Raw genomic sequence first — 69,149 nt, forward strand, 5'->3', positions numbered from 1 at the left:
ATCGAGTTTTCCCACATGCTTAGATACTTCCACTTTCTTGAGCACCAGGTCTCCGACCTGGAAATGCCGTGGTCGCACTCGACGATTATAACTCCGGGTCATCATGCTTTTGTAGCGCAATATTTTCGCGTAAGCGCGATCCCTTCCTTCTTCAATCACAGTCAGATCAAAGGCCCGTTCTTGGGAGTTCTCTTCTTCCGTGTACTGAGTGACCCGAGCAGTTTCTTCTCCAATTTCAGCAGGAATGATTGCTTCACTCCCATACACTAAACAAAACGGGGTCTCTCCGGTCGCCGTTCGCGGGGTCGTTCGATATGCCCAGAGAACCCCAGGCAATTCTTCGACCCATCCCCCCTTCGCTCCTTCCAACCTGGTCTTTAAGTGTTGCAACAGGGTTCGGTTGGTTACCTCCGCTTGACCGTTCGCTTGAGGGTTCCCGACCGCTGTGAAATTCTGCTGAATTTTCAACTCCTTGCACCACGCCATGATCTTCTTTCCTTGGAACTGGGTTCCATTGTCTGATACAAGAATGCGGGGGATTTTGAACCTGCAAATGATATTTTTCCAAATAAAATTAATTACCTCTTTCTCAGAGATCCTGGCGAGAGCCTCAGTCTCGACCCATTTGGAAAAATATTCGACCGCTACGATCAGGAACTTCTTCTGTGCCATCGCTTGGGGGAAAGGGCCCACGATATCTATCCCCCATTTATCGAACGGACACGCGACCTTCAGAGGTTCAAGAGGGGTCGCTGGTGAGTGCAGCAGTCCAGCATACCTCTGGCAACTTTCGCATTTCTTGGCAAAATCCTTCGCATCCTCTACGACCGTAGGCCAGAAATAACCCTGCCTCAAAATCTTCTGCGCCAGCGATCTCCCTCCTGAATGATTTCCGCAGCTGCCTTCATGTATTTCTCTTAAAACGTACTGCGCTCTTTCTGCATCCAGGCATTTCAGTAGAACGCCTTCCGGGGTTCTTTTGTATAGGTCGTCCCCGATCATGGTAAAACGATTAGCTTTGAACTTTAATCTCTTTGCCGCAATCGAGTCCTTCGGCAGTTCTCCATACCTCAAGTACCTGATAAATGGTGTTTTCCAAGACTCTTCCGCCTCGACCAGGTGAACCTCTGTCTCTTCAATCACCGGTCGAGTTTTCACCATCACCGCGATCTTTCTTTCTTTAACTCCCTCGATCAGCGACCCGAACCGCGACAATGCATCTGCACGCATATTTTCGTCTCTCGGTATCTGACTGATCGTGCACCGCTCAAATCTCTTCATCATCTCCTTTACCTTCGCTTGGTATTGTATCATGGACCGCTCTCGTGTTTCGTACGTACCTTGTACCTGCATTGCAACGAGTTGTGAGTCCGTGTACACATCTATTTGCCTTATGCCCCCATCGATTGCCGTCTGCAACCCTTGAATCAGAGCCTCGTATTCGGCTTCATTGTTAGTTGCTGGGAAATCTAACCGGACCGCGATTTCGATTTCAACTTCGGCTGGTCCTTGCAAATAAATGCCCGCTCCACCGTTTTTTGAGGTCGAGGACCCGTCTACATGTAAAAGCCACCTCTCCTCCTTTTGTGGCTGATCGCCCGCGAACTCGACCAGAAAATCGGCGAATACCTACGCCTTTATCGCGTTCCTTGTCTGAAACTCAATGTCAAACTCCCCTAACCATCCTGCCCGATGTATCCGGCTTCGCCATAACCTGCTTCAGAGGGTGATTTGTCAGTACAACAATGGGGTGGGATTGGAAGTAAGGTCGCAGCTTTCTCGCCGTAATCACCAAAGCTAGCGCTAGCTTTTCTATCTGGATGTACTTCTTCTCTGCTCCCTGCAGCATCTTGCTCACATAGTATACCGGGCTCTGCCTGCCGCCTTCCTCGCGAACTAACACTGAGCTCACTGCATAATCAGAAACAGCCAAATACACGTACAGCTTTTCCCCCACCATGGGATTAGAGAGCAAGGGTGGGGTGGTTAAATATACTTTAAGCTCTTGGAGAGCTCGTTCACATTCTTCGTTCCATTCGAAGTTGTTAACCTTTCTCAAAATTTTAAAGAAGGGTAAGTTGCGATCAGCAAACCTGGCGATGAAACGGTTCAGCGAGGCGATCCTTCCTGTCAGCTGCTGCACTTCCTTTATAGATTTTGGTGATTCTAGCTACATAATTGCCTTGATTTTTTCTGGGTTCGCTTCAATGCCTCGTTCGCTGACCATGTAACCCAGAAACTTGCCGCCCCGCACCCCGAAGGTGCACTTGGACGGGTTCAGCTTCATTCCATATGATCGCATGATATCGAAAGCTGTTCGCAAGTTTGTCAAGTGATCGTCCTCCTTCTTACTCTTGACCAGCATGTCATCCACGTATACTTCCATCGTGTTCCCAATATGGTCCTTGAACATGCGGTTTACCAGTCTTTGGTAAGTTGCTCTTGCGTTCTTTAACCCGAATGGCATCACATCATAACAGTATACTCCCTTTTTGGTTACGAACGCAGTCTTTTCAGCATCTTCCTTTGCCATGAAAATTTGATGGTAGCCTTGGTACGTGTCCATCATACTAAAGAGTGCGCATCCTGCCGTTGAATCCACCAGCAGGTCAATCCTTGGATGGGTCTTTAGGGCATGCCTTATTAAGGTCCGTGTAGTCCGTGCACATCCTCCATTTTCCTGCTGCTTTAGGGACCACCACAACATTTGATAGCCAGGTCGTGTACTGGATTTCTCGAACAAAGCCAGCACGCAACAACTTGGCGACCTCTTCTTCGATTATCTTATTCCTCTCGACCCCGAAAACCCTCTTCTTCTGCTTCACTGGTTTGACCTGTGGATCAATATTCAGTCTATGAACAATAATCTCGGGATTGATACCTTGAAAATCTGATGGGCTCCACGCGAACAGGTCATGATTACTCCGTAAGAAGTCGATCATCATCGCCTCCATTTCCGTAGTCATCTGCGATCCGATCCTGGTCGTTTTCTGAAAGTTCCCAGAGATCAACTCCACCTCCTTATACTCGCCCGATGGTTCAATCCTTTCCATCTTTCCTCTCTTTGCTGCCTCCCGGCTCATTTCCTCCTTTCTTTTTTCTTTCTTCGACTCTCCCTGCTTCACAGCAAGATTATAGCACTGCCTTGCTGTCCGTTGGTCGCATTTGACTTCTCCGATTCCCTGTGGCGTCGGGAACTTCATCTTCAGATGGAAGGTAGATACCACTGCTCGAAACTTGTTCAATCCTGGTCGTCCCAACACAACATTATACGCGAACGGGCTATCAACGACCAGGAACGAGATCATGCACGTCTTCCTCTTGGGCTCCTCACCTAGCGACACTGGCAGCTCGATTACACCTTCTGGGATGACCTCGTTCCCTCCGAACCCAACTAGGGGTGTTCGTACGGCCTTTAGTTTCACATCTCCCAAATCCATTTTCCTGAGGACATCACTAAAAATAATGTCAACAGAACTGCCATTATCAATCAATACCTTGTGTACCTGGTAGTTCGCAATGTCCATCTTTATGACCATAGGGTCGTTTTGTTCCACCATGTCAGCACTTAAATCCTCGTCCCCGAAGATGATGCTCTCCTGTTTTTCCACATGCATCATTAGCCCATCATGTTTCCACCTGCTTTCTCGAGCGTACCTTTTCCTTGCTCTACTTGAATCTCCACTCGTGGGTCCCCCCGAGATAGTGTGGATGACACCCTTGTTAGGAGCATTGTCTCGAGCTCCGCTCGCCCCCGCTTCATCCCTCTGGAGCCTTTCCCGGCTTCGCGACCTACTGCGATCTCGCTGTTCTGCCCTCCTATCAATCAAATGTTTGAAATACCCTTGTCTTATCAACCGTTCAATCTCGTCCTTTAGTTGGGAGCAATCCTCCGTGTTATGCCCCCTATCCTTGTGGAACCTGCAGTACTTATTTGAGTTCTTTTTTGTACGGGTATCCCGCATCTTCTCTGGTCGCTGCAAGAGGCCCTCGTTTTCCACCATCATCATCACCTTTTCTCTGGTAGTCATCAGCGGGGTGTACCTATGGTAACGGGGCACATAAGGTCCTTTCCGCTCGCGATCTCCTTCCGCTCGTTGTTTTCCTTTCCGTGACCTTTCTCCCCTCATCCTGGTCGGATCTCTAGACCAATAATTATCCTTCATGGCGTTTATTTCTTCTTCATCGATATATTTTTGGGCCATCTCCATTAATTGCTCCGTGCCCGTAGGCGGGTCGCGGGCGAGCGCTGATGCAAAAGGACCTTTCTGCAAACCATGGATCAAAATACTAACCATCATGTCGATCCTTAGATCCTGCACCTCCAGCACTTCGTTGTTGAACCTCCCCATGAAAGTTTTCAGCGTCTCGTCCTCCCGCTGTCGGATCGTAAACAGGTGGGTCGCCGATCTCTTTGCTTTTCTCAAAATTAGGTGTTCCGGATCGGGGTCGCTAGGTCGAGCAACCGGGTCGTGATCGCTACCTCCCTCTTTCAAGCTACCTGGAACGGATCCTGAGAACACAGCAAACGTCAGACTAGCCGAGAGGCCCTCGGCGATGGCCCTCCGATGCTTAAGTCAGAAAGGATGGGATCGAAAATAAGGTAATGGGATCGAGCTAGAACACAAATTGGCGGTAAAAATAGATAGTCAAAACGTATTTAAAATACCATAAATGAGGGTATTTATACTGGTACGGTACCCTCTGCATGCATCACACGTGGCTCCAGTGAGGGCGCGCCATGTCACCCTCTGTCGGACCTGCAGCCGCTGCTGCTGCAACTGCACAGTGGGCCCCACCATGCGCAGTCATAGGCTCAGTCCTAGGTGCAGGCATGATTATAATCTTGGGTGTAGAGCTTGTGCCAAAAATAGGGGGGTATTTCGGTAATTATGCAAATTCCCTCATCAGTATTAGATAATTCTTTTCTGATTGTATTTTTGCTCTTTTTTTTTCCCATAATGTAATGGAGGTAAAATAACACTAATAAATACAATTTAGGTTTAAATTGCAATGACAATATATGCTATTTAAAAAAAAAAAAACAGTAACAATTTGATCAAAGTAAATAAAGTAGAATGAGGACATTTCAATAAAAATTAATATGGATACTATGGATATATCTAGTTAGATTAATTTTTTTATAAAAAAATATAATAAATTATTAATTTAAAATCATTTCATATCAATAAATAAAAAAAGAATTCAGTATATAGTAGTAAAATAAAAAAAAATATAACATTTCATAGAATAATATAACAAACACAAAATAAATTAAAAAATAGAAAATAAATATTAAAAATAAAACATGATCAATTTTAATAAATTAAATCGTATTATCAAAAATTCAAAAATACGGGACTTCGTTAATTTTATTTTAATATCAAATTTTTTATATAGTATATTTTATTGTTGTGCTAATTTGTTCTAGTACAAAATCATTAAACATGAAAATTATTAAATACGAAATGTAAAAAACTCAATTTTAACGTATAAATTTTTTACTTAATATTATCAATTAAATTTAAAAATGAATTACAAAGAACAAATTAAATGATTTATTCATCCATTACAATAATTATGGGCAAATTACATAAGACCCCTTAATTTTAAAAAAATAGCGTGAAATCTCCTTGTGTTATGTTTATTTATGTTATTTAAAGGAGAGTCATGAACATGCAGAATTGACATCATCTTTGAGGTTATTATTATTATTTTTAGTTAACAAATATCCATTTCGATCCCTTTGTTAGACATTTAAGTATGCAAATGTCTTCCCACTCTCATTTTGGAAAGAGCATCATTTTAATAAATTTCATATTATTGACAAATTTTATCTATTATTTAGTTTTATATTTTTAATAAATTATATTTATTTATAAGATATATTATTAATTGAATATTAAAATACATATAATATATAATTTTTAATTTAAAATTTTAATCGACAAATCATAATACGAAATTTATATACTAAAATTAATTGTTCAAGTTTAAATATTTATGGATATAAACAAAATTTTATTATAATTTAAATTTATATTAATAATTTAATTATGTTATGATAAATTTAGAATAAAATAATTAAATACTAAAAAATAAAAGAGTATATAAATTATTTTCAGCTATATTATATTTAATTAAAATTACGACATTTTTTAAAAAAATGGAAAACTAAGAAAAAACTAAAATTGATCATCTTCCCCAAAGCTTCTGACCACCACCGCCGCCCTGCCTCCCCATGGATCTAGTCAATCGCCTCCATCGCCCAGATTGAGCGGCTACGGCGAGGTCACCCAGAAGTTGGGGGCGGCAACACTGGTCACATATATATATATTATGTAACTGTATATATAAATATATATAAGTGTACATATATGTAAGGGATCATTACGCCCCCTTCCTTAAAGTTTGATATAATTACGCGTAGACTCCTTGTAGTTTGAGAAATTACATTTAGCACCCCTGAGGTTTGTTTTCGTCTGATAAATAAGTTCCTTCGTTAGTCAAAATTCATCAAATTTACAGATATTAACCAAAAAAATTGAATAAAAATTAATATTTACCCTCGATTAACTTATTACTGACTTATTGTAGGTCAAATAATTTACATCTTTGCATCTCTGTGTAGAGTTCTCCCTCCAGAATCAAACTCATTTCTGAAATTATAATGAAGTAAACATAAGTCTACTATAAAGTTATCATCATCTACTCTGAAATTAAAGAAAAGCCATCATACCTGATCGTAAAAGTAAGCAATAAAGCCGTCATATGTTATGATGTCGAAGATAGCTCTGTGTTTCGACTTCACGATGAGCTTGTTTGAGCTTGCTCTTAAACAACATACCTTTAACGCTACAATGTGATTGCTCTGCTCAAAAGAGGAAAAACTACATTGTAGTAGCATTTCTACAAGTGGTACCAAGTTATCCTCACAGCCAATCCCTTTTCCCTCCACTTAGCAATTAGAATCTCAGCAAGATAAATAAAGTTCACACGATCTTTTTAGTCCCTTCCAAATACTAAGTTCTTAGATGCCCCTGATCAGCTAAAATATCAAAGACTAAATTTGAGTACTTAATTTTGGTAGATTTACATGAATATAAAGAAAATGATTATATTCCATACAGTAATTGTCTAATGTGAGACCGAAGAAAGGTTGAGCTTTTCACATTAGATTAAGTTATTGTTATTCTGTAAAGTACACACCATTAATATTCGATGGACAAGAAGATCACACTGATCTAAATCTAAACAGGATTGACCATCTTGTCCTTGCGAGATATAAATGTCCAAACTTACCTCTACCAAGAGGCTTTCCTATGTCGAAGTCATTGAGAGTCCACAGCTTTTTCTCTGCTGCTGTGCTCTCTGATGAAGCCTAAAGAAAAAAGCAAAGTGAAAATTAGATATCCAAAGCAATGCATACACATGAAGTGAGCATATTGCACACACAACCAAATTACATCAACTATTTGACTGTGTAACCAAGCTTATAGTGAAGAGACCAAATATACTACAGAAATTTTCTCTCCTTCCATAAAGATAAACAACAAACAGTCATCTAATATCTTTTATGATATCAAGAAAATTAAAGCACTAATACACCATCTTATAGCACAGAAATAAAGCCAATAGAACAATAAAATCCGACCTGCCAATGGCCGTTTTCCTGCCAGCAAACACAGTACATGATCTCAACAATTTGACTTAGTCTTCTTATTACAAACAATTGCAATTTTCACAAGTACATTCTGTAAAATCAAAAGACGCTAAACCCTAAACCAATCATTACATTATCAACCCAAATCCCTCAAACTAAAATCCAATTTCCGAATTACAGGCCAATTATTGGAACTACAATCCAAAAGTCTTTTCAAATCAAATGCAACGAACAACTAATCAAATAACTGAAAAGCACTCTATCATCCCAATTCTTCTCCAATAAACGGAGCCTGCATTTCCAAGATTGTCATAACAGGAAACCACAAGGGGGAAAAGAAGATGAAGAAGATACCTTCAGCAAAGAGGACATCAAATTACAAAAAAGAAAAAGAAGAAGAAGAACGTTGAATGACCTTGGCAATGGAAATCATATTCCAATGAGATCGTAATCACAATAACTCTTTGAAATTTCCAGAACCAAAATCATAAAAAACAAAACCCATTTTAGAATAAAGTTGTAGATTAATAACGCGCAGATTCCTCTTTATACCTTGTGTTCTTGTTCAGACTCCGTCGGGATCCCCATTTTCCGAAAATACACGCACTCAAACGTGTGAGAGATGGAGGCAAGAGGTGAGGGAGATTTGCAGGAGTGAATGAATGAGTTGACATAAATTTGAATTTTAAAATAGAAGGAACAGAAATAGGGGCCTTTATGATCTTTCCGCGGCAAATGCTCCAACGGTCATTTTTTATGTTTATGCCAATGCTCCAACGATCATATTTTATGTTTAAAAAATTCAATTTTTATTTGTTTTTTTCGTATTAAGTAAATAATTTTCTCTATAATAAAAAAACACAAATACACAGCTTAAGATGTTACCAAATATTTTTTTTAATACCATTTCTATATGTAATTTTTCTTGGAGTATATATATTTAGGATAAACTATAACGAATTTTTCTAAAATTTGATATAATTATAAATACTTTTTATTGATTAAAAAATTATAAATATTTTTTAAAATTATGGTCATATAATAAAAACCTCTCATGATAGCTTATTGTAGGGGACATTTATTAGACGACTATTAATTCTAAAGGGATATTTATAATTTTTTAAACAATGAGAGAATATTTATAATCTATATATCTATATCTACACCATATATACAAGCGTGAATCTTTCATGTGTTTGTCCCTATTGTAAAAAGACATTCATACCCTTACTTAAAATAAATAGCATATGAATAATACTATAATACTACCATAATATATCGGAGGTAAAATAATACTACACTAAGTACACCTTACTATTAAATATATAATAGTGAGATTGTCTTGAGCGTTTACTACTATTGTTAGAAGACTTTCTGTGGTTCTCTTTTCAGTAATAGATTAGAGGACCAATTATAGCATTTACACTCCTTTATTTATGGCATGTTTACACAAATTACCCCTGCCTTTTGCATAATTACATTAACCACCCCTAATAGCCAAAGAAGAAGGGTAGTTGATGTTGATATTTTTTTTTTTTTGGTGTATGTTTAATTTTTCAAAAAATAACGGTGGTTTGTGTAAACAATTTTGACATTTGTGGTGGTGGATGTGTAATATAAAAAAGATATGGGTGTTCTCTATAAATATACCATAAGTTACAGGATGTAAATATAATTATCTCTAAATAAAAATTAATTATAAAAATCAATTGCTATCAAAGTAGAAAAGTATTTTTTTTAATGGAAAATTAGAATTTCATTCAACTGCAATTGCAACAAAAAGCAACAGTAAAATAGCCAGTGGGAGATACAATTCTCCAACATGATTGTAGTCAGCATTCCTAGTGAGGAAATGAGCTAAAAGCATAAAAGTATTTGGTATTCTTAATTTGTCTTAATTATGTAGAGAATGAATAATATATTCTAAAATATAAATAAGCAAATAAATTTTAATGTTAATTGTTCGGAATAATTTTAAATACTTTTTTTTAAAAAAAAATTGATTTAGATGTAAATAAATATTAATCCAAACTTCAAAACGTAAAAAAATAATAACGAATACGAGACCTCAAGAACAGTTGTACAGAAAGCATGATTCCCTCTTCTTGAAGTAAAGGAAACACCATTTTTGTAGACAGATACATAGAACAAAAAGAGACATTCTTGCCGGAAAAAAAAAAAAAAAAAGGGACATTCAGATCCAATTTGAACCTTCCAAATTACATAATTGAATATGAAAAAAATAAATTTAAAATATTTTATTCTTTTCAAAGATTATCACATTTGAAATCACAGTATGATAACTAGTTACGTAAATATAAATTGTACGTAAATTTCAAAATGAATTTTATTTTTAAAATTAACAAAGGAGTTAAAAAAATTATTTAATAAGAATATAAATAATTATGTGAAGAATAATTTAATTGGGATCAAAAGCTATATATACATTGCTCCTTTTTTTTTAATATCAAAATGTTATTTGAATGAAATTTAATCACAAGCAATTATTTTTTCATCCAATGCCCATGTATTCCAAATTTTATTGCATTTTGCATTATGTTAACACATAACACGTGTATAAAGTATTTTCCCAAGTAAAATATATGTAATTTTTATAAACGTGATGCAGTGCTGTATATATATTAAATAAAGTAAAAAATACAATATAATTTAAAATAAAGAATGAAATCCATCAAAATACTGATTTGACCTATTCAATCACAAAGTCAAATGAGTACTAATTAAGGAGAGAAAGTGATAGGAAATGGAAGCAGTTATGAGGAGTAAATGAACCAAATTAAAGATGAACATAAAAAAGGAAAATCTCAGGCCACGTTTGCTGCACATCTCTTTGCTCAAGTTCAACCCTTGAATGGCAAAAAACCCATAAAAAATGAAAAACAAACCAAAAAAAAAAGCAACAATTTAAATTTAATATCAGCTGTCACCCAATGAAATTGAGTGCATGGCTGCCATCTTCACAAGAGCTTTTACTGCAGCTGCTATTAGTATTGCTGTTGCTATAGCCATGAGGTGACGGCAAATTCGAACCACCAGCTCTTGTCCCACTAGCATTCCCAAGGCACAGCGCCTCACCCAATGGTCCACCAGGCGGTGAGTTCATCCAAGAAGCAGAACTCAGCCACTGAGATTTCAAAACCCCATCACTATCTCTGTCTGAATTCATCATCATCCCAACATTTCCCAAATCACTGTTTTCATTGTCACCATCAGCTCCATTCCCACCGGACATTGATAGACTGAGAGCAGACGGTGAGAACTTCTTGCTCAAAGCATCAATGAAGTGTCTTGTTGTTGTCTGTGCTCCCTGATCAGTGTTTAGAGAGAGGCAGCTTTCTTGCAAAGAGCCCATTTTTGAATCAAGAAATGAACTGCTGAGCTGATGCTGCTGATGCTGATGATGTTCCAACCTCTGGAGGCTGATGGTATCTGGGATGTAATGATTCAAGCTCATAAAACCTTGCTTATTACCCTCGTATTGATACAAGGAGACATTCTTGGCATGGTCTGTGTTGTCTCTGTTCAACTCCAACCTTGATGATGATGACGATGATGATGATGTCTGAATCAGTTGCTGCCATTGCTGCTGTTGTTGCTGGTTGCAAGTGGAGACAGGGACGGTGTCTCTGCTGCTGCTGCTGCTGCCACCTCTCATGAACCACTCAACGCACCTTCCGTAAAATCAACGAGTCACAGAAAATATCAACACCCGCATTTATTTTGGTGGGATGGGATCTTCTTTATTACTACAATTTCTTTTAAAAAATAATAATTAAATTAAATTAGATTTTAAAATGAAGCATGATACTATCCACGCGTAAATATCGACACGCGATTCGAGTAACAACAAAGTGGAATAGAAGATTTTTAACTCATTTATGAGCATAGAAACAAAAGGCCAGAGAAGAAGCAGACCCCACATGCCAACAACCATTAAACTTCGGATAAGAACAAGAAATGAAATAGAATACTTGAGATAGAAAATTCATGAGGAACCCTAAACAGCATTAATTAGCAGACCTGGTTTTGTCAAATGATGCAGTAGAAGCCATTGTTGGGAACTGAGGAGTTGAGGTCTGAAGGGGCTGTGTAAGGGGAGGAGTAGTAGTACTCGTAGCTGGAAGGATGAGAGGTTGTTGTTGAGAAGAAGGGTTGTGGGCTGAAACTTCCACATGCTTTCTTGAACGGGGTCTGCTCTTGTGGGCGTGGCGCTCGCAGTATTTTTGATCAGGCGCAACGTCTCTTGAGCACCTCCATTTCTTCCCATCTGTTCTCTTGCATCTCCATGGCTCCGGATCCGACCCGTTTGATGAGAACCTCAAATCCAGACCAGATGCTGTAGAAAGAAACACGCAGTACTCTTCAGAATTGTACACATGATAAACACGATTACAGGCAAAAAGACAATAGAGCAATAGTCTTTTCTTGGTTTAATCAAGAGAGAGGGAGAGAGAGAGAGAGAGAGAACTGTTAGATTGGGAGAGTGAAGGAAGAGGTGAACTTGTGGAGGAGGTAGGTAGGAGGAGCTGAGGAGGAACTGGGATTGAGGCCATTATGTACTTGTGTATAACTTTCTGTCTCTCCAGTTCTTGCCACTGTGAGGCTGTGAAAAGAGCTTTTCCAGACACAGCCATGCTTCCTCCTGCAACCAACAACAACAATAAAAATCACATCTTTGAACACTTTTCTGCTGCCTAATACAGAAATTACACCTTTTAGATACAAGAATCGTTTATTTTTCTCTCTCCAAAGTCACCCTTTTCTCCTTTCACCCTCTACTCACAACAAAACATTAAAGGAACAAAACCAAAAAATTAGTGAGCTACAATTCTCATACAAGACCAGACAAAGAAAGAGGGAGAGAGAGAGTTACAACCAGAAGCTCCAAGAGCAGTGCTGTGAGAAATCCTTGGCAGGGAGAGAGTGTCAGCAGCCCCATAGAGATCACCGAAACACGCCACCTGGTTGCCCGCGTTACCAAAAGTGGGCCCACCGCTACCACCTCCATCACCTGCATAGCTGGTAAGGTTAGCATTTCTCCGAGAACAAGCAAGCTGCCGCTGATAATCGCAAAGATTCAGAGCCATGCCCTTCTTACAGGAATACGATTCACTGGGCGGCAACTGCATCTTCAAACCCAACCCAACATCACAATCTAGCATCGATGGCGACGACGATTTTCTTTCACTTCCATTCCTCATTCTTCTTGTCCGCTAGCTTCTCTTCTTACTGTAACCCACAAAACCCAAACCTCAAAACCCTTGTGCAAGAAAAGTTCCTCCTTTTCTTCCTTGTTCTGGTATATATGGTAGGGTGGGGGTGGGGTGGTGATGGTAGAGTTCTCAAGAATGGGTGATTACGGTGCCGCCATTTTGAAGTTTGGGTTTGTGGGTGTTGTGTGGTATTTGCTTCCTATGCTTCCAACATTCGCCCCCGTTACGTTGCGTACTCCCCCATGATGCACCCTGGTCCACTCATATATTGTAGACACGTATGAGATGGATATGGAGTCCAATTCTTTTTAATTTTTATACTTATTTGTTGTTAATTAAAGAAAATTAGTGGTACGTGGCACGTTTTATGGACGTACAAAAATATTTTTAAATTGTACATAATTAATCTTGTTAATGAGAAATTTTCTTTTATATATTTATTTAATTAATTTTTTTGTATAAATAAATAAAATGAATATAATTCTTATATATAATAGGGGAAAATAAAATAATAATATTGGGTTTTAAAATATATAATCTAACACATTCAAACTCAAATACTACTCTATAACGGTTCGAGATTTCGCTGTTTGAGTTTATTTTAATAAAGACTAGGCATCATGACACGTCGTTCCTGTGTGTATATAATACATTATATTTTTATTTTATATATTTTCGATATATATATATATATAAACCAATACTATCACATTTTCAAAAAAAAGAAAGAAAAAACACAACAAAAAAATAAAAAATAAACTTAAAGATATTATAGACATAACGATTGCGGTGTCATAATCATCATTTGTGAGAAAAAAAGGCATCTTCTTATATATTAGTAGTAACCATTATGACACGTTGTCCCTACGTGCATATAATAAATAACTCTTTACGTTTTAAAATATATAATAAACCAACACATCACATTTAAAAAAATAAATAAATAAATAAAACTAAAACAATTTAGTGATATTATCAAACACAAATAAAAAAAAAATTGGTGTGGGTGAAATTTTCATATTAATATGATAGATAGTATAGATAATATAGATGAGAAAAAAAAAATTAATTGAGTAGGGTGCTTGCAAATGCATAAGGATGTTTTTTATAACTTATAAAAATAATATCGTGGTATAAATAACTGCTATTTATAAGTGAAAATGAAATTTATTTTTTTCATCGTATAGATACTATAAAGTAAATAACAATATTATCAAGAATTCAATTAAAATTTATGATACGATTACTAATTGACTCCACGTAAAAATATGCAAATGGACTACTGTGGACACACATGACCTAAAATGTAAAATCCTTACCTTGCTCGTTCAATTTAATGTAACAACATTTTAATATATATTTGGATATTTTCGAAGCAAAATTGTATTATTTTTCGAAGTACTTGTTATATTAGGTAAATTACAATTTACAATTTTGTGATATATTATCATCATTAGTTTTCTCTGTAACTAAAAAAATGAAAAAAAGCTCACCGTAATAGCAGATGGAATGGAAGTTCATATAACCGCAACCCCGCCGAGAGCCATGACGATCTTAAGTTGGAATTATCGAGGTTTAGGGGTGCCCTTGATTGTTTGCAAACTCGGAGAGTGGATCCTAGATTTTCAACCCTTGTTGGTATTTCTGTTAGAAACAAAATGCAGAAGTACTAGGTTTGAGAGAATTAGAGATCGATTGAAGTTGTTTGCAGTGTGTGTTCCAGCGGTTGGGAAAGCATGAGGCCTCGCACTATTATTGCGTAAGAATGTGGCGATTCAAGTTATTCTCGTTCTCACTGAATCACATTGACGTTCAGGTGAACTCCGTGGGTCAACTGGCGGATTGGAGATTCACTAGTTTGTATGGAGAGACTGATGCGTCAATTAAGAAAGACACATGGAATCGATTGGTTCAACTCAGTAAACAATTAGATACTGGCTCTAACGAGATCCTTCGTCCAAATGAGAAAATAGGTACGCGATGACCAGTATGGCAGATGGAGGACTTCCTTAGAGCCCTACTGAGTAGTGATCTGAGTGACTTGGGATTCCAGGGACTCCTTACAGTTGGTGTAATAGACGGCAGCACCCCGATGCTGTGTGGGCACGATTAGACTGAGCTTGTTGGAATATGCGTTGTCTTTCGAGTTTTTCGAATACAAGTGTAGTACATAGAGCGACACCGTATTTGGGCCATGCCATGCTTGTTATCTCATGGGATCGGATGGAAGGACTAGCGGGATTAAGCGGAAAACTCTGTTCAAATTTGAAACTAGCTAGTTGCAATCTGAGGAGTGTGGGCAAGTGGTGGAACAAACCTCGACTACTGACACAGTAGCAGATCCAAACCTTCAGGTGTGGAGGAAAATACAGAATACACGGGCTCGCCTGTTGTGCTGGAATTGCTCGAGGGGAGTTAGACCGACGAAGCAAGTAAAGGAACTAGATGAACGATTTGAGGCTCTCCAGGTAGGGTGTTTAGACAAAAAGACTTATACAAAGTTGGGACAGATCAGACAGAAGATTGACGAGATTCAAAATGCAGAAATGTTACACTAGCAATAGTGCAGTAAAATGCATTGGTTGAAGAATGGGGACGGTAACACAAAATTTTTTCATTTGTAGCATCGGCTCAAAAAAGAAAAAGGAATCATATCAAAAGACATAAAAATGACACAAGAGAGTGGAGGGAAAGCGAAACAGATATTCAGGAGGTTCTTTTGTAGGATTTTCAAATTATCTTCGCTTCTACTCAACCAGCAAACTTCGAGTTGAATGAGGTACTATCAATTGTTCAACCACGAGTAACTACTGAGATGAATCGATCCGAGCTTCTCACTGCAATCGAGGTGAAGTAAGTTGTGTTCAGTATATACCCCCTTAAATCACTCGATCCTGATGGCATGCCCTCACTTTTTTTTCCCCCCCAAAAATTCTGGCCTATCATTGCTAATTATGTCACTTGCTGGGTACCTTTGTGTCTTGAATCATTTGGTGTTATATAGGAAAATGAATCATACACATGTAGTGCTCGTTCCTAAATGTGAGTCATCAGAAGTGGTGGCTCAGCTTTGCCCTATTTGTTTATGCAATGTCATTGTTAAGATAGTTTGAAATGCATAGCTAACCGACTAAAATGTTCACTTCAGATTATTTCTCAAACTCAATATGCTTTTATCCCAAGGAGGCTGATTCCAGATAATGCGTTAGTTCGAACTTAATCATCATCTTAGGATTTCAACTCGGACGAAGGGCGGTAGTGCAGCAATTACACTAGACATGAGCAAAGTGTATGATAGGGTGAAATGGTCATTTCTCAGGGGGGTGCTTCTTAACACTACAAAAAACGCTGGATTTGTAATGTCAAATGTGGAACGACCATATGCTCATTCCAATATGCATTATATTTAGTACAAATTTGTAATGGATAAGTTATGCTGATGTTATTCCAGAGATAATATATATTTTACTAAGTTGTAACGGCCTAAGCCGTTTAAATGGCCGTTACCACATGAATCTTTCAGAAAAATCGTTACATCACAACGATTGTTATAATTTTTCGCGATTTCTGTAATTGTTATTAATTTAGGAACAGACATTTCTTATAATGTCAGCTGTTACAAACAATGTATAAACAACCGCTACAAAGTTTTAAAATAACAAGAAGGTTACAAAACCCGTTAATTATTTGGAATGGCCAATGAAAAAAAAGAGAAGCCGTTACTATAGACGAGTAAAAAGCTGCAAGAAACACGATGTTGTTTTGGTATTACAAAAATTGTGGGAATATGGACTGTTTTTTTACCCAAGTGTATTACAAAAACCATTGTAAATGCGAACTTTATAATAGCTGTATTTTTTAATGACTATATTTCAACGACTACATTTTGCATTCCAAAGGCCGTTACAATTGTAGGTACAAAATATCTTATATATGTGTGTGTTGGAAGTTGTTTTTATCTTATTTCATTTATTGTAAAATTGCTTATTAACCACACGCACTCTCAATATCTCTTAAATTTTCATTTATATGACACTTGATCAGGTAGATTGCTTAATTTTTTTACCGGCTACTGCTGATCTCTTGAGATAGTTGACTAGGTAACAATGACTAATTTAAGTCTTTTGTATTAATTAACTAAATTAATTATAGTTTACTTGTTTTAGTTTTATGATTTTTTATCTTACATGTTATGTATTCTTAATTAGTGATGTAATATTTATACATTTATAGGTCAAATTTATAATTGTATATAAACATGTGCATATGCAGTGATATATCATGTCATGATAATTGGGAAGATGAATATATGATAAGAACCTCCCAATGAGGGCAGGTTTTACACTATAGTTTGAAGATGGGGTTAAAACTTTCATAGAATAGGCCAAATGTCAGCGTGGACATATGGATGGAGACAAAATTAGGTGTCCTTGCCAGAAGTGGAAGAATACAAAGTTTAGAACACCTGAGGATATCCGTTATCACTTGTGTATCGAGAGTTTATGCCAGAATATTATAATTGGACTTTGCATAGCAAGGAGATGGTGCATGAATACTTTGATGTTGTGATTACTTCTCTAGTGCAGGAAGAGCAAACCCCAGTTGCTCATGAGGAGGGTAATTATTCAAATTGGGGAGATGAACAATAGATGAATTGGGCGTAGAGCATTACTACAATACGAAAAAATTGATAAAATATTAGGTTAACCGGTTGAGAATATTGATGCATGTGAGAATAACTGCATCCTATGATGGAAGGACGATGTCGATGTGGAATACTGTAAATTTTGTGAAGACAGTAGGTACAAGCCGACGAGGGAGCGGGACCCTTGCTACAAGAAGCCCCAAATGTCATTCTTTGGTACTTGCCGCTTACTCCCTGTTTGCAGAGGTTGTACACTTTGAGAGCAACTATGGAGCGCATGACATGGTATACCACACACCGGGCGGAGGAGGGCTCAATGTGTTATCCTTCCAATGTAGAGGTTTGAAAGCATTTTGACTGACGTATCTCAATTTTGCAGAAGAGCTGCATAATGTTCGATTGGGCTTTTGCACAGACAATTTTGTGCCGAACAGGAAATACGATCGTACTTATTCATGTTGGCCCGTTATCATTATACAGTACAATTTTTCCTGGATATGTACATGAGTTCTGAGTATATATGTTTCTTATGATGGTGATCCCTAACCCTTCTAATCCGAAACATCTGATTGAAGAGCCGTTGCAATTGTGGGTGTTTGAACGTACAACAATTCCACGGACAAGGCATTCATTATGCGGACAGCGTTGATGGGGACTATGATTGACCTACCCGCCTATGAGATGGCGTCTAGATGGAGTATCGCCGGTATTATGGGGTGTCCAGGTTGCACAATCCGAGATTGACAAGAGAGCAGATCCGCGATTGGGTTGCAAACATTAGTCCTGCGGTTGAACAACCGTTGACACTTCCTCCTAGCTATGTAGCGACCATAAACAGATGAAAAGAAGCATATTCTAGGATATTTCATACTGGGCAACGCATCTGATCCAACACAACCTTGATGTCATGCAAATTGAAAAATATGTTTGACAATATACTCAATACCGTGATGGATATAAAGAAAAAGATGAAGGATAATTTGAATGCACGAAAGGACTTGAAGATCATCTGTAATCGCCCGGAGCTTGAGTTGGATGAACGTAGACGAACGTTATGCCTAAAGCGATCTACGTCCTGATAAAGGAGCAAAAGAGGAGGATATGTGAATTGATTCGTAGTTTTAAGCTTTTCAATGGCTACAAGTCTAACATTGCCCGCTACATCAATATGACGGAGTTGATGATGCACGGCATGAAAAGCCACGACTGTTACTTATTCATGCAAAAATTGATTCCTGTTGCTTTTTGCGAGATGCTTCCCGAGCATTTATAGAGTGTTTTTTTTTTAATAACTGAAACTATATGTTGTGCTACATACAAAATTGTATAATATATGTATGTGCAGGTTTATCCTGGGTTAAACTACATGGACAACGAGCTCCTAAAGTGTCATTATCGGTGTCGTAGTTCAGAGGTGACTATATTCAATTATTACGTTGTGAATCGTTACAATTTCCACACATGGAACGTCACAAGGTCGGCAAGTCAATCATGAATTATGGGGTGTGTGTGAAAAGTTCATCGTATACAGACGAGGACAATAACTTCTATGGGATAATTGAAGATTATCATTCAATTGACATACCCACTTATCCCGAACTTGCACATCGTCTTGTTCAAGTGTCGTTGGGTCAATCCAGTAAGAGGCATAAAAGTACACCCTCGTTATCACCTCGTTGATGCAAACTTCAAAAAGGTGTACCAAAAGAATGAAATATTCATACTGGCATAACATGCAGTACAAGTATACTACACTGAGTATCCAAGTATGAAGCGAGACACTGTGGATTGGATGGCTGTTTGAAAAACTAAAGCTCAGAGTTGTTGTTGAGTCTCGATGGACTGATATCGCATATCAGTTGGAGGAAGTCATACCAATCCCTGAAGTTGCTATGGACAATCAAATGTACAATCTCCATGATCCTGCTGGTATGTAGATCGTTGTTGATCGTTCGATTACACAACAATAGGGTGTAGGTACATGATGGATGCAATATGGTCAAACTAATAATGAAAAAGAGGAGGATGATAAAGATAGTTTCGAGAACTACGAGACTGATGAATATGAAGGTACATAACCTAGTGTTTTGTAATTGAATGTTAAAAAAATTTAATAATTTATTCTTTTGAAAATAATATTTGGAACGACCAAATAAATAAATAGTTACAGTGGCCTTTCCAAACTATGACAGAAAACTTTAGGCGCCAAGAGAGAAAATGGAGGGAAAGGAATTTTTATAACGATCGTGATTTAACAGGCTGTTACAAAGGCCAGTCCATCTGATATTATTGGCAGATAAATGAAAAAGTTTGGAGGAAAATTTTATTTAATTGGTCATTACAAAAACTACCCCAAAAGTCGGTACAAAATTAAAATATTCGAACCTTTTAAAATGCCATTACAACCCTTGATCTATTTCAAAAATTTATATATTTAATTACGATCCAATTCATACCAAATTTAAATATATACGAGAATGTACCTATTAGATCTTATCAGATGGTATGATTTAAAATCACGCGACTGATTCAACAATATACCATATTGAATGATTACTCTTTTATTTCGGGTATGAATCTCTACATCCGTGTACCCAATAAGGCTAAAACTTTGGCCAATGTATTATTTTGTAAGTACGAGATTATATAACGATTTGATCTGAATTTTAACGGCCTGATTAAACCATGCAGTTCAACAATGTAAGACGACAATTATATCAATGTAATACTAACATTTATGAATATATAAATTTATTGCATACTGGGAAAATGTATCAATGTCAACTATAATTTTTTTTATGTATTTTAATAGTATTTTTTCCACATAATGGATATTTTTCTACAATATTAAATTTTTCAGTACGGTACTTTTTGTACATTTTAATAAAAAAAATAATTAAATATTTGGAATACCATTTGTAACAACTTTTTGAACGAAGGGGAGAAAATGACATCGTTTTATAATTTTGGGGTACACTTTGTAACGGTCTTTTTATACGGTTATAATACGATTTCGTTTATGATAATACAAATAATATCTATTGTAACTCTGTTTGTAATGGCTTTATACACGGCTATATAATTGCAATTCCTTTTGGCACGACCACTCAATTATTGTAATACTCGTTGTACCAGTTTTATCGCCGTTTGAAAATATATATATATATATATAACTGATACTTAGCATATTCTCCCCCCTCCCCCTCCCATTTCTTCTTCTCTTCTCCTCTCCCTCCCACGACTTCTCCCCCCCCCCCCCTCCCCAACACCAGCCCCACCACCAAACCCACCGTCCCTACCGCTGCCACCACTCTCTCTTTTTCGCTCTCTTTTTTGTTAATATCAGCAAATTCAGTGAATTTTAATTAATGGAGGGACTTATTTGTTATATAGAAGCAAACCTCAGGGTGATAAATATAATTTTTTACCACAGGAAATCTACATGTAATTACACCAAATTTTGGGGGGGTGTAATTATTCCTACAAAAGAAAAAGGAAAGCCTAGAAGACGGAAAATACAAAAGGAGAATTTTATAAATTTTAGGATTTTCTCTCTCCAAATCATAGGGGGAAGTGAAGGAAAGGAATAAGGAAAGCTGCAATAAGGATGGAGGACGGAGTTGGGAGCTGTAATCACCAACGTCCCATCCAAGTAATCGCTTTCTATTAGGTTGTTACCTAATAGTGATAACTCGCGGGGCAGTTATGCATAACCATTGGCCACTATGCTTAGAAGGTGCACCCACGCGCCTAGACATCATTACAGGCTATTAAGTAGTCGTCAACTTGCTTTTGACAAAAGACATGCGTTTCGCGATAAAGGTGTTTGATGATCCCGAGGGGGCTGGAAAACAAGAAGAATTCTATGAGAGGACTTCCTTCTCTGGGAGAAAGATGAGTAGCCAAGACAATGAGTCCCAAAGGAAACTCACTACTCCAAGGAGGAGTGATTACATCTCGTCCTCTTCAGAGTAGAAGAGACTGAATGATGACTCAAATTTGCACCCAGTCCAAGCGAAAATTCATTTTGATGAATGCATGAGGCCTTAAAAGGGAAGGACCCATTATCCGAACATTTGATGAATGCTGTTTTAGGAGGTGGGTTGTATCAAAGGCCCACTGATCTGCGAGGAGTGATGTCAATGCAGCCAAGTGGCTGCCAAGGTGTATACGAACAAGTAGCGACATGTTATTCGCTTCTTAATGGGACGAACTGTCCACGAGGCATGTGACGAGGGCCCAAACCTTAAGGTTTACTCCAACTACCCCCTAAGAAGATGGGATATATCCCATTAAAGGACTTATCCAACCACAAGAACCCCTCAACATTCTTGTCAATTATTTTTAGATTTGATGTAGGTTTATTCGCAGCAAATCACTGACCCAAGTCCCAGTGGGTCATGCTTCTTTTAACTGGTGGAGGATTATGGCTATAAAAGGAAGTCTCTTTTCCCCAGTAGAGGATAACACACATTTCAGCAACAATTCACTCATAAAGCATCCACCCATATCTTAAGCATTCTAATGTAACATTACGATTCACTATTGCTTTCGTATATTCAGTCTTTATCTTTTCATAATTATTTACTGATTTGAGTGTTAGAGTGCTAACATACTTTTTACGGGTACCTTTCCAAGCTTGTAAGAAAGTTGGCCTAAAGGACTCAAGTCTTGGATATCCTAAATGAGCAATTTTTTTCTCACATCACACAAAAACAAACTGACATGACTTATTTTAAGAATTATGATAGATGCACTCGTCACACTCATTTGATTCAAAATCTTTCTCCATCATGCAGGAATCAAGTTTTTCATTCCTTTGGTGGTGTGCTATTAATTTATACAGGGATTTTAGTTAATTTACATACATTTCTTTCTTGACTTGCTTCAATAAATCTTCAGATTGATTCATATAAATTTCTTTATTTAGGTCCACATTAAAAAATGCAAAATTTACCTCAATTTGATGCATAATTTTACAACTATACTAGTAAAATATCTAATGGATGTTACCCAGTCAAAGAAGAGTACGTATGAGAACATTTGCTTTTCTAGTTACTAAATGATGAGCAAGTAGTCTAGCTTAAATTTGTCAATAAAATCGTCCGACTTAACTTCATTACCAGTAGTAAATAAACTAATTTTAAAATTTTATTAAAAATTAAAGATTCAACCTCATAATTCACAATCTCTTTTTAGAAAATAACGAATAGGTGATGAGCAAAATTCTTTTAAGTCAAAGTCTTTTAATATTGAAAACATAACAATCAAAACCAAAATATTTTTCTACTCTAAATTTTTTCACTTTTTCTTAGTTCAAAATCATGCTTTCCATTTCTCAGAATTGAAAGAACTAGGTAGAGATTTTTTTTCTTCAATACTTTTCCCCCAAATGAGAATTGAATGGAAATTTTTATTGAAGTTCTTTTGTCTTCAACGGATTACTTTTATGGATGCAATGTTAATTCAATTTACTTTTGGATGATACATTGTGAGTTGCTCTTAGGTGGTTGCATTAGTACATTTATGCATAATATGTATAAGTAAAAGGGTTAAATTCAGTCATGTATACTATCAATATAGTATAAAAATCTTCAAACATCCCCTAATTTTAAATTGAAAATATTTTAAATTGCCTCTAAAAGCCAAAAAGTCAAGTTGCAAAATTTGCTTCATATTGTAATTTTAAATAAACACAAAAATATTAGCAATACTGTATATTAAAAAATAAAGCAATAACTTTTATGAAATGATATAAATAACAGGGAAAAAATGCAAGCAACCTCCTTGTGATGTCGCAAATGAATAAATTACCCCCTTATGAAAAAATAAATAGCGATTTACCTCCTGTATTTTTTAAAATACAACAATTTACCCCACTATGATTTTTAAAATGAAGCAATTGTATAAGGAGGTAAATTGCTTCATTTTAAAAAATATAGGGTAATAAATTGTTATATTTTTTTCATAAGAAGGTAATGTGCTCATTTTCAATACCACAGAGGAGTAAATTGTTATTCACCCGATTTTTAAACGTTTCTAAAGTGGGAGGGTTTTTTTTTTTTTCTTAACCACCTCCATAATATGAGGCAAAACGAATTTAACCTTTACAAATATTATGTCCGCAACCGTCGATTGACCCTCTAACATCAAACATAATAGACCCATTATCTTCACCATCAATGGTAGAAATATAACGAGGCATAGATTAAACAATAATTGCTAGCATGGTAACTCGTTCACCGTTAATATTTATATGTTTAATCGATAAGAATCAACTGTTTTCAGACATATGATCCTGGGTTTAATTCTTTCTTTCCACGCATTTATATTAGTAGATAATTACTAAATGTTCATATAGATGCACTGGAAAAAAAAATTATCGATTACAATTCTAATAATTATGGCAAATAATTTTTATTGACTAAAATTAAATAAATTAATGTAAAAATATAATTTTTTCCACCAAAAAAAATACATATATGTTTGTCATGGTTAAGAGTTATAGTAGAAATATTTATCATGACAAATGTTTTAGCCAGCCTTGCAAATACCAAAGCTACCAATCATTGTATGGTCATGATCAATGATCATTAGCTATAGCTATTTTATTTTTAATCATGACAATTAACTATAATTAAATATTATATTTTTTATAATGATGACATGTAATTTTAACAATAACATGTAGTGATACCTATTGATAGATTGAGTCGAGATCATTCCATTTTTTTTATAATCAATAATGAAAAGTATCATACTCATCGTGTAATTTTCAGTGAACCCATCCGATTACTATTCATCGACCATGATAGACTTGTGTGTTTAATTTATGGATAATTACACTATTATCTCTTTTTGTAGTTTGAAAATTTATATTTAATAGTCCTATCGTTTATTTTTATTTAATTAATAAATTTATTTATTATCAAAATTTATGAAATTTATTGATATAAATAAAAAAAACTAAAAATTCATATTTATTTATCAATTGATTATTACTCAGTTATGATATGAATTAAATATTTTATAATAAAAATAGTCTTGCAAAGGTAAATTAAAAATAAATTATCTAACATGTAATCGAACAGTAATAAATCAATAAAAAAATAATTATAAATTTTCATTCAATTTTTTTAATAATATAAATAAATATGTCAGAAATATTAAATGCAATTTCCCACATCATAATTATAATTTATTATATTATTAAAGGTATTAGTTCTGACATGTAATGATGTAGGAGTGAGTCTTTTAACAGTGAAAATTGGTAGTCAACGGGGAAGATGGCTAGGCAGAGAGTAGTAAATAGAGGTAGGTGATATGAGTACAAAAAGGAAAGTACAATGAAGTCTCACTTTGACTTTTACTTCTTTTTATACACACACTCGCAGTAAAACCCCTTCCCCCCACTGTCCAAACAATGTCAGGACCAGGATTTACATCTTATCTTAGCTGTAATTTAGATGAAGAAAAAAAGAAATAAATAATTACAATTATTTTTTTTCATATTTAGTGTAATTATATAATTTTTTTATAATTTTAAAAATTACAACTGACACCCTTTATATGTATTTCATTTAATAAATAAGTTTTTTGATTAGTCAAAATACACTGAAATTGCTGATATTAACAAAAAAAGTTGATGTCATATAGCAGATTAAATAATATTTTCAAACTAAATTACTTTTATAACAGTAAAAAGTACCTACTCACATACATTAACGATGTATGAAGATAATTTGGTTATAAAAAAATTTCTATTTGATTTGTTATAAGTTAATAATAAGTCAGTTGAAAATAAATATATATATATATATATTTATTTTTTATTAATATCATCAAATTCGATAAATTTTAATAAATGAAGAGACTTACTAAAATAAATATAAAATATATTAGATGTAATTTTTTAAATTATAAAAAATTTTATATGTTAAATAAAGAAAGTCTAATTATCTCAAAAAATAAAAAATAAAGAAATCGTGATATGACGTTCTCCGTCAATACACGTCGCTTTCTATCCTGCACGCCGTTTGCTATTCTGCGCATCGGGAGTGGGGATGCGCACCGGGGGGTGGGGTGAGGTGGGGGGTTGGGACCATCAACTGTCAACATCTGTGGGACTTTTGCTTTTAGTTCCCTTCCCTCCTTATTTCTTGCTTTGTTTCTTCTACTCAATCTGGACCCTTCATTTATGAGTATTGTTAAGCTGTCCAAAATTGGGAAGACACTTTGCATTGATGTGAGGTGAGCTACTACTTTTTAGGGTTTCTCTTTTACTGTAACACATAAATTCCTTCTACTCCACATTTTTTTCCTTTGGAGATAATTTCAGATTTCTTCTCTAAAATTTAATATAATTTAGACATAAATTTTTTATGGTATGAAAAATTATATCTAGTATTTTTAAAATTTACTTTCATCTAATAAATAAATCACTTTATTAGTCAAAATTCACTGAATTTGTTGATGTTAATAAAAAATTGAATGAGAGTTGATATTTACTCTCACTACAAAAAATATGATATTAATCATAGTTAATTGTCGTAGTTAAAAATAAAATAGTCATAGCAAACAGTCATTGACTACGATCATGCAACAATTATTGGCCGTGATATCTACAAGTATGGCTAAAATATTTGCCACGACAAATATTTTTATCATGGCTCTTAGCCATGGCAAATAACTTTTTCTTTGGTAGAAAATTTATATTTTTGCATCGATTTTATTTAACCATGGTCAATAAAAATTATTTACCATAGTTTTAGTTCATAGCTATTAAAATTGTAGCCAATAGATATTTTTTATTCTAGTATCTCAATTGACTGATTACTGACTTATTGCTTGTCAAATAATTTTTTCGAACTAAATTACCTTTATAATGGTGAACATATACCTCTTCGCATGCATTAACGCGTGAAAATGTACGGGGTAATTTGATCACAAAAAAATTCAATTGACCTATAACAAGTCAATAATAAGTCAAGTGAGGGTTAATATAGATTATTCTTCTAAATATTTTTGCTAATATCAGCAAATTTGGTAAATTTTGAGTAATAGAAGAACTTATTTGTTAAACAGAAACAAACCTCAGTAGTGATATATATAATTTTTTTAACCACATAAAATATACATGTAATTACAAAAATATTAGGAGATGGGTTATGCCTTTCTTTCCTTCATTATCTTCCAAATTTTAGACTTCAAAATTTTAGGAAAACATTAATTAGTTCAACTTGTAGTTTCATTTGACAGAAAATAGTTATTAGGGATGCAACCGAGCAGAGTTCCTCAGGTGTTCGACTTGAACCTGTTCTAAACAGGATCGATTTAGGTTCAAAAAATAAAAATCTGATTGGGTCACGAGTTCATGAGGACCCATTCCAATATAATTAATCTTATTTGTAGTTCAAAATTCTCTTTTGGACATTAATATTTAAATAACACGATGGAATAATTTTATTTATAAATAATATATTGAATTTTATTTGTGAAGCAATTAAATTTTCAAATATTGTTAAGAAATAAAATATAGAAAGTCGGTCTATCGGGTCAGACCTGTCACGATAGATTTTGTGGCAGGGCGAGATGGGGCAAGTTTTAGGTCCTTTCCAAAGTTGGCGGGTTAGGTTTCTAATCCACGTTAACTCGGTGGAGACTCCTCGTCACCCCTAATATTAGTTATAAAAAATTTTCAAATATTTTGGAGAACTTGAGATTTTTTTTAATTAGAAGAAATTTTCGTAAATTGCATACTTTCATACATTTTTTCAGGGTACAACTAATAAATCAATCCGTATAAATACTAATTAACTTAACCATGAAATAGTAATACGAAATTAATACTACTTTTTTTGACACATGTAAATGATATATATATATACATACACACATTAATTTCAATGTCATGAGTAGTTTAATGGATTATTTTAGAGATTTAAGTTAGTATTCACCATTAAATTACAGTTCATTTTTTATTATTTTCAAATACTATTACAATTGTAGCAAAATAATAATAAATAATATGTCAACATCAAACAGATTGATATGGTCAACAGAATACTATTTTTATGAATCTTTTGTACGAGTTGAATAACGAACGTACTTTTCTTCTAATAATCTTATTCTAAGAATCATGAAAGGATCTAACTTCCTTAATTAGCTGCAATAATTCTTTGTTCGCCAAGAAAACGTAATCAATAGCTTTTTCAATCCATGCTCTAATTAAAGAGTCCTTAATGGGGGCATTATTAATTTAAACATATGCTTTATAACATTCTTTTTTAAAATATATATGAAATATACCAATCGAAATAAAATTTATTACTTTTTTTGGGAATAATAATTATTATTGACAAACAACAAATGAAATAATACATAAAAAAGTAGTTTTTTTTTAACACATAGGAACAAAATGATCTTTAACGAATTAAATTTATTTTTCACATTTTTTTATAGACAATACTCAATTTTGATTCTACTATAGCTTTTAATTTTTCTACAAAACTCATTTTTCTAAAAGTATGAATTTTTGCCAACACTCCCTAAATCTAATTTAAATAAAAAGATATTAATATTATAACGGAAGTAGGAAGGATATAATTAGAAAATCCGAAATGAGTGGTGTTTGTGTGTTCTTTTGTTTTTCACATTATTATGGGTTAATTATTCTTGACCCCTTTCAATAATGCAAAATATACTTTTTTTCACAAAAACTTTGAAATTACACTTTCACCTCTTTGAGACTTTCCCAGTTACAAACATACCTATTTATTTAGGGTTTGGATGGAAATACTGATATTAATAAAAAATTTATCAAAATTTTTAATTTTATCCTTCATTCAGCATTCCATAATTTTATTGACATAGTGTCGTAGTACTATTGAATTAAATGCATTTTTTGTCTCGTAACTTAGGTCATCTAGTACTTTTATCCGTTAACTTTCTATGGCATTTTGATCATACATTTTTTTTATTTCTACGATTTCAATCTTTTTATTTGTCGGAGTTCTTTTTCACCAGTAAGAAGGGTGAATGCAGGCAAAAAAAGGTCTGAAAGCGTGAAAATTAAAAAAATACTATCCTAAAAATTTAAAAGGATAGAAGTGTTAACAAAAATGGACCAATAGAAATAAAACCCCAATTTTAAAACGTCACATGAGAGCCATGTGTATTTTTTCGATGAGAATGATCAACTTTGGTGGAAAAAATACTAAAATCATGAAACTAAGATAATGCAGGATCAAAATATTGTCCTAAAAAGTCAAAGACAAAATATTAAATGACCTAATTATGGGATAAAAAAATGCATTTACGCCTAGTAATATTTTTGTACTTGTATATATAAAGTCAAAAGGATGAAAGTGAAATATTATTTTTAATTTAGGTAAAATTATTTTTTAGACCTTTAAGTTTACACATTTTAGTTTTAGTCCTGTAACTTTAAAAAATGTGTAATTTTAGTCCTCTGGCCCAATTTTGAACAATTTTATACTCCTACACAACTTTTTAAAGACCAAATTTAGTCCATCTCCATTCATTTTGCATCTCACAATTAATGCTAGCCTAGAATGGTAATTTATAGAAGTTTAATTTTATTTCGAAAGTATCTTGGGCTTTATAAGAACATTAGGATGGACTATTAAGCTTTATCATAAAAAAGGAAAAAAAGTTATAAATTAGGTAAAGGACTGAATCTACACAAAATTGATAGATAAAGAACTAAATCTAATATTGTCGGGTTAAAGGACAAAAAAAAAATTCGGGTCAAAATTATAGGATAAAAATTTTCTTTTCTCTTTAATTTATTGTCATTGGATAAAAATAAGTTATTGATAAATGAAAAAGCTAGTTATATTGTCAAAAAATTCATTCCATATGTTGAATGTAGCGTAAAATCAAAACTTTATGTTTTATTATTATTTTTTTAAAATTAGTATTTTTTATTTAAATTCTAACAAAAATGGTAGCAGTTGCAAATGAATAATTCTAAAAAAAGTGACAGTGTAAGTTCAGATTTATTTTTTAAAAAAGTATAATTCTATAGTTTTAAAGAAAATCTCAATGTAATTAATCCTATCACTATTCAAGAAACTACTAAGGAATATGTTCATAAATTCACCCCAAAATAAGTTGCAAAAGAAGGTAAATGAAGTCAAAATAAGATGGCATTGTATCAAATAAATTGTTGTGTCACCTAAATTAATTGATCGTACTCCATACAATGTAAGTACATTTAGACGTGGCGATGCTAGTTAAAATGGGCTGCACATTAGTAAAGAAAACTTTTGCCAAATTCCTCTATAAGTCTAACAGTGATTTACAACGAATTCTTTTTAAATTTGATATAATTATAAATATTTTTTTATTATTTAAAAATTCATCAATGCTCTTCTAATTTTAACGATCGTCTAACAATTAGTCAACTTTGTTAATATTGGTTAAAATTTCATCCATTTTTTATAGTGAACGGATCAAAATGTCCTAATAAAATAAGAATTATATTTTATTTAATTTTTAAAAAAAATAATTTTTTTATTGAATAAGTAGATAATTTTTTTATAATTTTTCATCCTCTTTGTTTGATTCTTTTACAAACTTTTAAATAAATTGGGTGGGGAGGTATGGGGGGTGGGAAGGCGGCGGGGGGGATGTGTGGGGGAGTGGGGGTGAAGGGGTGATTTCTCAATCTCAACATTACTACTTATTGATTGGGATAATTATGTTTACATGCATCTTCAACTATAATCTATTTATATAAATTTTTATTTTTTATATAATTAAAAAAAATACTTCTGATAGTAAAATTCAGGGTAGTTTATACAACGATGTTAACATTTTTTGTTGTGTATATAATTTTTTAAAAAATAAAAATATTTTTGTAAATAACATTAATGTTTTTTGTGGATACATGTGTAATTATTCAAAAAATATAAATAATTTGTGGAAATAGATTATAAGTTAGGAAAGTAAATATAACCCTTATTGATTTTAGGAGAAAGGCATTTGGAATAATAAAGGATAAATTACAGTGATTATAAAAGATTAATGTACAAAATCAAAAAGAGTATTGATCAATTATATCACTATACTCAATACCTCTAGCATATGATTGTCTGGATTTTGTCATCAAATCCAACTGTAATAAGAATTCTCCCATTATAATACTTTCACCCTTCTAGATCATACCATTCCTCTCGTGTAAAGACTATTGAATTGTGAATGTTTTAACATTATGAGCTCTTTTGCATTTATTAATCATCCGAAATTTTAGCTGAGTTGTTTTTGGTTGAATTTGAGTCAATTATATGTAAGTATAATATACTTGTTGTATCATTGGTCTATAGTTTAAAAAAAATAACCAATCACATGAATTGACCGAACATGATTTGTTTAAGAATTTGTCTATTAATGAGTTCATGTTGTGCTAATCGTGGGTCGTAATAAAGATTAAAGATTGGTCATAAATGTTCTTTTCCCCTTAATTCTCTGCTACTTTTCCTGGCCATTGTACCATAAAACAGCAGCATATGGTTCTCAACTTTTTCTTTTCTTATCTTCTAAGTTGTACTCTCACCTTCTTCCAACTTTAGACATCTCAGACAGCTCAAAAGAGACTTTTCACAGCCATGTGTTGTCTGAATTTTGGTATTATAATAAGAATATCTCTTTCCTGTCCATCATGTCGAATTAATTCCTTTCCGTTTACTCGAGTCGTCGATCGTCTGCAGTTTTGTTTATATCCACCTGAAGTCAACCGTGTAAGCTATAATCCATCAGAAAAAGAGTAGATTTTGATCTTATTCTTATCTATACATGTGGTCTTATGCATAAGAGAATGTATGTAAATAATTATACTTGTGTTATAATTAGGGGTTAATTATATTTAATCTCTCTTTAAAGATATAAAATTATAATTTTTCTAAAAAAGATTCTAAAATTATGCTTACACCCTCTCCAAAATTAACTATTTACATCTAACCCCCTCCCGTCAGTATTTGGATGAAAATATTGGGGTTAGTAAAAAAATTACATAAATGTTTAATTTTAACATTCCCGAGTAATAATTTTGTACTTATAAGAGAAAATATGTAATGATGTTAACCTCACTTCACATATATAAATATATTATTTTTATCTCTTTATAAATACAAAAATATACATGAAATTATTAAATGAGGGGCAAAATTAAAAATTTATGTAATTTTTTTTTTTTTGGTTAGCATTAGCATTTTTCGTCCAAACCTCAATAGAAGGGCGTCAGGTGTGAAGGAAGAATTTTTGAAAGGGTGTAAGTGTAATTTTAGAACTTTTTTGAGAAAAAAAGTATAATTTTGTAATTTAGATGGGTTTTAAGTGTAATTAACCCTTATAATTAACTAATTACCTTAATCTTATCAAAAAACAAGAATTATTGCCTGACTCTTAAAACAAGAATTTCCCAGAAATTATATTACACAACTGCTATGCTATACAGTTCCACAGTTCATGCTAAAACAACATCAAATTTCAATTACTATTACAAATCCAGGAGCAATTAATCAACAACACTGTTTGCTTCAAACTTCCAATGGATATATCCTTTCTCCTGACAAGTAATCCACTTGCAAAAACATGCTCAAAGTATAAGAAACAAAAGTCTTTAGTTGTCGTAAATAATCTGCTAGTATTCAAAACCAAATCCAATCAGGAGACAAAACTAATTACATAATATTCAACATGGGTCATCAGGTTGATCTTAGCTTGCAATAAGGCCATTAAACCTGACAGGCCCTTTCTGTTTGAGCAGAATCTTCAGCTGAGCCTTCTGACACTCCAATTTGCTGCCCAAATGCTTACTACTTCTGCAACCAATTGCTCGGACAACTTTCGGGAACTCGACAAACCCTTTGATCCCACGTTTGATGTGGGGATTCTCAGCTTCTGGACAGGCCTTTCTCTGCATCACAGCCATCGAATGTACATTTCCAATGTTAACAGAAGCTGGCAGTTTGTCCCCCAGTACAAACCTCAGCTTCTCCCCGAAAGAAGTGGGATTCACAGCATTATCCACTTCGTAATTGATCTTTCCTTCTTTCTTGGAACCTGATGACGACTCAGTTCCCATCTTCTTAGCAGTTTCCAACTCCGAAAACTTCTCTTCAAGCAGGATTTTCGCCTCGGCAAGTTTCATCTGCACGCGTTCTTCCCTGATAACCTCAGCCGTGCGGAGCATTTTCCTCTCCTCCTCAATCTCTCTCTTCATCCTACTGAACTCCGCTTTGCGAGAGGAGATTTCCTTGGCAAGCTCTTCGCAGACTCTCTCCAGGGCCTCTCTCCCTTTCCGTTCCTCAGATAGTTCCCTGGCCAGCCTTTTATTCAGGGACTCCATTTTTTTCCTGGCTTTCCGTTCACATTCAAGCTCCGCCTTCAGATCAGCGATCTGGGCTCGGGCCATTTCCAGCTCCGACTCCATGAAAGGCTTAATAAATGTTAAATCCCAGAAAGACGCCGCGATCTTCCGGGCCGATATAGGGAGGTGGAGCCTGTGAATTTGCCGCTGATGATGATCAGTAGAATCTTGCTGCTGCTGCTTCTGATGATGATGATTTTGCTGCGGCTTTTGATGACAAGTATAAAAGGGATTCTCGTAGAGTTTCCAGGTCGGAGAAGTAGAGGTGGTGCTGGGGATATTGATATTGAGATGATTATTATCGGGCTGATCATGAGTTGGTTCATGGCTTCTGATCTTCATCATCACCATCATCATCTCTTCCATTGGGGGGTAGCTTTGCTTTGCCTTTCTTGATTGTGCTTTGTGGATAGAGATAGGTTGCGGCCTTTTCTTTGTAATAAGGAACTTTTCTTGGGTGCTAGAGCTAATAATTCGGGTTTCTTTTGCTTTTCCCTTTGGGTTTTCTAATGGGAGTAGGGCCATTGATCTCATCTCAAGTCATTGATCGCCTCTCTACTTCGATGGATTTGGAGATAAGGAGAAGGGGAAAGTTACATAAATCACATGCAACTCTTGCTGGAATTTAATGGCCATCTATGACGGTGTGGTTGAGAGAGATGGCGATGGCTTATTCAGTTCTTTGATTGGTCAACATCTCATTTTTCTCCCTCCAGTGTGTGTATCTGTGTTTGTGGGCTTGGCTGATGTGTTTTTGGTGTACATGGATGCAAAGACATTTGGTGGCTGGAATACAAATTAAGATAAGCCACGATGCATGTGCAGATTAGTGAAAAGAAGACGTTTTATATACGGCATATAGGGTTTCGGGGCATAGGCACTTACTACTCCGGATCGATGGGTGCCAATTCAATTAAAAACCCTGATATTACATTTGATATTATCAAGAAGACATGATATTACTGATAATACTGAACATTTTCACCGATACAATGATATTATCGTTCGTATTCGATAACATCGTCAATAATATCCGATATTATTGATAATATTCAAGTTGGAGAATTGAAAAGGACAATAGACAACGAATAAATATTACACATTGTGTTCCAAGAACCAACATATTTTCAAACTTTATTGGTAGAAAAATGCAATCTTTTCTTACTAGACCCCAAATAACTTTAAACTTTCAAGCTTTCCCTTCTATAGTTCTACTACTTTTGCCTTTTACCTTTTACCATCATTCTATACAAGTTATGGCGGACATGCTCCATTTTCAAAGCATAATGGAGTTTTAAGAAATCAAAGGCCCCTCTATACAGCTTCCATGGTAACACAAAGGAGATCATCAAAATGAAGAACTAAACCAGCTTTAAAGCTCCTATTAGTTTACCTGATCATGATATATTTCTAAGGGTTCAGCCTCACTAGCATTGCATTCCACTTTCTTTTGATTATGTATGTGTATTTTAAGCATTTTTATAATCAATTTTCTCGAAGTAAATATATGATATAATTTTTTGTTTGTAATATTATATAATAATTTGTGATGTACTATTATTTTTATACTTATACTAATTTTTTTAGAATTAATTATTATAACCTATTTATTTCGTATCGTTTAATAATATCTTGATACCCTATTATTAATATAAAACAATATCCACTAATATTATCATCGATGCCATAAATTTAAACAATGCTTAGAACAACAACTACATGCATGTGGGTTGCTACCTCATTAAGTGTGTGTTTTTTTCGATCACATGCTGCAAGTTCAGTAAGAAAATAGAAACATTGAGTTCTTACTTAATGGGTAAAAGTTTCACATGTGTTTTTGTCCGAATTATTACTCATATATATATATATATATAAATGTCCCCCCAATGTTAATTTGTTTGAGATGCAGTCACTGAGTAATTTGATTATATATGGCGCCTCAAGCGTCATGTGAGATCCATGTGATCCAACTATTTAAGAACACGCCTTGGAATTGGGTGCAAGCAAGCACTGACAATTATAACTATATTAGGCTCAAATACATTTTTAATTCTGTAATTTAGGGTATTTGATATTTTCGTATTTTAATTTTTTAAAGTGTATTTTAATTTTGTATTTTTTTTATTTTTGCGATTTCAATCTCTTTTTTTTTCGTTAGCATTCACTTTTCTCGTTAGAAAAAACACATGTATATCTCATGTGATCTTTTAAAATTGGAGTTACTATTCTTATTAGTTCATTTTTTACTAGTATTTTTATTCTTTAACTTTTTAGGGTAATATTTGTGACCTACATCTTTAAATTTCACGATTTCATTGCCCTTTTTCACCATAGGTCATCCTTATCATCGAAAAAATAAATGCGTGTCTAACGTGACTTTCTAAAATTGGGTTACTATTCCTATTGACTCTTTTTTTTCAGTATTTTCGTTTTTAATCTTTTAGAGTAGCATATTGGGCATATATTTTTAATTTGCCCAATTTCAGTCCATTTTCTCACCAAAGGTCACGTTTCTCGTCTAAAAAATATTTATGCATTCCACGTGACCTTTTAAAATTGGGGCTAGTATTCCTATTAGCTCATTTTTTCTATATTTTTTTATATAATTTTAATTTAGGGTAATTAATATTTGATCTTGTATCTTTTTAATTTTTGTATTTTCTATTCATTTTTTCTGAAGTTCACCTTTTTCACTCTAAAAAAAAAATAATTGAAATTGTAAAAATTAAAAAGATATAGACCAAAATACTAAGTTATGAAAAACATCAAATAACCTAAGTTATGGAATCAAAAATACATTTAATTCATTACATTATACCTCTGTTATTCTTTCTATCCTCCTAAAATTCATTTTTCCTTGATTGACCATTATCGCCAATCTCAAAGTTTAAATTGTTATAAAGGAGAATGTACACTAACGTGCATGAGGTATTCTTTCCCTTTTTTCTTTGTCAACTCCTACACATACTGCAGGTTTTGTAATTTTGGTCAAACCAGGCCCGCGAAAATCTTCTTTTTCAAAAATTGGTGTCCGTGAAATTCGATCACAAATTATCTTATTTGACTCCACTCTAATATTATATTATATTAAAAGCAGGCCATTTGAAAACATAAATAGAATAATCAATCAATATTTCATAAAAGGTTAATTATGTTTAAATCTTTTCTAAATAAAAAAATTATGTTTTTCTTCAAAAAAATTTAAAAATTACACTTACACCCCGAAAAAGTTCTCAATTTGTACTTGATTCCCCCCTGTTATGGTCTGAACAAAAAATATTGATACCGACAAAAATAATTATATAATTTTTTTTTAATTTTACCCTTCATTTAATATTTGTATATATGTTTTTATACTTCTAAAAGGATAAATGTAATATATATATATATAGAGAGAGAGAGAGAGAGTGAATTTAACATCATTATATTTTTTTTACAAGTACAAAATTATTATATGAAAATATTAAATGAGTGTTAAATTAAAAATTTTATATTATTTGTTTTTACTAATTTTGACATTTTTTGTCCAAACCTAAATGAAAGGGGCAGAGGCCATATGTAAACAGTGAATTTTTCAGAAGTGATGTCAGTGTAATTTTAAATATTTTATAAATAAAATCTAATTTTATATTTTTAAAGGGGTCTAAATATAATTATGCCATTAATAAATCTACAAGTAACCCTCTTTGATTTATTATTTCTAATGAGTAGCATTCCAACGTTGTAAGAATTATTTTCATCATTACTTGTAAGAATTTTTATTCTTTTTATTTTTGTTTAAGTTGGTGGTAGCATAAGCCTCTGGTTCCTAATTCAGCAGTTATCCAGCAGAGAGAAGGGGGAAAAAGGCGCATATTCTAACATGGGTAGGGTGTCCAGGGTATGTAATGATTGCTGCATTTTTGCACATGGACGGTCTGCTGTGGTGTCCCCGTCTCCGGACCCTTTTATTACCTCACTCCAGAGCTCCCCCATTTGGCCTTACAATATTGTTAGGGCAAGTGCTGAGAATTATTTGAGAATCCAACATAGATTTCTAATGCCTAACTGTCCACCCCTCTTCTCTTCTCTACCACCAAACTTGCTATTTTTACAACTCACCAAAACATTGAGATAGAACAAGGAGATAAAAGTAACATTATCACATAATTATATTTATACTTTCTAATTTATGATCTATTAAAATTTATTTGAATTATTTCTATTCTTTTTATAATTATGAAAATCACTGCTAACAGTGAAAAAGTAGGAATAATTTATATCATATTATTGATGTTTTTCGGATTTTACATGTACATTTTTACGTTTCTGGAGAGTGTGTATATAATTTGGATTAATTACGTTTTGTCATCCAAACTATGACTGTTTTTACACTTTGACATCTAATTCTTTTTTGTGCGTCAACTTACCATCTCAACTTTACAAAATTTTACACTTTGCCATTTATAACTGTTTTCTAATTAAGTTTTTTTTCAAAAAAAAAATCAGGGCTATATGATGTAATATTTTTCACATATGCACAATATGTGATGTTTTTTCAGTAAAAAAATCAACAAAAAGACAATTATATATGACAAAGTGCAGATTTTACAAAATTGAAATAATACGTTGACACAAACAAAAAAAAAATTAATGGCCAAATGTAAAAACGGATAGAGTTTGAATGACAAACTGTAATTTACCCGTATAATTTTTTAAAAGATATAAGTGATTTATGTAAATAAACTATAAATTAAAGAATACAAACGTGATTATCGCTGACATATATATATATATATATATCCATCACCATTTGCCTCTCATTTTCACCAAATTTAATGCTATATGTATGTTTATATCTTAAATTTTTATGAGGAAAAGAATAAGTCAAAAACGAAAGTATAAAAAGAAAAAGTAAAGTGCAAATCCTAATAACTCAATTCAAATAAAAATAAAAAATTGTTCTTATAAAAATTAATTCAAAGACCACTGAATATTCGATATTGCAGTTTTAGTACCCTAAGCGACCCGTGTCTAGAGAGTATATTTTGGCGGCAATGATCATCGGAGTATAAACCATTCAAATATGTTCTATATAAGGCGGTAGGAGAACAAAATTCTAGATATAAGGGTGATAAATTAATAATTTATAATTAATTAATATTTGGTAATCTTATAATTTTGGCCACCAAGCTTTAAAAGTGGCTGGAAATTATTGAGTGGATAAAATTAAGACTTTTTTATTTGAAGTTTGTGCTAATATGACATTTTTTTATTCTTTTCTATCAATTACGTGCAAAAAAAGATCATATTATATATTTGCTATCATGGAACAATATTCCTGTATGCATATAATGGAGAATAGGCCGTCTCCCTCTTCTGGAGGGGGAGTGACAAGTGGAGGGTCAGTATTTTATTAAAATTTATATTATATAAAATAATAACTTTATTCTTAAATAATTTTATTCACTAAAAGAGAGCAGACTTTCAGAGACAGAAATATATCCGTCAAAAAAGGGGAATTTGTTGGAGATTTTTCAGTATGATATATTCCAAGATATTAGGAATATGTATGCCTTGTATGGCATGAAATCCTCTTTGTTTGCTAAGTCATATTGCATTGGACTCATGATGGGTCCTGGCAGGTTAGTATAAGGGTAGAGATTGTGTGCTTGATACGTTGTTTATAAGCCAATAGGCCAGGCTTGTTGGATTGATCAATGGGGTCCACTTCTTTTTATTGAAAAAAGATTGAAAGAGTATCAATTATCAAAAATTAATATATGATAATCACTAATATTAATTTTATTTTATTAATCAAATAACTATTATTACAGTAAACCAACCACAATTATTCAAGGAGACTGTAAATGAGTTTCAATTATTGATCCAAACTCACCCTAAAGCTATTCTACAGTCTCTGGAAAGCCCACACAAGCCCATTGGTACAAGCTATTCTGGCAAGTAGGCAGACAGGCCGAGCTTGGTGTTGATGTGGGTAGGGTCCAACATGGGACGAGCAATAATTTCAAAATTGGTTAGATAACAAAAATCACACTTCACAGTACAAAATTATTCGAATCCCACATTTTAGTCATTAATTAGGATACTAACTCACCAATAATTTTTCAGTTTAATGATAAAGATTGAGGTCCATAAATAAATTTAGAGATAATTATAGTTTTCTCTCCTGAAATTTAGTATAATTATACATAGAGTCTCTATGTTTTGAGAAATTATATCTAGAACCTCTGAAAATTTTTTTCCGTCTAACAAATAAGTTCTTCCATTAGTCAAAATTCACTAAATTTATTGATATTAAAAAAAAAAGTGATGAAAATTGATATTTACACTCGATTAACTTATTACTGATTTATTGCAGATAAAAAAAAAATTTCGAACTAAACTATCCTGATAACGGTGAAGATATACCTCCTCACATACATTAACATGTGAAGAAATATGATGATAATTTGATCATAAAAATATCTATTCGACCTGCAAAAAGTGAGTAATTAGTCAATTGAGTTTATATAGATTTTTTTTGTCGATATCAACAAATTTGGTAAATTTTAACTAACAGAGTGACTTATGTGTTAGACGGAAGCAAATCCCATGGGTGCTAAATTTTATTTTTCAAACCACAGGAGGTCTATATGTAACTACACCAAACCTGAGGAGAAGGGAGCGTAATAATCCCATAAATTTACGTTTATGAGCTTAAGTCGCACTAATTACGTTTATATTTATCTCACTTAATATTATTTTATTAAATTTATTGTAACATGTGTTTTATTGAATTAATTTTTTTTAATTTATTAATATTAATGTAAAATTATATAATCACCGTTTCTATAGAAAAATAAAAATTGGATACTAACTCACAACATGAATTTAACCATTTTTCATTTATTTCCTATGATATTCCAAACAGGGCTTTAACTTATTTTACTTCCTTTTTTTTTTGGTAAGTAACATTTACTATTAATGAATTTATTTCCCCTGAAATGGAAACAGTATATTGATTAATAATATATAATCATTTGGAGAACATAGTTTACTAGAAAAAAAATATAATTATTTGCTCCATTGACTATGATAAAAGAAAAAAATCATAGTTAGTACTAATTAGCCACGAATGTGCAATAATCACTAGTCGTACCATAACTAAAAATCAAGGTAAATATCAATTAACTATAGTAAAAATTTAAATTTTCATATCGATTTTGTTTAATTATGGTTAATATTATTAATTTACCATAATTTTTAAATCGTGGTCAATATAATTAATTTTTTTTAATGTAGTGATTATTTATGTCATTTAGAGGCGCTTACTCGGCTATTAGGATTAATTGCACACTCAATTCAAGTTTGTCCCTTGTTTAATTGCAATGTTGGGAGCTCAGTCTTGTGGCTCATGCTGACATTATTTACTATTTGGCCTCAATTAATAGATTTATCAGTCTTGGGGTTTATTAATTTAGGCTAGTCAGTCCGTCTGAACAAGATAGTGAATTTACAGTCTTATCCAAAAAATTTATGTTAAATTACCAACATACCCTTCTTTTTACCTGCTAAAAGAAAGAATAATCAAATTTATCTATCATTCAAATAACTTATATCACAAAGTAAACGCGGCCTAACTAAATCAACGGTGAAGACAAATGGAAGTTTGGATTTTGTTTGAAATTCCGTTTTGGTTGGAGTTTACAATTTGAAGACATGATGAGAGTTGGATCCCGAAATCTTGGGGATTTTCAGAACACACACCATTAGTTTGATTGCATGAGATTTCGGAGGAATCCAACATTATTTTTTGCAATCTTTTTTATTTTCTTAAATTCGTCATTTTATTGGATAGGTAAAAAATAAATATCCTAAATTCTTACACTTTCACACTATATCTAAGGTGTATATTAAGAATTATTTTATATATATATATATATTAAATGTAATATGTTGCTAGCAATTGTGTTGGTCTATGATAATACTTTGATGGATTTATAATTCTCTCATCATGTTCTCTACCGCCTGTACATTGTTTCCACTAATTACACATAAATCCCGTCAAGTTTAAAAAATTACATCTACCTCCCTTAATACTAATTGTAGTTAAAAAATCCCATGCTCTTGTGACTCTATTTTCCTTCATTGTAAATTACACAAATCTCCCTTCAAATTTATTCAAATTACAGGCACTTTTCCTGATATGTAAAACGGTTTTTACAAGCACTTTGATGTGGTTAAAATGGACGAAGCCAAGATGATTGGGCTGAACGTGATATTGTGCCAATACAACCCCATTAACAACGCAGATTCAGACTCACAAGTACGCAAGCCAGAGAAAAATGCTGGAGGAATGACATATGTTGGAATTGTCAAAGATAACAGATATCATCCATACGAATGACCCTCATATCACATCACTATTTATGTACGACAAATGTGTATTAATTCGAAATGGGAAGTTCCTTTTTGTGGGTGGTGTAATAGGTTGTAATAATGCTGTTGTAATTGCTGTTTTGTGAGCCGTTTGTGTGTGGGTTTGTTGGGGGCATTTATGTAGTGCACATGATGCTTTTCTCTGAGGTAATTGTCTGCACTGTAAAGATCAAAAGAGTTGGGCGATTAATTAGGGAATGATTCCTTAGCTGCCAGTTCATAAGTACTTCACCTCATCCATCCATTTAAACAGTTATTACATTCTTTATTCTTTGTTGTTTTGGTTTTGGACTGATGTTTACACTCACATCTTACCATATATATGTCCAATTTCTTTTCTTGTCTTGTCTTAATCTTGTTTTACCCTCCATCACTTTGTTAAGAAAAAAAGATGCTGCAGGTTGTTGTCGGATGGACCTAATCTTTGGCCGTTGGTGCCTAAATATACACAATTAGATTAAAAGACAGACTATTTTGAGAGTATTTGAATTGACAGAATTTCGAAAAAGTGTTTTGACATATATGATAATGATAGAAGAAATCGTCTTTCCATGAGAATCTAACCCCTCATGTTGGTACGAGGGCCATCTTTCACCGTAAAATTCCATCGATTCGACTATTTTGTCAGATGATTTTTCTTTTAAAACTTTTCAATTTTTAGCCGACTTCTTTTAGTTTTCATATTTTTTAGTAGTCATTCGGACCTAATATCTATTACTAGGATGTTAGGGTATTTTCTTGGCCAGGTTTTGTGTTTTCTGAATTAATCTAAAAGACACCTATATAAAATGACATACTTCATGTTCTCGATAAGATCTAAATTCGTACATTCAGACTCAAGTAAATATATTATTATCAAACACAAAGTTGTTCACTAATAATTATAAAAATAAAAATTTTCATTGTTATGTAATAATACATCATTAAAATATAGTACAAACATGACTCCAACTAATAATGGTAACTTCATGCTGAATAGAACAATTTCTATTAATTATCAAATAATTGTTAAGATGTTATCGGATATTGTTATTGACAACTATCCAGTAATTGATAGTATCGGTGATTCAAATCAATGTTATTACATATTTATGTAAAATTATGAAATTTCTTTTATCTAAATTAAATTCGATCAAACTCAACCAACTATATATTAAATTTAATGCATTCTGATTAGTCCCTCTCTATGAACTCTACATCGATCATATAATTATCTGTTATTGAGCTGACATTTAGGAAGCAAAAATTATATGGATTGAATTTTGTTTTTCATTTACGCTACGGGTATAAAATCTTTTTTAACTAAAGTAAATAATATAATTTTTATACATAATATATATATATATATATATTAAATTGAAATTGAAGATGCAACAGAAATCCAGTTAAAAAATTATTAGGCAGTAAAAGAAGGAAAAACAAAATATGCAGCACTTGTATTTTTCAGCTTACAGAAAAGCACAAATTAGAGTTATGAAATGAACAGTTATTGTTCTTTCTTCCCACCAATTAATTCTCACCCACCACCAATGCTTCAATCAAATTTCAAGAAACAGTACACAATCAGCATTCGACTCTCAATCACTGCAGTCATTGTTCCTGTCAGCTTCACCGTAACCACCTCCTCAAATCCGTCGTCGAGCACGGCGAAATTTCTCCGCCGATGCTCTCTGTATAGCACGAGTAATTCGACTGCTCCTCCATCCCCACGTACCCCGCCTGAACGCTCTTGAAGCTGGGGCTTCTCAGATTATTCTGGCCGAACCCGTTGCACCCGAATCCGAAGTTCACGCAGTACGGTTCGGGTATGGGGTAAGACAGGCGTTTTCTGGCGGAGCCGCCGCGGTCTCTCTCGGGTGTGGAGGGCCTCTGTCGTGGAGCACTCTGCGATCGGATCCTCGCTTTTGCGGACTCAGTAGCGGCCATGTAATTGGGAATTGAAGCGTTTCCGGGTCCCTCGTTGACGCTCGTGCTGTTGCGGGAAACGCTGCTGTTGAAGCGCTGTGTGGAGCGCAGAGACGGAGTGTTCGCAGTTGAATAGCTTTTTTCTTCCTTGAGGCATCGGGGGCTGGCTGGCCGGACTTGGGCAGGTCTTGTTTTAGATATGAGGGATGGGGTCGCCGGAGATTGAATTGGGGCAGCGTTGTGGAATGATCTGTGGTGAGGAGATGCGGCGGCTTGTCTGTGGATGGGACTTTGGCAGCGTGATTTTCGACCATTTGTTGCTGAGTATGAGGATGTTCTTAGTGAGTCAACCTCAACAGTCTTTATGGAATCTCTTCTGTAATCGGTTGAAGCCCTGCTGCTGTTCTCCCACTGCTTTGTTGCCATCCACCTATCAAGCCAATTTGCTCTGTTTTCTACCTCATTTTCTTCTCCATCATACGGGATCCTGTCAGAATCCAGGATTTTGTTCTGGGAAGAGAGTTTCCGGGCAGATGTTACAACTCAAGAATGAAGTAATGATAGCATGAAATGAGAAAGAACACAGGATTCATATGGTTTTTGCGGACAACTATATAAAGTTGTACAACACATAAGAAAAGGGCAGAGTCCTGAAAAAGTGATGATAGCTACCTGTTGAGAGAAAGCAAAAGCCAGGGACTTTTCATGTGTCAATGCAGCTTCATTTCTGGCCTTCAAGATTGCTTCAAGCTCTTCAAGTGTTCGTGGGCAGTCCCTCCAATCATCAGTTACACAGCTTCCTTCTCTAGACTGTTAACACAAACATCATTAATTAGACATTAGAAATTAATACATTTGCAGCTTCTGTTCGGGACTATAAGAAAAACAACTCACTCTGGACTTCCTCTCTCTGATGTCTTTCAGGTACTTTGACTCCCATAAGTTGTTGGTTTCTGCAAACATTGACCTTCTTCCGCCGTCGTGGGAGAGGCGGGCGCGTTGATCCCGAACCCGCGCCTGCACTCGGAGCAGCGCCTGCATGCATTTCATGGTCATGTTTGCTTGCTTCCGAACATTCTGCCCTCTGATTAGAGCCTGAAGTTTCACAATCCCCTTGAGCGCAACCAGAGCTCTCCTTGCCTAAAACAACTCCGTAAATCAAATTTTTCTACCATCTCCTGAAAGTAAATTCGCCAATACAGTTTGTATAAACATATAGTCAGTTGAAGTACAAATTTTTACTTACAAGATAGCCTCTAAAAGCTGTTTGAATGACTCTGGCAGCAGAGTGCTGTTTAAATGAAGTAGCATTAGAGGAAGGCTGCGCCGACAACCGAATTATCTCCACCGCAGCTTTAGCAGTTGCAACGGCAGCTTCCGCGGCGGCGGCGGTGGCTGCTGCCACGGCAATGGCGTGTCTCTGCTCAGCAGGCAACACAGGAGTCTTGGGCGCCATGCAGTCCGTCGTCTCCTTTGCTTCACTTAGCTGATTATGTTTCCTGAACAGCCATCTCCTCCTTTCAGTCCTCTACAAAAAAAAAAAAACCAAGAAAATCCCAAACTCTTCAAGAATCCTGTCAAAAAGCACAAATCATCAAACACACACACGCAAACTTCACCCCCATTACCTTCTCTTCCTCCTCTTCTTGCTGGTGCTCAACTTTCCTCCTGGAGCTCTTCTTCTCAGAGTCTTTACTTGGAGACCTAAAGGCCCTCTTCATCGCCGTCAGCCATGAACTCCCTCCCTTCTTTCCCATTTAACTGCAAAGAATCAGAGGACTATAGTAGTAGCTTTACTTAAATAGCTCCTGATCTAACACAACTGATGAATGCAATGCATATATAGAAGAAAGAGTGAGAGAGGGGGGCGGGGAAAAAATAGTAGAAAAGGGAGGATTGTTTCTATTGGGTGGTTAACTGTGGAGCAGCATCTAACAGTATACGAGCTCCAATATGGTATCTGCTACGAGATGTAGGTGTTTTGTAGTGGCATGGGAAATAAAAACTACTGGGTGGGGAGGTTGTCAGAAATTGCCATGAACTTTGCACAGAGAGAGAGAGAGAGCATAAGATTCCAAGGCCCCTCCAACTCCAAGAGAAAGAAAAGTGAAAAATAGCTTGGCTTTGTGTTTGTGATTGATTGAATGTGCCTTTATGTTTTTCATAAATAATGGCTGACTCATCCCTCAGGCCTTCACGTGTTCTGTCATACCATTGTTGCTGCGCCTCTCCAAAGGGAGGGAAATGCTCTCTATTGCTTTTGTTTTTCACTAAATAATTCAATTCAATTTAACTACATATAATTGCAATTTTAATATCATTAATTCCTTTGTTTCCAGATAATTATACCGTTCTTCTCCAAAATTTGATAAAATTATATTTAAATTTTTATGATTTAAAAAATTATATATAGTGTTTCTAATGTTTGTTTTTATCTAGTAAACAAATAGTCAAAATTTATCGAATTTTTTATATTAGCAAAAAAATTAAATAAAAATTTTGCATTTGCTCCTAATTGATTCATTACTGATCTATTACAAATTTAACAAATCTTTTTTTAACCAAACTATTTTTATACATCTCCCACACAATAATGCATGTGATGAGTTATATTTTCATTTTTGCAATGGTATTTTGATCTGGAAAAAAATTGTTTGACCTGCAAATAATAAGTAATAAATCAATTGAGAATTTTTATTTAATTTTTTTACTGAGAACATCACTAAACCAATAAATTTTGACTATAGGTGGATATATTTATTAAATATAAACAAATATTAAAATATTAAAGCTATTTTTTCAAACTACATAAATATATATAACTATATCAGATCTCATACGAACATTATAATTATCTCTCATTTGAATTATATACTCAATATATGATAACTGTATTGTGCTTGCTGAATTTGAATCAAATTCAATTGAACAGGAATTTCTCCTATTTTAGATTTGTAAATTTGGAGCATTTATAATGAGTTATGATTAAATTTTTATCTATACTATATAAACAGAAAATATTTTTTTATTTCGCAAATGGTGGTTATAACACTGCAATACCAATTTTATTATTATACCAATTTCAGAAATATGATGTGTGAGTTTATATAAAATTTAATCCAGAATAACGGATTATGTTTTTATAAAAAAATAATTTTATTATTCCATCACAGTATCTCATCAATTAATAATCAGACGAAAAACTATGTAACAATTAATTATAACAAATTCACGTTGAATCAAATAAATATCCATATATTTAGTGAAATTCGAATCTTATAACCTTATATTTGTTTATGTAACATCATTTTTAACAATTAGACAGAGATCTCTCTGATAAATAATCGATCAATTTTAATTTGTTTAGATTTTTAAACCTTATAAAATAATTTTCATCTCATCCCATCTGCAATGGCTGCCTAAAATAAAGTTTTCTATTTCCTTAAAAGAAAAAAAGGAAAGGTCCGTTAATGTGATATGTGCGTGCGTGCTGCAGCAAATACATATAATACTTTCTTTTACTTGCTTTATCAGCCCCGTCGCTCTACTTTCGATGTGTTCCCAGATGGGGTTTCATCTCTCTCTCTCTCTCTCTCTCTCTCTCTCTCTCTCACATGATAACGACAGACAGTAATCTTTTGCAACTGACCAAATATCAGAGGAAAACAATAATCAAATGTATTAATATATCGAAAATCGGGAATATTAATTAATAGGGATAAATTTTTTAGATTTAGTATGATTATAAGTAGATACTTTTATAATTTAGAAAAAATAATTTTTTTTTTTTTTGGGTTTGGTATAGTTACATATAAATTTCTTGTGATTTGAAAAATTACGTTTATTATTTCTGAGGTTTACTTTCATCTAATAAATAAATCATCCTTCAGTTAAAATTCACTGAATATACTGATTATTAATGAAAAAATTGAATGAAATTTGATATCTACGCTCGATTGACTTATTACTTATTTATTGCAAGTTAAAAAGAAATTCGGATTAAAATACCCTTACAATAGTGAAAATATACCTCATCACATGGATTAATACGTAAAAATGTATAATGGTCATGTAAAATATTTATTTGACCTATAATAAATCAGTAATAAGTCAATTGGTGGTAAATATAGATTTCTGTTCGATTTTTTTTTTATTAATATCAGTTAATTTTGATGAACGAATGAACTTATTTATTAGAAGGAAGAAAATCTTAAGGGTGATAGATTTAATTTTCCAAATTACATGGTGTTTATGTGTAATTACACCAAATCTCAAGGAAGGAGAGTGTAATTATCCATTTAAAAGATTATATCTAATATCTCTTAGGTTTGCATTTATCTAATAAATAAGTCCTTTTATTAGTCAAGTTCGCCGAATTGATGATATTAACAAAGAAAAATCTAATTAATAAAAATTTATATTCAACTCCGATTGACTTATTACTAATTTATTACATGTCAAATAGATCTTTTTATGATCAAATTATTCTTGTACTTCTTTACACGTTAAAGCATGTGAGGAGGCATATCGTCACAATTATAAGGGTAATTTGGTCATAAAAGATTTATTTAACCACAATAAGTCAGTAATAAATCAATCGAGAGTAAATATCGATTTTTATTTATTTTTTGTTAATATCTTTAAATTCAGTAAATTTTGACTAACGAAAGTATTTATTTGCTAGACGAAAGCAAATTTAAAGAGTAATTGATATAATTTTATAAATTACGAAAAATTGATATATAATACACTAAATTTGGCAAGAAGGAAGCATAACCATCCTTAATTAATATATTCTGAAATCTGAATTGATGAAAATTAATCGTCAGCATCTCCATATATATATATATATATGTTCTTGACATTGGAAAGATAATTATGAGTGGAGTCCTCAGTGGTCTCGAAGACCGTCAATTATTATTATTATTATTATTATTAATTATTACAGCGAGGGGGTGGGGGGGTGGGGGGTGGTTGTCTTTTGGGTAAAAGGGACGTGTGAGTGAGAATGGTACTTTTACAATGGACTGGTCAAACTTGTTTGGTTCTCTGAGTTTCCCAAACTACATTTTTAAATGCTTAGAATATTTTGGAATTCTTAAATTTAAAAACTTGTATGTATAATAGATGATGCATCAAATCTTAACTGGATGTGTTGTGCATCGACATTATCAATGTGTTCAACATCCATCCTATATGATTTCTTTTTGTTTTTATAAATTTCAATTTCATATTGTATCTCGAATTCATTTCATATTAACGTCATCAAAAGTCGAGATCGACTAAATTTATATTATAAGGATGTAATTCAACACACTTCGCATTAGAGTTCTTCCAAAAAGATCCCCCTTCTTCACAAATGAAGAAGCGTAATTATACTACTCCTAGTTTACACTATTTAGGATAGGTGAAGACAAACTACTGTTTCAATATTTACCTACACGGTTAGAATTTTTTTACTAAGGGTGTTCTCGTAATTTGTTGGATTATAACGATTACGGCAAATCTTTTTCTTGTTGGAACAATCTTTCCTTTTATGACGCAACTTGTTTCTCCTCCATCACACACACATACATATATTTAGGCTCTTATATATAGTGCTGCTCGTCCGCTACTATGACATCTTGTTTTGGTACTCCCAAACAGCAAAACGACGTTGTTTTCTATTAAAATTATGTTGTACTAGTGCATTTTCAATTGATCCAACATAGTTTTTTGTGTTGTCGATTAAATAGGTAATCGGTATTTATTTAAATTTACCAACAACTTTTATTTATTTTTGGATAAAGCATAAATCATGCGTCCAATAAGATTTTTTATCCCAACGCCTAATTCATTTCATTTTTTTTCTCTCGCTTCATTTCTTGAACAGCTCAAACAGCTTACCGTTTTGGTACAATAAATAATCACTATGGCAAATTGACATCGCCACAAAGAACACCAAACAATCAAAACGACCGCGCATCACATAACGGAGCTAGGAATTGCCGTTTGTTTAATAAGGACGCGGCAATCAAGATTGAAAAGACTTGGACCAAAATTGGCATTCTAGCAATTTATAGTAATATATACAGAGAGAAAGTTAATTACAATTAGATCCCCTCTAAAATATAAAATTATATTTTCATTCAAAAAAAATTTAAAATTAACACTTACACATTTTTTAAAGATTCTCCATTTACGACTATACCTCTTTGATTATGATTTGAACAATGGTGAGGGCAGCAAAAAATTTACATAACCTTTTAATTTTACCCCTCATTGGACATTCCGTATAATTTATTAACAAAGATAATATTCTTATACTTTTAAGAGGGTTAATGTAATATATAGAATCATTATAGCGTAATTGTAGTAAAAGTATTATTCTCAAATTATTATTATTGAAAAAAAAAAAGTAGCGATTGACGATTGAAAAAGCTAGCCATATTATCAACAATTTATACAGAATGCTAATTGAGGTATAAGATTATATATTTATGTAATTTTTATTTTTACTGAAGTCAGTATTTCCGCTTCGAATCCTAATAAAAGCTTGGGTATAGTTATAAGTAGATAATTTTTAAAGAAAGTGCAAATATAATATTAAATTTTTTGTGAAAAAAAATATAATTTTATATTTTTGAAAGGAATGATAACTAATATATATATATATGTATGTATATATATCCTTTTCAAATGGGACAATACTTGGCAGGTTATTCATCATCAGTGATTCAGCTAATAATATTGAGTTTCTGAAAACTAAAAATGAATGCATCAGTCCACATTTCTACTCTATTGACTGTTGATGTCTGTTCTGCACTCCTCTCATTACATGCATGGGAAATATTGATAGATTTGATATTTCTTGAAATCCAAACCAATAATTGAATTGCCCAATTTATTCAATTATTGGTCCAATATGTTTGATCAGTTCAAAAATCAATTAACCTGTCAGCAGGGGTGGATGTTCGGGTAAGGTATTTTGGGTCCCGATCTAAAATAATTGGGTTCGTTTTTCATTATAATTTGGTTCAATTCAAAATTTATATTGAATTAATATTATAGTAGTATCTTTTATCAATCGCATGATATTATTAATAATGAATTAATTGACTAATAAAAAATTAATTAAGTATGATTAAACCCATTGAGAACCTATAACATATAGTTAAATTTAATGGATTAGGACAGAACCGTTGATTTCAACTCATATTGCCATCACTGCATCAACCTTTTTCTTGAAGAATGAACTATAAGAAATGAGAAAACAAAAGGATAAATTAAATAAAAACCCCACTTGATTTAATAAACTTTCAAAAGATCCCTTCCATATAAATAAGGGTAAATTATCACGGGCTCTCTTGATATTTATCATTATCACAAAGATTCTTTTGTTGTTTAAAAAATTACATTTTGAAATTAATGATCGCCTAATAAATACACGGTTGTTAATTCTAAAAGGGCTTTTGTAATTGTTTAAAAAACAAAGAGAATATTTATAATTATAATAAATATAAGATAAATCTATTGTAATTTATCCAATAAAAGATAGCTCAAAAGATCCACATGTTATTCTGCACACTTGCATTCACCGTTGCAAAATCCTAATCCGTTTAACTTTGAAGTAGGAAAAAAAGGAATAGGAATGACCATTATATCTTTGTTTATCAACCATTATGTATATATATATATATATAAGAAACATCATATTATAAATTAAATTTTAGGTATGTTCAAAAACTAACTACAGTGGAGTCTTGCCTGATCCAGATCTCATCACTACCCAAAAAAGAAGAATATTATTACAAAAGGTTAAGTTATTATATTAAAATTTTCAAGTGGTAAGAATTTTTATTTTGTTAGTACATTAATAGTCGTTATAGTTTTAATCTATAGCGGGTATATTTGCATAAAGCTTTTTGTAAGCAAATATTAATGTGTAATGTTTGTCCGTATAGGCACAATTGTCATTATATTTTTTATAGTCATTAAATTATCACTATAGATGTGTCATTAATTATTTATAGTGTAAACAACTTTATGCACAATACTTATTTTTAATAATTATATTGTAATAGAAGATAAAAGAATATTATCATTTAATATATAGACATATCTTTCACATAAATTTTTGTGTCTGAAAAATGATATTATAAAACAAACAAATATATATGAATTTTACAATTTTAAATAAGAAAAGTGGTACAATCTATGAAGTATGTATCTCTTAATTCTTCACTTTGAATGTCGATCCAAGAACTTAAAACTTGTTCTTGGTGTGGATGGTAATATCTTTTGATTGACTTGTGGAGCAAACTACATGACACCTTGAAATACGACATCATGGCCTTAAAATTTAATGCCAAAGAAGGGGTAAACTTTCACGAATGCAAAGTTGCTATGATGTAACAGAGAGCTTTTGACTTCCTTTTGATTTGTTGCATGAGTGTTGTCTTGTGTTATGAAATGACTGATTGTTAGGTGAAGACCTTTTTTTATAAACATGAACACAACTTAGATAGCTTGAACTCACTTTTAGTGGGCTTCAATACCATAGGCATTTTTGCTATTTTTAGAAATATTTTTATAATTTTGGTAGAGTTTGTTGATTTTAAAAGATGTTAAGAGATAAAGCTAAGAATTGTGACAACAATGATATGACATTAATAGGATAAATCGTACAAACCTAATAATGACCGAAACAAGTAGATTAAATACATAGTAAATATCATAATTGCCCCCTATATTTAAGTAAAATTGCAAAAGTTCATTCGTCACATATTTGCACTACAAATTTGGATTTGTCTTCTTGAGAACCCCATAATCTACAACAGGAAAAGGGCCAGTAAATGTTTCCGGGAATACAACATGTACATATCTCACAGACAGCAATTCAATGAGTATGATACGAATTAGTTCATTTTCTCTTTCCAGAAAAAAAGCGTTGTCTGATAAAGATAATATATATTAAACAGTTTTTTCATCACTCTGTAGAGCTGGAAAGTCGATCACCAGTAACTTTTAGCCAACCATATCTGTGTCGGAAATCGCGTTCTCTTGTTCATTCAACGAACTAATTGATGCGAAAAGATGCTCGATTCTGAGAGGAGAATGACGAGCTGTGTACTGGAACATGACCTGAAAAAACAAACACACCGTTCACGACATTCTATTCGATGTGAATACAGAAACCATGTTATACCAAATAGCAACGTTAATGTAAACAACTTGAAGTATTTATGCACAAGAATGCCTTCACACATTATTGGTAAATTACACTCCTAGATAATGACAAGAATACGCCAACTCATTGACTTTGTTTTTAATCAAGTAATATAATTTACTTCACCGTTATAAATAAAGAAAGTTAGTGCTTAACCCTTGATCCAGTTTATATCATCATAAACTTGAGTATAGTGAGAAGCTTTGGCGTTATTACTGACTCACTATTGAGTGGATTGACAAGCGTTGGGCATAAAAAGGAAAAGCAGTTTAAATCCACCTTCTTACCTTTGAGTAACTATCAGCAAAAGCTCGCGAACGATTAGGTTTCCCAAGGTAGTGAAGATCAGCTCTCTCTAGTTTCCCATCTGCAAAATATAATCCTCCTTCATTGATGGCAAAACGTAGGAGATTGCCAGCCTCAAGTCCTGTCTGACAACCACAAAATATATGATTAGTTGCACTCAAATTTTAATAATTTATGTAGCATATACTAAATCATTAGACATGCTACTGAAAAAAGGAAAAATAAATAAATGTGCATCTACAAAACTATTCAAACATACACAGACACATATATATTGTATAGGTACGAAACACATTTACCATCACATCAATATTATGAATATATCATCCATAAATATGCAAATATAATATACACATAAATATATATATACACCATTCAATTTGACATTTTCAAGAACTTTCCTTCCTTCAAAAAATAATATTCAAACATATCTTTCTCCATTTCTAACCATTCTCAACCATCTTTGAAAAAAAATCAAACATAGATCATAATCTCGAGTACACTTCTGAAAAACTCCCATCTTCAAACTCACTACCCTAAACCACCGCAAAACAGCTGAAACATGGCTATATGCTCTGAACTGTATTTTTCCTGAAGACTTATCCATTTGAGACAACAGAGATTGATGACAGCGCCATGAATATTCTCTCTTAAAACAATAATCATGCTTATGAAGTCGTTAAATTGACAAAGATCTAACTAGTTTCCACCCTATCAAGGGCATTTTAGCAATAACAAGACTTAACATCTTCAACCTCCCTTAAAGTGTCTAATTAGCTGGAATACAATACTATATCCCGCATAATTTTACAATGATCTGATTATATCTTCCTACTTACTCCAACCCCAATGATAATTTGATTTGTTTGGCAAGAATGAGAGCAGACTCCTATGCTGAAATTTAAAGGTTGTCCAGTACATAAGGGATACCACATTAGCACCCCTAGAAGAAAGTTGAATCTCACTGTTAAATCTGTAGAATTTCTACTTCTGTATTTGTATCAATGAGCTAAACTGAGAGACTGATATTGTATTGTCTCATATTTGACAAGTTAATTCTACTAAGCCAATAGCTTGGGAACATTTTAATCAATAAATCATTTTTGAACAATATCTAACTGAACTAATTATTGGTTACCAAAATCCAAGTTTCTGACCATTGAACAAGCATTAGTTAAGCAAATTTATTAAGAACCATCCAACCCAAGAAAACAACTCCCAAAAAACTAAAATTTGAAACAGAGAAATGAAATGCTAATCACCAAGAATCCAGCACATTGGCAAACGCCTCTAGTTCATGAATTTACTAAGAGCTCCATTGCCAAACTGTTGGTTGTGCACAAATAAGCTATGAACTGATAGTTTGGGTTCCTATTCCTGTTCTTTGTTTTCTTCTTGAGTGTAAACTTTAGGAATGTGATTCATCAATCAAAATCTTGGGAAAGAGGAGTCGCATAAACCCAATTATCAAGGATTTATAGTCTCATGCCTCCAATTTTCTGTGTTCATTCTGATCGAACAGTAGATGAATCTTGGAAAACATGCAGGGAACACAATATAGGGCATACATCATATATTGACAACACGGACAACTTTGTAGTCACGTACTATTGACAACAAGTGAGGGAGTCTCTCATCAAGAATTCTTTTTCTTTTTGTTTCTTTCCTTTTGGCAAGTGTCTGTGTTGGACAGTGGTGGGGGTGGCTTAGTGTTTCACAAAACAGAAAAGATTTCTCTCTTCCTTATTAGGAAATAAACACATTATCATTGACGAACTAAACAAAAATATATGATGTTTCACTTTTTCAAATGTGTCATATATTTTGAAAACAATATATAATTTAATTTTAGCTGCGGGATGGTTATCTAAATCTAAATAACAAAGAATTAAATTTCAAATGTGTCATATATTTTGAAAACAATATATAATTTAATTTTAGCTGTGGGATGGTTATCTAAATCTAAATAACACAAAGAATTAAACCCAATGACCTCTAATGATTCAAAGGATGACCCATATAAAGAAGACAAGTGATTTTTTCTCTTTCTCTAACCTTGAGACATCCTTATTTTGTGCTTTTGCATCTACTTCTGCTTCAACGCAGAAGATGAAAAGAATAAAGGGGATCCTGACAGTCAGCAACCTCGTACAACCAAAGACAACTAGTCCTGCTCCTATGGAATGGCCTTAAAAATTTGGTGAATGAGTTTAACATAAAAGGTTTCTCTTTGTTTTATTTAACAAATATTTGCTAAAAGTATATAAGGTCATTTCTGGAGAGGGTATTATGTTTCTCTATCTAGCCACAGTCTTTGTCCAATAATTGAATTAGATTATGCTAGTTGCAGCTTCCAAAATCTTCAAGAGACCTTTTATATTATCAACTTGTCAAACCACCTCTACTAACTTTTAAACATGAAAATGCAAGATGAACTAGATGCAGTGCGTAAGAAGACTCTGCACCTTATAAAACATTGAACACTCATATTTAATTTGTACTTGAATAAATAAAAGACCAAACCTTTTGAATGAAGTCCCTGTCCAAGCAACCGAATATAACCGGAGGATCATCTGATGTAGCCAGTCTCCCATCATCTAGTAGCTCCAATACTAACTGATTATTTAGGAAAAGCAACAGTCGGCCATTACTGCTTAAACCATTGACTGTACATATAAATCTATTGTACACGTAAAGTGTTAAACTAGCAACTAAAAATACTAAAAGAGTCTACTAGAAGCATCTACGGGAAATATATCTACGTAAAGAAGTGGCTACTTGTTTATCACGTGAGATATAAACAACGAGAACGAAACAGTAAATGTAGAAGGGATTTTCTTCTAAGATGCTCCGGTAGCAAATATTCTGCTGCCAGTCAATCAGTCAAAATACATTAAGATGTTGCTCTTCTTATCCTTGCTAATTCCTATCTAACCATAGAGGCTGTCTGTAGATTGGAAAAATTACATAGAGTTAGAAGATACCCCTCTAGGTAGGCCTCTATATGATTATGTTTGGACTAATGCAAATCCGAATCCTCATAACAAGAAGCAAGTTACAGAGAAAAGAACACTTATTGTAGTGTAACAAGAAGCTCCCCTTAAAGATTTATCAACAAGAGGTGACTCCAAGTGAATTTATATGTACCTGTTGTTGCTCTGGAACCTGTCCCTTACTATCCGTATCAAGAACATACTGACTACAGTTTTCATCCTTCCACACTAGTACCAACGGGGTATTCCCTGATTGATAATGTGCATGCCTGAAAGATAAGATGCAACAAAACCAGAGTGAAAATCAGAGAGAGCCATGTTGAATTTAATGAGATTCAGAAACTTGGCACATCAAATCTCGGTAAAAGATGAAAGCATGCTACCAAATTGAGAAGATAGAAAATCCAAAAGGTTGTAGAATCTAATGACAAAAATAGAAAGGACAACTATGAGGAAAGACAAACAATTTGTTCGTAATCCTTTGATCTAGTAATTAGGGAAAAAGGCCTGCCTACTTAATGAGTGTGCAGCATTTAAATTTAAACTAGAAGGAAAACAAGAAAAAGCAAGGAGGAAGATTAGAAAATATCAATTAGATAATTCTGATCTAGTTGGCAATTCAGGGGCATTTTGGTAATTTTCCCAATGAGCGGTCATACAGTACCTTGCTAGAAATCTGTACATTTCGCTATTTTATTTCTTTATCCAGAATTTAAGGTTTTTAAAGTCCCTGTTCTATTATGAATCGGCACTTTTCATTGATCGAGTGTATTCCTAGTTGAGAAGGTTGCCTTTCATCCTAATGTTCCCAAGGTTTCCTATTAGAATAGGCAACAAGCAGTCTACAAATACATTGTAACTTGTCTCAATTTCAATAGCCCATAAGAGAATTCTGTTTTTGCAAGTTTTATAATAGCAAGTGTGAGCCATTCATCTTATTCAAGGTGAGAATGTTGAAACGACTTGAGAGATTCTAAGGTTTTCTTACAGCTCCTATGAGATTCTAGCCTTACTTTGTGAGCTGGATAGTTTTCAAATTTTATTTTGAGGACTGTCCAGCATCATTAAATTTACAAATGGAGTGAGTTGCAAAGTAGTGCCACTTGGGTAGACATGGAAAAGAAAAGAAATGTACCATCCAACATCAGAGTAGGGACCCATATATGGGTTCAAATAAAAAGTGAAATAAGAGCACTGTCACTTTGGATGCAAAAAAATGCTAATAAACTTTGTCTTGTGTTCTACTAACTGTGCAGCGTAAAAGCCAAAAACATGCAGCCGGGGCCCAACCACGTTGCAAAAAACAGGCGAATATGGAGAACCATTACCAAACTGGACCTTAAACCTACAAGATAAAGAGTTTTAAGATAGAATTTATGGATATCAGCATGTTCACATCCAGAAGGGCATGCTTGAATTTTTACAACAGAGAATATAATTAATGCATAAAATCACTTTCTGACCTTGAAAGAAACGATATAAAAAACTATAAGTATTCATAACTTATGTGAGGTTATAATTGCTACTCATTGAAGGAAACTCACTTATTGTAAAACAACAATCCATCCTTCATATATGGCATGGATCCAGTATAAGCTGCTTTTAGACCCTCCTGATCACAGTCATATATGAGAATAGTCCTGAATCTATATCTATGGTAAGGTGAGGGATCATTGCAAGCCCCTGATTCAACAAGCTTGCTGTTTAACCAGAAAAACCTGAACTCAGCAGTGCATTCATACAACGACATTCCTGCCCAGCACACCATGTCAATTACATAGTACGTCTGATCAGGCTGCAAATTATAAACATGGAAAATCACCACCATTTCACACATTCAAGTAACAACGTCACAACGAGGTCGGAAAAACTATTACCTCATGAAATATGCAATCAAGTATACAATATGATTGGCCAGAGCGCGAACTGTTATTGGTCCTGGAACCATTGGGTAAAGCAGATGGGAACCGGTGAAGCATACTGCCATTGCGTAACCTACTAACTGTTGTCCCATTAGATGACACCACAAAACAACGTTTTCCAGCTGGCCTAGCACACACATACCTGTACACAGAGCAAACGGGGGGCTGCATTCACATATGAGATCCTTCAAATTCTAAATAATCAATCCAAACTACACAGAGGGTTTTAGCTTTCTTTTTTTTTCTTTTTCTTTTTTCTTCAAAGCCCCTGAAGGCTTCAAATAAAACACCAATTCACCATGTTTAAAAGTAAATTCGGACCAGTCTCGTCAATTAACATTCTACAGCAGAATTCTTAAACATAGATAGAAATAACGGGTCACTCTTTTCAACACTTCAAGCTTTGAATTGAGGATATCACCGGAAACAAGAGGAGATGAATTTGAATTACATTTAATTGAATTATATTCCACTTAGTAGAATAACGTGAGCAAGTTCTCCTATTTCAGTAAGAACTTTCAACTTTTTAACTTAACTTTATGGGTGATGAAGAATTGGATGCAATTTTCAACAAATAGAAGTAATTTGGTTTAGAGTTAGACTGAGTTAAAATCATGGATGCACAAGTACTGCCAAAAGAATGGCTTAAGAAAACCAAATAGGCATACCAATCAGTGTTTAATCGGTCAGGGACATCGATCATCCATTCAGGTAGCATAAGCTGCTTAGCAAACCATCGCCGGGCTTCTGACCCTCTTAGCCTGGCCGCCTGTCGAACATCAAAATCTTGAGCCTGTTCCTCGGGCTGAGGCACAAATTCAAATTCTGGCTCAGGCTCAGCAGAGTCATTCTGAAGGGAGAGAATAGTTTGTGCCAAACAGCGGGCCTGATGCTGGGCGTCTAGACGGTTCTGGGCTTGCCGTTGCAAAGACAACTCTCGCCGCCTCTGTTGATCTGAAATTGCCGCCCGTTTGAATGGGCGGCGGAGATCGTGTGGCGGCATCGCTTTTTCCTGCTTAAACTCTCAAGAATTTGATACACTTCAACTACCTTGATGACAGCCACCTTGAGTTCATGTCACATACTTCCACCAATGTGGGTCTAGCTCGGCGCTGGTTTTGGAAAGTGAAGGTGGTGATAAGGCCGGAGTAGTTGCTGGAGATTTTGTCGGAGGAGGGGAAGACAGAGGAGCCGATTGAGAGTGTCAGAGCGGTTGCGAAATGCGGGAGTGTGTTTGACGGAGAGTTTTCTTATCAGTGGAGTCTTTCCAGCAGCAAAAATATAACTTCATGATCCTGAAGTATTTAAAAAACACAAACTTAATCCCCTGCTTATTCAACTAAATATATACACAAAATAGATGTAAAAAGATCAACAATAGGCCGATTACAAGAGAAGTCACAGTTCAACATAATCATCAAAAAGCATATCATCATCCGACAGATTGAAATCAGAATCATAAAACACACCTAAAATCTCATATCTCAACAATAAGCACAGAAATCTCATAATCAACATTTAAAATCCAAAAATTTCATAATCACAGCAATTCCCACTAATACTTACCGTAATCAGCCGTAAAATACAGCCCATGTTTGGTCCTATTTTTCGTCGAGAATACACCCCAGGCGAACTGGAGCGCCGGTGAAGAGCGACGAACTGGAACAATCGCTAACGGCGAGTGGCGGCGAATGGGCTTGCGAGTGGGAGTGAAAGAGCAGCGAGTGTGAGAGAGAGTGTTGGTGGTGGGGGAGAATTTTGAGACAATGGGGAGGATGACTAGAGAGTGGAACCCTGATTTGAATTGCTGCTCCTCTTCTTCTTTTCATTTTTTCTTTTTCTATAACAAATTATTAAATACTATATGCTAAAGGCTGTGTGTTGTAAGTTAAGGTTTACAAAAAAAAGAATAGTGATTTTTGTGCCAAAAAAAACAAAATCAAACATACAATATATATTTTAAAATATTTTAAATTATCTACAAAAATAAATCTAACATACACGTTATATCCAAAACATACATATTCATTTCTATTTTTCTCAGAGAATCTCTACAAAACAAAACAAATCACTCAAAAAATGAATTCAAACAGCAAGCTAATTTTTCCCTCTTCAGTAGCTCGTGTGCGTTGCATGTGCCAAAATCTATCAATTTCAACTATGGAGTTAACAGAAAATCCAGAGCTGCCAAAAAGATTGAAATTTGAGAACCAAAATTATAATGTTAAATTATTTGAAAACCAAAATCAGATAAGTAGCTATGTTTAAGAACCAAAATTGTATTTATCACCTGTAAGTGTTCATAACTTGTGTGATGTTATAATTGCTACTCATGGAAATTAGAAAATATCAAATGGAACTCACTTATTGTAAAACCCAATCCATCCTTCACATTAGACTTCTTAATGTGCAAGCACTGTCTAAACTCAAATTTATTATAATAGTCAATATTTAGATCCAAATTCATTAATTTTATACTAGATCTAAACTCAAACCCATATACAAGATACATATCTCAATGAGTATGAGTCTGGATCTACACCCTAAAACACCCACGGATATGAATTTTGAATGTGTAAAATCTAATACTCTAAGAATTCATTAATATCTATTAATTTAAAATCATTGAATTTGTAAAATTGTTAAAAATAACGACTAGATTTACTTGTCATCTAAAATTCTTAAATTTTGCACATAGTTTCTAAAAATTACGTAATGATATTTTGAGAAAATTTGTCCGAGTTTTTCATCTTTTTTTTTTATAATGACAAATTTGAATTAAATTTATAATAAAACTAATTTTAACGTAAAGTGATAAATCAAACTCGATTAACATATGGGACTAACAAAAATTATTACTTAAATTAGTCGAATCCGCGGCACATACACTCCTCACTTTATCACCATGACATAAATGTTCAAGGGAAGGTTAAAATCTCATCAGCAAGTAAGATTTAATTATTCATTGGTGAAATACTGGAAAAGAAATTGAGATAATTTATGTATTAGGTAAAAATAAATTTGTGTTTTTATAGTGAAAAGCCAAATATAAAACTAAATAAATGAATGATAAAATTAAGAAGGAATTTAAATATATATATATATATATATAAAAGTAGTGGGTCACGTGTCGGGCACCCACCAAATGGGCAGTGGGCACTCGACCTCCATAATCTATTAATCCATGGTTAGTGGGAGCAAAACATAATTAAGTGAAAGCTCTGGGGCGTGGTGGTAATTAGATAAGAATTGAGTGATTCCATAATTTTCAACACGCCACACGAGAATGAATCTGCGGACGACTCCTCCCAAGCTCTTAGTACAGTAGCTTTAATTTGTATTATTATTATTATTATTATTAATAAAGCAAAACTTGTCTATCATGTTAGGGTTTGATAGAAAATACTTACAGTAAAAAAATATATATATATAATTTTTCTACTTTATCCCTTGTACAACATTCCACTATAATATTTTTATACTGATAATGGAGTAAATATAATATATATAAAGTCAAATTGTGTAATTATAATAAAATATTGCTCTCAAGTTATAGCCATCAGATAAAAAAAAAATAGTCATTTTGGTGTTTGTTTTACTTCCTATATATAGAGTAAGATTAACATCATTATCGTATCTATTTTTGAAAATGTCTTGTTCAATTACATTTTTTTATGCTTCAAAAAATATATGTAACAATGATGTTGATCACCTCACCATATAGAAAGTAAAAAGACTAATGAAAATGGCTATAATTCGGGAATAAAATTTTACCACAATTATACCATTTTGACTTCATATATACATTATATTTACCTTTTTATAAATTTAAAAATATTAAATGTGAGGTAAAATAAAAAATTTATGTATTTTTTTTTTGTGCTAACATCAATATTTTTCAACCAAATCATAATAGAAGGGAATCAAGTGAAATAGAATTTAGTGTAAGTATAATTATAATTTTTTTTTAAAAATATATAATTTTATAAAATCAAACATAATCCATTATTAGGACTTAAAACTAAATCTAAGTTGAAGATGTATAAAAGTAAGTTTGAACTTGGAGTTCCAATCTGAGTAATACATATTATAAATAACATATTACTTATTAGAGGTCAAATTTCTAGAATAATTACATTGATTTTCAAAATATTTATTATGAAAGTACCCATAAAAAATATTTATTTCTTTAATCAATTAATTAACCCTCAATAATTTTCGGCGCATGCATGTATGCATATTCAATATTAATTTATTTTTGTTAATTTTAACTAATTATTTAGTTTATCTTTAATTTTTTATGTAGTTAAATAAGAAAATATAACAAAAATTCTGCAAAATGACAATAATACCCTTGAGTAAAGATATTCAAACAAAAAGAAGAAGATCCATGTGTTTCTTAGGGCCACACTCAACTTACAACTGTAATATGGAGGTTACTTAATGTACATGTCTTGATATATAAATTCTTGAGACCCCCACATTAATTAAAGATTTGACTTTGTGTTTTTAAGTTTATTGGGCTTGAAACTAATTCTGCACGTACTTTTTTATTATTGTCCTTTCGACAAAATTTCATACGTAATAGGATTTGGACGCAAGACGTTTTGTTAGATAAATTATCATAGCAAAATAGAAATTGTCTACACGCACTTGGCTATTCTTTTTTCTTTCATGTGTAGCGTATTTTTTAAAGAATAGGAGTAGTTGGTGATGATGTTGATATTTCTAGGATTGTATGTGTAATTTTTAAAAAATATGAATGATTTGTGCAGATGATGTTAAACGTTTTTTTATAGAAATATATGTAATTTTTCAAAATCGGAAGTAATTTGTTTAAATATACGAGTGTGGATGTAATTATCTCTTTTATCTTCTCTCTTTTTCATTTAGTTACATAAAGGGTAAATTGCATAACACTCCCCCAGTGTTTTGAAATAGTGTGAAATTTCTTTGTGTTAATTTTATAGGCGAAAAATTTTCTTTGTTATTTAAAAATACAGCAAATAACCCTCTCTCAAGTATGCTTCGTTTGTGCCATTTTTAAGATTACTCTACGTGTGCAAATATCTATTTTACCTCCCTTTTTGACATGTAAATATATTTTATTATTTTTAAAAAAATTAAAAAATCACCTCACCCTCACCGCCTCTTACAACCTCCCCTTTGCTGCTGCTGCCGCCCACATTTCTCCACCACCGTCTATCGACCTGGATTTGGGCGATGATGATGGCCCAACAAAGTTGGGGCCAACGGATTTAGGGCGGCGTCACCCCCTTCTAGCGAGTGGCGACATTGTCCAAATTAGCGCAACGGTGCGTCCCCATTCACATAGGTACAAATATATCTATATATTGTATTATATATTACATATATAATTATATACATAATTATATATATAATTGTGCGTATATATAAATAAAAAATTATATATTTAGGTTATTTTATATATGGACCGTTGATTTTTTTAATTATTAAAGATCAAGGGCTATCATAACAAGGGTATAATCGATAATTCAACAAAAATTTTGACACCATTAAACTTAATTAATGAAAGAAGAGAGTGTGCATAATTTTAAAAATAAAGGAAATGTTTTGCCTCTTTTTTTAACATATGGGATTTTCAGCTAAATTTTTAGAACATAGAGAGATTTTATGCAATTTTTTTTTTCAAATTTAAAAGTTTAATTATGCAAAGGCATCGAGCATACTTTACTTATCGGTATAGCAAAAGATATAATAAAATTTGGGGATAATTACACTTTCATTACCTAAGATTTGGTGTAATTACATATAAACTCCATGTAGTTTGAGAAATTACATCCAACACCCCTAATATTTGCTTTCATCTAACAAATAAGTCCATCTGTTAGTCAAAATTTACTGAATTTGCTGATATTAATGAAAAAATTGAATAGAAATTGATATCACGCTCGATTGACTTATGGTAGGTTAAATAATTTTTTTTTTACTAAACTACCCTTATAATGGTGAAGATATACCTTTTCACATCCACTAACGTGTGAAGACGTATGAGATAATTTGATCATAAAAAATTATTTGACCTGTAATAAGTCAATAATAAGTTAGTCGGGGATAAATATAATTTTTTCCTAATTTTTGAATTTTGACTAACAGAAACACTTATTTGTTAGATGAAATTAAATTATAGGATTGTTAAATATTATTTTTTAAATTATAGAGGGCCTAAATATAATTATTCAAACCTCAAAGACGAGGAGTGTAATTATCCCTAAAATTTGAAACAAAATGCAACAAAAAGAAAAGAAAAAAAAAATGAGCTGCAAGTCAAAGCAAACAAGCTCGAGCTTTTGCAGAGAAACTCGCAACATATTCAATTTTCGACAAAATAATTATATAATATGAAGGTGACTTTGAGCTTAGACAAGCTCCGACTCCTCCTGCAACGCTGCATTTACTTCTCAAGATTCGAGAACTGAATGAACCAAGTGGTCCTGTCTCCTCCCCCCACAATCACACACACTGTCAAGAATGGGCTGCACTTCATCCACATTGCTTAACCAAGACGAAGAATTCTCCCAAACCGGTGGTTCAGCCGCTTTCAGCCACCACATTGTGTCCCTCACCTCCACTACTTACGGTTTGTTAACCCTTGACCCGCCGCCGTTGAACCGCATCCAGCCGCGTTCTCCCACAACAGTCCCTCCGACGCCGCTTGCTCCGCCGCGGATCACTCTGGGGTCTCTGTTTCCCAGTCCTCTGTCCGAACCGCGTTCTGTAAGGAGTCAGCCACTTGAAACTGTCAGCTCATGGGAGCTCATGTCTACCCTCGATTCCTATCACATTCCCACCTTCCGTTTCTCCCCTTCGCCGTTTGCTACCTCGAAGCCCTTCAATCCTACAGTCAATAAACAAGATGTGGCCCGGCAGGGGGATGAGGAGAACATTAGCCCGAATCTTGGGGTTGTTCAGTCCTCGATCGAGGTGAGGAAATCGTCTGAGGGTTCAAGCGATCGAGATGATTTTCTTCATGGGTTTGAAATGATTTGCCCGCCAAATGGGGAGAACAAAGTGGTGATATATACTACAACTTTGAGGGGAGTGAGGAAGACTTTTGAGGACTGCAATGCTGTCAGATTGGCGATTGAGGGACTCGGGACTTCGTTCTGTGAGCGTGATATTTCAATGGATAGAGGATTTAGGGATGAGTTGAGGGAATTGATGAAGGGAAAAGGGAGCAACGAGTCGATACCGCCACGAGTGTTTGTGAAGGGGAGGTACATTGGTGGAGTAGAGGAGATGATGAGGGTAGTGGAGGAGGGTAATCTAGTGAAATTACTTCAGGGATTGCCTAAAGTGAGAGGCGGACATGTGTGTGAGGGATGTGGGGGAGTAAGATTCTTGCCATGCTTTACATGTAATGGGAGTTGTAAGGTGATGGTGGATGTGAAGGAAGATACTGAGGATAGATCTGTGGCTGTGAGATGTAGCGATTGTAATGAGAATGGATTAGTGCTTTGCCCAATCTGTAGTTGAGCCATTGGAGAAAGTGGATGACTTTTGGTTCCCACTCCTATGTTTATTGGGTTAGTTATCAGTGCTCTTGCTTATGATGTCTTCTTGATATCATTATACTAAGCCCTTCTGCTCCTGTTTTCAAGTATTAGTGCGTGCTCGTATTCTTGTGTAAATTCCAAATAAGCATTATAGAGCTAGGTATGTTGGTGGTGCATTAGCTTGTGCTATTAATTCTTCAGTTGAAAGTGAAAAGTGTAATACTATGATTACAGTCTCTGACCCTACCCCATGTTGTTGCAAGTTGTAGTTACACGGATCTATTTCCTCTAGTAGTAAACATTGTTATTGGGATGGTTGTTAACACGGACACCTGTCTGTGCATGAGTTCCTATATGCTCAAATTGCTTTGTTTAACTTGCAGGTTTTAATAGGTTGTTTGATAAAAACGTAAGTGAAATATGATGTAACTTTTTGCACGAATTCTCAATAGTTTTGTGATTTTACCAGGTCTTAAGGGTAGGAAAGCTCTCTTTTTATGGTTGACAGGAGTGAAATTAACAGCAGTTAGCATATAAAAGATAGGGATGCTAGCAACCGTCTCCAACGTAGACTTGTTCCTAACGTTTACTTGTGTAGCATGTCAAGTGAAGAAATGGTAGCTGCTTAGGTGTTAGACACGACATTCTGAAATGACTTCATATTGTATCTGTAGTTTTTCGAAATTTTGGGAATCCTTAGATTGCTTGTCTATGAACAGACCCCTGATAGAAACTTTGCTGGCACATTTGTGAATTCTGAACATATCTGCTGCACAAAGACATTCCTATTTTTCCGACCATTTGTTAATATCTAGTAGTTTCCAACTTGGATGCTGCAGCATCTATCAGTTCACCACTTGCCGCTCATGCCATGGCGCTGCATTTCTGCATCTCCTGCACTTCACATTTTTGCATCCGTTTACCTGACCTACCTGACTAGATTACAGTCTTTGGGTAGATATAATTGTGATTGCCCTTCTTGGAAATCGACCTTTGAAAATGAGAACAAATTGACGGAGTCTCACTTGTAGTATTTGTAATTCAATCCAAGAAAAGCAAAACAACATAATTTATGCATAAATAACTTCAGATGATTTTGCATATTTTCTTGTGATGAGAACAAAGAAACCTGCTTATGCTACTCTTCTGGTCTGTACTCTAGTGAAATGCTGTTGTATTTGATGGCCTAATGAGATGTTGCTGGTAATCATGCCACGTCTCTACAATGTAGATCTTACTACTGATCTAACTTAATTCTTTACCGCCTAGTTTTCCATTTCAGCTGTATATGAGAAAAACTAGTCGGTGATCATGGCTCTACCTACTCTTCATGTGCTTTATTCCCTTCATTCTTCTTTCCGTTTGTTTCTAACACTCACTTCTCCGACAGAGTCCTAATGCAGCACAAACGTTTCAACGCTGCTGTTGATGCAAGTAATAGCAAATGGCTTGAATGATGAGGTGATGATGGCTGTGCCAACTATATATATGCCTAATGCCTAGTTAGTGATAATTGTTCAGTTGGCAGAGTTGGATTTGGTGTAACTTACAAATCACTGCGATTCTGACTTAGTTTTGTAGTGTTAATGTTAATGTCAAAGAAACCAATAATGTCTTCTGCAGATTACATTGTGTCTTTCAATAATTTATACTGTATTTGGTATTGCTATTATAAGATGTATTTTAGTTGAAGCTTTATAACACAAATAGTACATTCTTGTTGAATGGAAGAAGAATTCCTGGGTTGTGGGTGCAACAACTCGGATTGGATTTTCTGTTTCAAATCATGTCGCATTTCTATTTCAATTAATACACACGCAATATGTGTAAATTTTTCCTTGAATGAAATGAATGACATCATTTTTGTATACGTGTTGCGAATGTATTAAATGGAATAGAAGATGTAATATAATTTGAAACAGAAAATTCAATCCGACAGTAACCTAGCATGTGCGATGTATCGATATCAATATCTATTTACAGTTATGCTATCTATGTATATGTTATTAGTATGAATTGTTTGGAAATTTTTTCTCAAGTTTTTGATTTGATTGGGGTACATTTGCAATACTACTACTTCTACTTGGCAATTAGTGCAATTTCATTGCATCTATCTTGAAGTTACTTTTGATAATATCTTGAATTTAATGCATTAATTTAAAATAAATTAAATTTAGAGTTTGTTTTGTGTAATATGAATTTATGGGTCCATTGAATTGTTTACATTGATTTTTTTCTTTTTAATTTTTCAAATGAAAGTGTTGCACTATTATTACAATAATTAACATCAAATATCCATGTCGAACAAATTATATAGTATTCATCAATATCAAATAATTAAATCTAATCAATATTTATTATTAGATTAAAATTAAGTTTACTATTAAAATAGAATGTTATATATTGATAGAATTCGAATGCACCACCTTAGAATCTTGGGATTTTTCAGTATAGCTCATCTCATTGTGGATACTTCCTGGGCCATTTGGGAGTGCTATTGGGCGGGTTGGGCTTACATTTATTTTCCCTAATTAGGGGCATCGTTGATAATATCTTTTAAGTTGGTGGACTAACTTTAAAATATTTCAACTTTAATTTTGTTCTGTTTATAAGATTTTATGAATTGTTTCAATCCTCTCGTAGAAATAGAAATTATTCTTATTTGTCATCTAAGTTGAAATTTCTTTGGATTATTCATTCGACTCGAATATTAAAATGGTGACATTATTGTTAACGCCAAATGTACATGAAAATTGCTATTATCTTGAACTTTATGTTTTAAAAACATCTCAACTTTAGTGTATTAATTTGAAATTTGAACTGGGACATTGTTTTTGGATAAAACTTGATAAATTCAATGAAAATTTTAAAGTCATTTCACAAAGTTATCAGTGATGTGAGTAAAAATGCTCAAATCGAGTGAGTCGCGTGTGATGTTTTCAAATTATTGCAAACTTCAATTAATGAGGTTTGTGAAATAAATGCTAACACTCTAATCTTTAAGTCAATAATGATTAAGAGTGAAAAATACGAAGTAGAGCAATCAAAATTGCATAGTGTAGACAGATTGTACAAATTGTGTGCTTAAAGTTATAAAAAATCGTGTTTGAACTTACTATTTATAAGCAAATAGGAAATAAAAAAATAATAAGACCGAATACTGAATTTATGAGATTCAATCGGGATCGATCCGTCCTTGCAGGGGGACCTTCAACTTTTAGGGCAAGCGGTTAGGTTTCGACTAGAGAAAATCTCTATGGTTGCTCTTATACGAATATGTATTTTAATAGATTTAGATGTTGTGTCAATCTTTTTCTCTTTTCAAGTGAGTCGGCAATAGCTTTTGAATCCACGTGGCTTCTTAGGGCATAACCACGTGGCCTTATCTATGCTAGAACTCTAGCTAAACTCGAGCTGCCTTATTAGACTTTTCATGAGAATGTCTTAACCACTTGATCAATCCCTTAACTGATAGATTTAAGGATATCGAAGAAGGTGATAACCAATTTGAAATCAAAATTTAAAATTTAGACATAAATTACGTGACAATGTTGAGTAGTATTAATTTAATCATAAATTTTCTCAAGTGATAATGGATATATATAGCCGATTTGTTTATTATATATATGAGTTGGTTTGTAGATTGTGTAGTTCCCATGAATTAGGTGAGAAGGTTTGTAATCTGTTAATGTTGTCGTCATTTGCGTCAAAAGTTAGGCATGAATTGGGTGAGAGAAAGCGAAACAACATCGCACTATTTAATAAATATATTAACATGAGAAACCTGTGCTTAACAGTCCACATTAATATGATTAGTAGCACTTAATTCTCTGTTAATTTGGGCCCACACCACTTCCTATCTTATTAATTAAATCATTGTTTTTCTTTTGATGTGTTTTCTCAAGGTGAGGCCTGTCGGC

The 69,149-nt window shown here is 33.5% G+C and overlaps 5 protein-coding genes and 2 long non-coding RNA genes across 8 annotated transcripts; 2 read left to right on the forward strand and 5 right to left on the reverse strand.

Annotated features, from left to right (window-relative positions):
- Positions 1-6,175: 6,175 nt before the first annotated feature.
- LOC148789239 (uncharacterized) lies at positions 6,176-8,374 on the reverse strand. The gene is made up of 4 exons (XR_016064100.1): positions 8,216-8,374; positions 7,303-7,381; positions 6,740-6,871; positions 6,176-6,659 (listed from the first exon to the last, which is right to left on the reverse strand). It is a non-coding gene; the product is annotated as an uncharacterized LOC148789239 (long non-coding RNA).
- A 2,077-nt stretch (positions 8,375-10,451) lies between these two features.
- On the reverse strand, positions 10,452-13,151 carry GRF8 (growth-regulating factor 8). 2 transcript variants are annotated; one of them, XM_011072090.3, is made up of 5 exons: positions 12,783-13,150; positions 12,561-12,695; positions 12,153-12,326; positions 11,705-12,020; positions 10,452-11,355 (listed from the first exon to the last, which is right to left on the reverse strand). In XM_011072090.3, the coding sequence occupies exons 1-5, from the start codon at positions 12,883-12,885 to the stop codon at positions 10,608-10,610; spliced, it is 1,476 nt and encodes a 491-aa protein (XP_011070392.1). In that variant the 5' UTR covers positions 12,886-13,150; the 3' UTR covers positions 10,452-10,607. The 2 variants fall into 2 exon arrangements, with proteins under 2 accessions (XP_011070392.1, XP_011070391.1); XM_011072089.3 differs by having other exon boundaries at positions 12,561-13,151.
- An 18,818-nt stretch (positions 13,152-31,969) lies between these two features.
- BLT (branchless trichome) lies at positions 31,970-33,491 on the reverse strand. The gene has a single exon (XM_011072091.3). It carries the CDS (start codon positions 33,468-33,470, stop codon positions 32,283-32,285), a length of 1,188 nt encoding a protein of 395 aa, XP_011070393.1. The 5' UTR covers positions 33,471-33,491; the 3' UTR covers positions 31,970-32,282.
- Positions 33,492-42,737: 9,246 nt separating this feature from the next.
- LOC105156059 (protein IQ-DOMAIN 17) lies at positions 42,738-45,390 on the reverse strand. The gene is made up of 5 exons (XM_020698299.2): positions 44,891-45,390; positions 44,509-44,790; positions 44,157-44,402; positions 43,935-44,072; positions 42,738-43,772 (listed from the first exon to the last, which is right to left on the reverse strand). The coding sequence occupies exons 1-5, from the start codon at positions 45,017-45,019 to the stop codon at positions 42,966-42,968; spliced, it is 1,602 nt and encodes a 533-aa protein (XP_020553958.2). The 5' UTR covers positions 45,020-45,390; the 3' UTR covers positions 42,738-42,965.
- LOC148789240 (uncharacterized) lies at positions 43,911-44,816 on the forward strand. Its single transcript, XR_016062861.1, has 2 exons — positions 43,911-44,049; positions 44,187-44,816. It is a non-coding gene; the product is annotated as an uncharacterized LOC148789240 (long non-coding RNA).
- A 6,583-nt stretch (positions 45,391-51,973) lies between the features above and the next one.
- LOC105156060 (snurportin-1 protein) lies at positions 51,974-59,522 on the reverse strand. The gene is made up of 8 exons (XM_011072092.3): positions 59,258-59,522; positions 58,360-58,986; positions 57,647-57,833; positions 57,314-57,564; positions 55,924-56,038; positions 55,300-55,392; positions 52,758-52,901; positions 51,974-52,385 (listed from the first exon to the last, which is right to left on the reverse strand). Exons 2-8 carry the CDS (start codon positions 58,692-58,694, stop codon positions 52,269-52,271), a joined length of 1,242 nt encoding a protein of 413 aa, XP_011070394.1. The 5' UTR covers positions 58,695-58,986; positions 59,258-59,522; the 3' UTR covers positions 51,974-52,268.
- Positions 59,523-63,934: 4,412 nt separating this feature from the next.
- LOC105156061 (uncharacterized protein At5g39865) lies at positions 63,935-66,954 on the forward strand. The gene is made up of 2 exons (XM_011072093.3): positions 63,935-65,259; positions 66,620-66,954. The coding sequence occupies exon 1, from the start codon at positions 64,205-64,207 to the stop codon at positions 65,207-65,209; it is 1,005 nt and encodes a 334-aa protein (XP_011070395.1). The 5' UTR covers positions 63,935-64,204; the 3' UTR covers positions 65,210-65,259; positions 66,620-66,954.
- The last annotated feature ends 2,195 nt before the right edge of the window (positions 66,955-69,149 follow it).

The sequence above is a fragment of the Sesamum indicum genome, linkage group LG2, assembly GCF_026168435.1.
Source record: "Sesamum indicum cultivar Baizhima isolate 11 linkage group LG2, ASM2616843v1, whole genome shotgun sequence".
NCBI classification, from domain to species: domain Eukaryota; kingdom Viridiplantae; phylum Streptophyta; class Magnoliopsida; order Lamiales; family Pedaliaceae; genus Sesamum; species Sesamum indicum.

Bases quoted from the DNA above. Each gene is read 5' to 3' on its own strand.
- LOC105156060 (XM_011072092.3), bottom strand. From the start codon at position 58,694: ATGCCGCCACACGATCTCCGCCGCCCATTCAAACGGGCGGCAATTTCA. The intron at 57,834-58,359 runs GTATGCCTATTT...CTCTGTGTACAG, and splicing joins GACCGATTAAACACTGATTG to GTATGTGTGTGCTAGGCCAG. The intron at 56,039-57,313 runs GTGAGTTTCCTT...CTTATCTTTCAG, and splicing joins GGATTGTTGTTTTACAATAA to GCATGCACATTATCAATCAG.
- LOC105156059 (XM_020698299.2), bottom strand. From the start codon at position 45,019: ATGGGAAAGAAGGGAGGGAGTTCATGGCTGACGGCGATGAAGAGGGCC. The intron at 44,403-44,508 runs GTAAGTAAAAAT...GAGTTGTTTTAG, and splicing joins CAGCTTTTAGAGGCTATCTT to GCAAGGAGAGCTCTGGTTGC. The intron at 43,773-43,934 runs GTAGCTATCATC...CTCTCTTCCCAG, and splicing joins CTTTTGCTTTCTCTCAACAG to AACAAAATCCTGGATTCTGA.
- BLT (XM_011072091.3), bottom strand. From the start codon at position 33,470: ATGAGATCAATGGCCCTACTCCCATTAGAAAACCCAAAGGGAAAAGCA.
- LOC105156061 (XM_011072093.3), top strand. From the start codon at position 64,205: ATGGGCTGCACTTCATCCACATTGCTTAACCAAGACGAAGAATTCTCC.
- GRF8 (XM_011072089.3), bottom strand. From the start codon at position 12,885: ATGAGGAATGGAAGTGAAAGAAAATCGTCGTCGCCATCGATGCTAGAT. The intron at 12,021-12,152 runs GTTCTCTCTCTC...TTCTTTCTACAG, and splicing joins TTCACTCTCCCAATCTAACA to CATCTGGTCTGGATTTGAGG. The intron at 11,356-11,704 runs GTCTGCTAATTA...ATTTTACGGAAG, and splicing joins GCATCATTTGACAAAACCAG to GTGCGTTGAGTGGTTCATGA.